This window comes from Hypanus sabinus, chromosome 1 (assembly GCF_030144855.1).
Source record: "Hypanus sabinus isolate sHypSab1 chromosome 1, sHypSab1.hap1, whole genome shotgun sequence".
NCBI lineage: Eukaryota > Metazoa > Chordata > Chondrichthyes > Myliobatiformes > Dasyatidae > Hypanus > Hypanus sabinus.
In genome coordinates this window covers 39,509,473-39,581,382 of record NC_082706.1, presented here as the reverse complement: position 1 = coordinate 39,581,382, position 71,910 = coordinate 39,509,473, and the positions used below count along the sequence as shown (strand labels likewise).

Genomic DNA, 71,910 nt, shown 5'->3' with positions numbered 1-71,910 from the left:
TCCATAGAACGCTCAAAGCAGCTGGGCAGGTTGACTGGTTAAGAAGGCGTACGGTGTATTGGCCTTGCATCAATCGTGGAATTGAATTTAGGAGCCAAGAGGTAATGTTGCAGCTATATAGGACCCTGGTCAGACCTCACTTGAATTACTGTGCTCAGTTCTGGTCACCTCACTACAGGAAGGACGTGGAAGCCATAGGAAGGGTGCAGAGGAGTTTTACAAGGATGTCACCTGGATTGGGGAGCATGCCTTATGAGAATAGGTTGAGTGAACTCAGCCTTTTCTTCTTGGAGCGAAGGAGGATGGGAGGTGACCTGAGAGAGGTGTACAAGATGATGAGAGGCATTGATCGTGTGGATAGTCAGAGGCCTTTTCCTAGGGCTGAAATGGTTGCCAGAAGAGGTCACAGGTTTAAGGTGCTGGGGAGTAGGTACAGAGGAGATGTCAGGGGTGAGGTTTTTTTACTCAGAGAGTGGCAAGTGTGTGGAATGGGCTGCCAGCACCGGTGATGGAGGTAGATACGATAGGGTCTTTAAAGAGACGTTTAGATAGGTGCATGGAGCTTAGTAAAATAGAGGGCTAAGCCTAGTAATTTCTAAGATAAGGACATGTTTGGCACAACATGCAGGTTTTCTATGTCTCTAAAGGACGACAACCAGCTTACTTGGATTTGCCCTGCTTCTGGTTAACGGGTAATTTTCCACAGTACAGCACCACAGGGGTGCATCTGTGGGAACTATTGCAAGAGCTCTGCTCAGCTGAAGGTGGCGATAGTTCAGCAGCAGCGATCCATTGGAGGGAAAGCCAAGGCTGGGCTGGCACTGAGAGGCCGACTCCGTGATGAGGTTGAACATTTAAAAGGGACTGGAATTGAGACTCTCCCTGGTGAGTATGAATGGCCAAATATTGAGACTCTCCCTGGTGAGGATGTTTGTGGTCAATGGACACAGGCATCGAGAGGTGATCCTGGGAGTGTGACTCTGGTCTTTCATTAAAAGAAAACTTCATGATAGTTAGGAGTGATGATTCTGCCCAGGCATTGAGAACGTTCCCTGATTGTCCTGGCATTGAGAGACGTTCCCTGTGAAGGCTAGTTGCAGTGAATATGCTCTGCCTTTGGGAGAATCTCCCTGGTAAGTCTGAGAATGGTGTGTGCTCTGCCGTTGAGAGACGTTCCTTACTGAGGATAGCAGGGGCGAATGGAGTGCTGCAAGTGACAGTTGCACTCGGGCGCGGAGAGTTAATGAGGCGCGCTCCCTAGTGAGGCTGGATGTGGCGATTTGGGGGCTAATATTGAGAGCTTCCTGGTACTGTATTGAGCAGTTGCTGGTATTGAGGGACAATCCCTGGTATCCCTGGTACAGCTGGGCGTGTGACAGTGGCCTGACATTGAGACAATCCCTGGTGAATATTCTGACATTCAGAGACTCTCCCTACGGTTGTAGGTGGTGAATAGGAAGGTGTTGATAGGCCGGGGATGGGCAGATGGAAGATAACTGTAAATACATATTTGTTGTAGTGTTTAACTGCTGAGAGATGGGGAGGTGTTGTGTCCTTGTTCAGACTTCATTGAAAGCTAAGGTGCAGAAGGCAGAGAGTATGTGCTAGTCTTTATTGCAGAGGCTGTCATTACAAGAGGAAAACCATCTTACTGAGGTAAACGGAGCTGTGTTGAATATTATGTGCTGGTCTGGTCTCCTTTCAAAGATATGAGTCATATCAGAATTAGAATCAGATTTAATATCACTAGCATATGTTGTGAAATTTGCAATGCATGGTAATAAAAACTATATATGTATATAATGTAGTGGAAAAAGGAGAGGGGAGAATACTGAGGAAGTAAGTGTTTATAGGTACTTTGTCTATTCAGAAATCTGACTGCGGAGAGGAAGAAGCTGCTTCTGAAGTATTGAGTGTGTGTTTTCAGGTTCCTGTACCACCTCTTTGATGGTAGGAATGAGAAGAGGGCAAGTCCTAGTTGATGGGGGTCCTTTGTGATGGACACCACCTTTTTGAGGCATTGTCTTTTGAAGGTGTCCTGGGTGTTGTGAAGGCCAGTGCCCATGATGGAGCCGGATGAGTTTATAACTTTCTACAGCTTTTTCCAATCCTGTGCAGTTGTCCCTCCATACCAGATGGTCATGCGACCATTTAGAATGCTCTCCATGGTATACCTACAGAAATTTGTGTATCGTTGGTGGCATACCAATTCTCAAACTACTGATGACATATAGCCACAGCGGTGCCTTCTTTGTAATTACATCAATATATTGGACCCAGCATAGATTCTCAGAAATGTTGACACCCAGGAACTTGAAACTACTCGACTTTCCATTTCTGATCCCTCGATTTTAGCCTTCCCGAAGTCCACAATGAGTACTTTGGTCTTACTGCTGTTGAGTGCAAGGTTGTTGCTGTGACACCACTCAACCAACTCATTCCTGTACACCACCTCAACACTTCCAGATGATCCTTTCCTCCTCCCACTGTCTGAACTTCCAAGGAATGAAGACTGACTCCGGCCAACCTCTCTTTGTAACTCAGGTGCTGCAGTCCTGGGAACATTCTTGTAAATCTTCTCTGCACTCTTTCCAGTTTATCCACACATTTCCTATAACAAGGTTAATAGAATCAAGGGCTGTGGTGTTAATGCAAAAAAAATATGACCATGTCTTTTCCAATCCACATACCCATCCAACTGTCTTTCAAATGTTGATAATATACCATAGTCAATGATTTGGACTATGGTATTAATGGATTTGTGGCTAAATTTGCCAGTGATACAAAGGTAGGCAAAGGTGTTGAGGAAACAGAGATCCTGCAGAGAGGCTTAGATAGTTCAGGGAAATAGATAAAGAAGTAGCAATTGAAGTACAATGTTGGAAAGTGTATGGTCATGCACTTTGGTGGAAGAGATAAACAGGCAGACTATTATTTAGATGGGGAGAGAAGTCAAAATGCAGAGATGCAAAAAGACTTGGGAGTCCTTGTGCAAGATACCCGAAAGGTTAACCTGCAGGTTGAGCCAGTTAAGATGGTGAATGCAATGTTGGCATTCATTTCTAGATATATAGAATATAAGAGCAGGGATGTGATGTTGAGGCTCTATAAGGCACTTGTGAAACCACACGGAGTATTGTGTGCAGTTTTGGGTTCCTCCTTTTAGAAAGGGTATACTGACGTTGGAGAGAGTTCAGAGAAGATTCACAAGAATGATTCCAGGAATGTAAGGGTTACCGTATGAGGAACATCTGGCACCTCTTGGGCTGTATTCCCTGAAGTTCAGGAGAATGAGGGGGGATCTCATGGAAATACTCCGAATGTTAAAAGGCCTGAACAGATTAGATATGGCAAAGTTATATCCCATGGTAGGGAATTCTAGGACAAGAGGGCACGACTTCAGAATTGAAAGACATCCTTTTAGAACAGAGATGCAGAGAAATTATTTTAGTCAGAGGGTGGTAAATCTGTGGAATTTGTTGCCACAAGAGGCTGTGGAGGCCAGGTCACTGGGTGCAGTTAAGGCAGAGATAGAAAGGTTCTTGATTAACCAGGGCAACAAAGGGTATGGGGTGAAAGCAGGGCAGTGGGAATGACTGAAAGAATTGGATCAGCCCATGATTGAATGGCAGAGCAGACTCGATGGGCCAAATGGCCTACTTCTGCTCCTATCTCTTATGGTCTAGTAAACCTTCCTCTGGATATTCAGATTCCAAAGTCCAGGAGGTTTAAACTTCAGCCTTCCGACACAACATTATGACACATAAGGCCATAAGAAGATGTAAGAGCAGAATTTAGGGCCACCGACTGCACAGCATTTCATCACGGCTGATCCATTTTCCCTCTCAGCCCCAGTCTCCTGCTATCACCCCATATCTCTTCATTCCCTCTGTCTTAAATATACATAAAGACTTGGCCTCCAATGCACCCTGTGAATTCCACAGATCCGCCACTCCATTCTAAAAGGACATCCTTTATTCTGAGGCTGTGTCCTCTGGTCTTGGACTCTTTCACCATAGGAAACATCCTCTCCACATCCACTCCATCAAGACAGTTGTGAATTCGGTTTCAGTTAGGTCACCCCTTATTTTTCTAAATTCTAGTGAATGCTTTTCAGATGACATGCCGTTCAATCCTGGAATCACTTTTGTGAATCTCTTTGGAACTCTCTCCTGTTTTAACACATCCTTTCTAAGATAAGGGTCCCAAAATTGCTCATAATACTCCAAATGAGGCCTCAAAGGTGCTTTATAAAGGCTCAACGTTACATCATTACTTTTATATTCTAATCCTCTTGAATGCTGACATCACATTTGCCTTCCACACCACAGACTCTGCCTGCAAATTAACCTATAGGGAATCCTGCATAAGGACTCCCAAGTCCCTTTGTACCTCAGATTTTTGTATTTTCTTTCCATTTAGAAAATAGTCAACCCTTTCATTTTTTTCTACCAAAGTGCATGATGATATGCTTCCATCTGCCACTTCTTTGCCCATTCTCTTAATCTATTTGTCCTTCTGTAGCCCCTGTACTTCCTAAAAACTACCTGCTCCTCCACCCACCTTCGTTTCATCTGCATACTTAGCAACAAAGCCATCATTTCCATCAATCAAATATTTGACGTATTAAAAAGAAGCTTGCAGACCTGGTTTATTTTGTCACTTAGCACATCAAATATTGTAACAGGTATAGTTAACCAATCAATAGGATTAGGATATTGAGAGTCACAACATTAATTTTAGATACCTGTATTGGATAGGAATTAAATATCCTTTTAAGTTTGGGGCTTTGCAGAATGTGAATCCTTTGCACCTCAAGTGCTTCCTCTGGCATCTCATTCCACATACTTTCCACTTGTTAAGAAAAAAGTTGCCCCTCAAGTTCCTATTAAATTTCTCCCTTCCCCCTTAATCCTATGCCCTTTAATTCTTGATTTCCCCAGTAATGGAAAGAAAGACTGTGTATTCACCATACCCATGTCTCTATATTTTTTTTACACACTCCTGTATAAGGTCAGCTTTCTGTCTCCTCTGCTCAAAGAAATAAAGTTCCAGCCGGTCCATTTTCTCCCTGTAACTCAACATTTTCAACAGCCAAGATTGGTTATTGTCATTTCCAGTGCAAAGTGTAAAAGAAAACAAAACAATTGCTACTCCAGATCCGATGCAGCACAAACCAGAACAATAAGATAAGAACATAATAATAAAAACAAGAAATATAAATACATAAAGCGATGCTAGGCGCAGGAGTGCCTATACTTGAGGTGACTGTTCGGACTCTGGTCTATTCCGGGGCAGACATAGTTCCCCAAGGGCTCTTTTCAGAACTGATTGGACTCTTGTTGTTGATCATTGATTGCACATGTTCCCAATTAATATCTATATTTAAACCTTGCTTCCTGTATTTTGCTTTGCTCGGTTTTAAAATGTGACCTTGTAAGTGGTAAGAGTCTCCGGTATTTTTGAGACTTTATATGTTTTTTTTAATGTCTGCTTACTGCCTACCATTTCTGGATCTTATTTGTGCATCAAGATCTTGGATTAATGTATTTGTGTTTGGACTACTGCCTTTTTTTGAGTTGGACTGGTTGCCTGTTTTTACTCATGTCTGTTCTTTGTCCATCTTGGCTAAAAGAAAGTACAACTTGCTTTGAATGTGCAAATCAACTCCAGCCTGCATCATAGTTTCTCAAATGGGTTCGCTCACAATCTTCAGTGGTAGAGTGCTGGACTTTCAACTCAGCGACCTAAGTTTGATTCCCGGTCAAGCCATTTCCTTGCAGTAAGGCTGAGCCACTTCATAGACCCAGCAGAGACAACCCCACCTCATCTGGGGCCCTTCTGACTTTGACAATCTCCTTGCTGCTATGTGGAGGAATGAGCAAGCATTGGCCAAACAGGAAACTGCAGTTACTAGGCACGAACAGTTCCTCTCTACACTCTTTACAGACTCTTCGGAGGTCCAATCCAGCACCTGGACTGCCAGCTCCTCCTAGTCCACAAGTTTCCAGGTCTGAGCCAAGCCTGCCATCTTGTCAGAGGTACGATGGGAACCCAGGGGAGCGTCGGGGGTTCCTTACTTAATGCTTCCTCAAAGCAAGTTCTAACCTTCCCTACAGACCATTCTAAAAATAGCCTGTGTCATCACCTCGCTAGCTTGGGTCCTGTCTGGGAACAGCCGGGACCTCTCTGGATCAGCTACCAAGCCTTGTGGATGAGATGGTGATTTTCCAACCGCCCACTCAGCAGTCATGAAGCAGACTAACGGCTCCTCCAACTTTGTAAGGGCGACCTCGGCATCACTGCCATTTCCTTCCACATCCTAGCTGCTGAAAGCCACTGGAACTCAAAAATGCTCATTTCTATTTTTTAACATGGGCTTTCAAATGCTATCCAGAGATGTGGTGTGTGGTCTGGATACCCTGAGTGACCCCTCCATTTGACTGGACAGTTGCCTTTGTGAGAGATGAGTGGATTGCTATTCACTCAAATCTGCGTCGGGTCTCGCCGATGTAGAGGAGGGAGCACCGGATGCAATAGACGACTCCAGCAGACTCGCAGGTGAAGGACTGTCTGGGGCCCGGAATGATGGTAAGGGGGGAGGTGTGTGGACAGGTGTAGCATTTTGGCTTGCAGGGATAAGTACCAGGTGGGAGTTCTGTGGGGAGGGACGTGTGGACCAGAACAATGCCGATTGTAGCCCTGTACCAGAGCCAATAAGGATATAACCCAGGTAGGTCAGGTGACCTTGAGCCAATAGAATGGAGATGCTTCATTTGAACTGATGAGGAACACTATAAGAGTCAGGAGCTTCAGATATGAAGACAGTGAATACTCTCCAAGCACCTGAGAGTAACCATTGTGGTTGTGGAGGACACCACAAACATGTGGGAATCTGAGTGGGACCACGAGGAATACCCGGCCAGCATAGACTCCTTTCCCAGGTAACACCTTTTCTCTTTCTTGACTGTTCAGAAAATCCTAGTGGTGTGCACACAGGTAGTTTGTTTGTGAACCCACATGTTTTTTTAGTTGAGATTAGGTATTTGTCAGTAATTACAGATTCTCTCTGAGCCTCTCTCATCATTATATCCTTATAACATTTTATGTCGATGATTTAGGAAATGGATTGATGGCTTTTTGGCCAAGTTTGCAGACTGTATGGAGATAGGTGGAGGGGCAGGTAGTTTTGAGGAATGAGGGAGGCTGCAGAAGGGCATAGACAGATTAGGAAGATGAGCAAAGCAGTAGCAGATGGATTACAGTGTTGAGAAATGGATGATCATACACTTCGGTAAAAGGAATAAAAGCATAAACTATTTTTTAAATGAACAGAAAATTCAAGGGTCCAAACTACAAAGGGATTCAGGAGACCTCTTGTAGGATTCTGTAATGTGTAACTTACAGACTGAGTCGGTGGTGAGGAAGTCGAGTGAAATGTTCACATTCATTTCGAGAGGACTAGAATGTCAAAATTAGAATGAGGCACTGGTGAGGCCACACTTGAAGAATTATGAGCAGTTTTGTGCTGACTTTAGAGAGGATTCAAAAGAGGTAAATGATTCCGGGAATGAAAGGCTTATCATATGAGGAGTGTTTGATAGGTGCTTGATTAGTCAGCATGAGAAAAGTTACAGGGAGAAGGCAGTATGGGGTTCAGAGGAAACTGGATCAGCCACAATGAAATGGTAGAGCGGGCTTATGGGTCTAGTTCTGCTCCTATGTCTTCTGGTCTTCAGCTAATTTCTCAGCCCAATTCAGCTAATTAAGATTTCCCCTGTAATTTATGCAGTTCCTGGTTTATGTTGATCCTTGACCTAGCAGTAGAGGGAACCACAGCAAAACAAGTCAGTGTGGGAATAAGGAGGAGAATTAAAATGTCTCATAAATGGGGGATCCAGAGAACCAGGACTGATGGAGGGAAGCAGTTGCCTTGTCTGAGCTTGCTCTCACTGATGTAGATCTGCCACACCCTCTGAGATTCTCCTGCATCTTGTTTGTCTCTCCGGAGTCCAGAATCTGCTGTCTCCTGTAGTAACAGCTCAACGTTTACCAATACAATTTGTACTTCAGAGATCCCTTGTTCAGGGAATTAAAATTAACTCTTAAACAGAACAAAAATAAAAATGAAATAAAAATCTGGTGACAAAGAAAGTCACAAGAGGTCCAGATGTGAAAGCCATCTCGCGGGCAAGGTGAGAATTCTGGACTAAACTTGAACAGTGAAGGATGCTCGACAGTTGTTGCAGGTCTTGAATGCTATCACCTCTTGTATCCTAAATCAAGGGTGACATGGGTGACTATAGGGCTTCATTTCCAGGTGAGCTTAATGCCTTCTATGCTCGCTTTGACCATCAAAATATGCAGGAACCATCACAAACTCCCACAGCCCTCAGTAGGCAGAAAAGTGGTTCGGCACAGCCAAGAAGGGTCAAGAGGCCTGCTTCTGTGCTGTAATGTTCTATGGTTCAATCTCTGAGGCTGATGTGCAAGCAGCCTTCAGGAGTGTGAAACCCCAAAAAGCATTCAGCTGAGATGAGGTACTGGCCAAGTACTAAATACCTGTGCTGATTAACTGGCTAAAGTGTTCACTCAGATCTTTAACCTCCCGCTTCGTCAGTCTGAGTTACCTACCTGCTTCAAGCAGACTTCACTTATACCAATGCTATGGCCCCAATGCAGATAGGTGGTTTGGCATGGACTAGCTGGACCAAAGGGCCTGCTTCTATGACGTACTTTTCTATACTAGTGCCCAAGAAGAAAGTGGTAATCTGCCTCAAAATGACTATTGTGCGGTAGCACTTACTGTACATCCACAGTGATGAAATGTTTTCTGAGATTGGTGATGGAGCATATCAACTCCTGCCTGAGAAACAACTTGGGTCACTCCAATTTGCCTATCAGAGCAAATGGTCCACAGCAGATGCAATCTTATTGGCTTGTCACTTAACCTTGGAACATCTGGACGGGAAAGATGCATACATCAGGATGCTCGTTACTGACTACAGCTCAGCATTAAATACCATCATCCCCTCAAAACTAATCAATCAAGGTTTTGGCTTCAGTGCATCCTTGCGCAATTGGATCCTCAATTTTCTCACTTGCAGACCCTCACATTGGGAACACCATCTTCTCCACAATCTCCATCAGCACAGCTGCACCGTACTCTACACACCTTTGACTGTGTGGCTAAGCACTGCTCCAATGCCATATTCAAGTTTGCTGAGGACACCACTGTGGTCGGCCAATTCAAAGGTGATGATGAATCAACATATAGGAGGGGGATTGAAAATCTGGCTGAGTGGTGCCATAACAATGACCTCAGCAAGACAAGGAGCTGAAGAGGAGACCAGAGGTCCATGAGCCAGCACTCAGAGGTCAGCAGAGCTCTGGAGGTGGAGAGGGTCAGCAACTTTAGATTCCTTGGTGTTATTATTTCAGAGGATCTGTCCTGGGTCCAAAAGGTTAGTGTCATTACAAAGAAAGCACAGCAGTACCTCCACTTTCTTCGAAGTTTGCAAACATTTGCCCTGTCATCAAAAACATTGACAATCTTCTGTGAATGTGTGGTGGACAGTACACCACAGCCTGATATGGAAACACCAATATCGTTGAATGGAAAAGCCCACAAAAAGTGGTGAATATAGCCCTGTCCATCGTGAGAAAATCCATCCCAACTATTGAGCACGTCTACACAGAGCGTTGTTGCAGAAAAGCAGCATCTTTCATCAGGATGCCCACCTACGAGGCCATGCTCTCTTCTCACTGCTACCATCAGGAAGAAGTTACAGGAGCCTCAGAACTCACACCACCCAGTTCAGGAACAGCTATTACCTCTCAACTATCAGGCTCTTGAACCAAAGGGAATAACTTCATTCTACTTCACTTGCCCCATCATTGAAATGACCCCACAACCTATAGACTCAGTTTTAAAGACTCTTCATCTCATGTTCTCAATATTTATTGATTATTATTTATTACTTTATATGTTTGCGCAGCTTGTTTGATTGTGTCTTCCCTTCCGGAGAACACATGCTACGCTATTTTTTCTAACTCGATCAGCTCTTGCTACTTTTTTTTTGTTTGAATGTCTCACTGTGCTTTAAACAGGTTGGTAGCCATCTCAGGTTCATTTTAAAAATACCTTGTTGCCACAGTTACGTTTTGTACCTTGAGAACATTAAACCAATTCAAAGGAAGACATGGGAATCATGGATGCAGGTCGAACTTCAAGTTCACTTCAGGCGAGGTGAGCACTTATCACATGGTGATGTGTGCAATTTGCGTATTTATACAAATAACCTGTAATGAATTATTTAAACAAATAAGGATGTTTAATCAACTAAAGTGTATACACTCCACCTTAAATACACCCAACAACCTGGCATCCACAGCTGACTGTCTATAAATTCCACAGATTCACTACCCCACTCTTCATCTCTGTTCTAAATAGAGGTACTACTTCTATTCTGAGGTTGTTCCTAAACTACCCCACTCAGAAACGTCCTCTCCACATCCACTCTATCTAGCCCTTTCAACATGTTTCAATGAAAGCCACACCCCCCGCCGCCTCATTCTTCTAAATTCCGGCAAGTACAGGCCCAGAGCCATCAAATGCTCCTCAAACAATAAGCATTTCATTCCCAGGATCAGTTTCATGAACCTCCTTTGAACTCGCTCCAAAAATCAGCGCATCTTTTCTGAGATATGGGGTCCAAAACTATTCACAATACTCCGTGAGGCCTCACCAGAGCTTTATAAAGCCTCAGCATTACATCCTTGTTTTTATATTCTAGTTCTCTTGAAATACATGCTAACATCGCATTTGGCTTCCTCACCACAAGACTCAACCTTCAAGTTAACCTTTAGGGAATCCTGCATGAGGACTCCCAAGTCCCTTTGCTCCTCAGCTTTTTGAGCTTTCTTCCCATTTAGAAAATAGTCTATGTTTTTATTGCTTTACCAAAGTGCATGACCGTACACTTCCCTACACTGTATTCCATCTACCACTTCTTTAGTCATTCCCCAAATCGAAGTCTTTCTGCAGCCTCTCTGCTTCCTCAACACCACTTGCTCCTCCACTTCATCCACAAACATGGCCACAAAGCCATTAATTCCATCACCCAAGTCAGTGACAGAATGTTTAAAACAATTCCATCTGTGGAACCAATACCACACCACTATTCACATGGAGCCAATCAGAGAAGGGTACCTTTATTCCCAACCTTTGCCTCCTGCCAATCTTCTATCCATGCTAGTATCTTTTCTGTAATATCATGGGCTCTTACCTGTTAAGCAACCTCATGAGTGGCACCTTGTCAAAGGCCTTCTGAAAATCCAGTACACCACATCCACCTTTTCTCCTTCATCTGTCCTGCCTGTTATTTCCTCAAAGAATTCCAACAGATTTTCCAGGCAAGATTTTCTCTGAAGGAAACCATGTTGACTTTGGCCTGTTTTATCATATGCCTCCAAGTACCCTGAAACATCATCCTTAACAATTGACTCCAACATCTTCCCAACCACTGAGTTCAAGCTAACTAGCCTATAATTTTCATTCTTCTGCCTCCTTTCCTTCCTGAAGAAGGATTGCACTATTTCGTCTTCCAGAACTATGCCAGAATCTCGGTTCTTGAAAAATCATTAATGTTTCCGCAGTTTCTTTCAGAACTCTGGGCTGTAGTCCATCGGTCCAGTTGATTTACCTACCTTCAGACCTTTCAGGTTCCCAAGCACCTTCTCCCTAGTAATAGCAACTACATTCACTTCTGCTCCCTGACAGTCTCAAACTTCCAGCATTCTGCTGGTGTCTTCCGCAGAGAAGACTGATGTAAAATGCTCGTTTAGTTCATCCAACATTTCCTTTCCTCGCCATTACTGACAGTGTCATTTTCCAGCAGTCATAGAAAGGTACAGCACTGAAACAGGTCCTTTGACCCATCCAGTCTATGCCATACCATTATCTAATCTCCCCTTTCTTTTACTCTTTATATATCTGAAAAATGTTTGATATCCTCTGGAATATTATTGTTTAGCTTACCTTCCTATTTCATCGTTTTCCTCCTGATCACTGTTTTAGTTGCCTTCTATTGGTTTTTAAAAGCTTCACAATCCTCTAACTTCCCACTAATTTTTGTGCTTTATCTGCTGCTTTTATGTTGGCTTTGACTTCCCTTGCCTGAAGAATGCATTGTCGTCTTTGGGATATATCTATCCTGCACCTTCAGAATTACTCCCAGAAACTGCAGCCATCTCACAGGCATTATACAAATTCTGTCTCTTGAAATTCAGCACAAGGCTGATTTTCACAATCTACCTTAATGTTGAAATCCCCCCATGACTATTGAAATGAATTTTCTATCTTCCAGACTAATTTGTCACCCACATCCTGGCTACTGTTTGGAGGCCTGTATATAACTCCCACCAGGGTCTTTTTAATCTTGCAGTTCCTTAACTCTATCCCCAACAATTCCACACCTTGTATGTCATCTTTCTAAGGATTTGATTTTTTTTGTACCAACTGAGCCTATCTGTTTGTCCTTTCAAAACAATGTGTATTCTTGAATGTTAGGCTGCCAACTGTAATCTTATTTCAGCCATGACTGATGCCCACAATATATACCTTCCAATCTCTAGCTGCGCTACAAGATTATCTACCTTATTCTATATATTTGCTTGCAGTATACCACCTTCAGTCCTTTATTTGTCACCCTTTCTGATTCTGTCACATTGCACAGCAACTCATCCCACTAATCTTCCATCCTTGGACTCACTTTACACCGCACGCTGTCGGAGCAGTGCTGCCAGGATGATCAAGGACACGACCCACCCAGCCAACACACTTTTGGTCCCTCTTCCCTCCGGGAGAAGGTTCAGGAGCTTGAAGATTCATACGGCCAGATTTGGGAACAGCTTCTTTCCAACTGAAATAACACTGCTGAACAGATCCTGACCCAGTTCTGGGCCATACCTTCCAAATATCCGGACCTGACTTGCACTATCTTACATTCTCTTTTCTATTTTCTAATTATGATTTATAATTTAAATTTTTATTATATTTACTTCAATTTGTACTCCAGGGAGCACAAAGCGCAGAATCAAATATCGCCGTGATGATTGTATGCTCTAGTATCAATTGTTTGGTGACAATAAAGTAACTGCAATTTTGTCCTATCATCTGCCTGTCTTTCCTGACAGTCTCATGACACACTGCCTCTACTTGTATACAGCCCTGCTTTTAATTCTGCTTGTAATACCTCCCTTGGAAAAAGGCTACTCTCTCTAAACCCTTAATATATCAACTTCTATCACGTCAATCCTCAGCTTCTGCCTTTCTTGAGAAAACAGCCCAGTCAAGTTTGTAAACCACTTCTTACAGCACATAAGCTCGAACTGGTCTACCTCTGCTGCACCCTCTGAAAGATCTCCACATCCTTCCTGTAACCGGGTGACTGGAACTGCACATAGTAGTCCAGGTAGGGCCTAACTAGAGTTTTATGCAGTTGCAACATGACTTCACAACTTTCAGAGAATTTACGAGAGGCAAAAATAATTAAACAAATAAAAATTGCAAAAGGTGTGTATTGATGTCAATTTTTGTCAAGGGTTGATGTTACATAAATTCACAGTAAAGACTGGTGAATTCTAGTATCCTGTAATGCATTTAGTGTACCATATGTCCTGTGCCTCAGTATGTGAGATACTAATACTGATATACCAGCTAAGTGCTTTTCCCAGCCGAGTTGTTGCCCTCACATTTTTCCCCATGATACCCAGCCTGCCACATCATAGCATGGAAGAAGGCTATTTGGCCCACCATATCCAACCAGTGGGCTCCCATCTGTATTAATCCCATCATGGTCCCTACTTTTCCATGCCTAGGGATTCAAGTGTTTACCAAATCACTTCAATGCTGTCAGTGACTGTTTCCACCACTCTCCCCAGCAGCGTGTTCCAGGTACTCGTACTCCCTAGGTGGAAAAGGTCCCCCTCAGATCCCCTCTATATCTTTACTCCCTTCCCTGAAATTTGTCTCATCTAGTTTTATTTGCCTTTGACACAGGAAAATGTTTTCTGCAGATTATCCTGTCTATAGCCACGCGCGCACACAATCAGGATGAAATCGGCAGGCCAGGCAGCATCTATGGAGAAGAGTAAATAGTTGAATGTTTCGGGCCAAGACCCTTCATCAGGGCCCGTGTTTGTGTTTGTGACATTCTCCATAGCCTGCATTTCTTACACTTCAACTGCATCCTTAGCCTCCTCAGCTCCAGGGAAAACAGACCTGGCTTCTCCAATGATCTCCAGGCAACATCCTAGGGAACCTCCTCTGGAGCCCCTCCAGTGCAGTCAGTCTGTCCAGTGAATGTTTGGAGCATAATTCCCCTGCTCATTGCACTCAGTGTCCATTCCTTATAAAATCATGAAGGATGTAGATAAGCAGGATGGTTCACAGTCCCTCCCCCAGGGGAGGGTACAGGTTTAAGATGAGAGGGGAAAGACTTAGTTGAAGAGGACTCAAGGAGCAGGCTTCCCACACAGAGTTTTACGTGTGTGAATGAGCTGCCAGAGGAAGTGATAAAGGGGAGGTAGAATTACTATATTTAAAAGATATTTGTACAGGGACATGAATAGGTATTTTTGAGGGATTTCAGAATCTGAATTTTCAGGACATGGACCAAATGCTGGCAAGTAGGAGTAATTCAGGCAGGCAACTGGGTCAAACCAGCTGGGCCAAAGAACCTGTTTGCCTCCTGTAACTCTTAGATACTTGGACAGTCATTAACAGCAGTTAGGAGCCCCTGCTTTGGAATGATACAGACCAAATGCAGGCAGATGGAACTAGCTTGGTGGACAACAGAATCAGCATGGATGAATTGGCTGAAAGGCCTGTTTTTGTGGTATATGAATATGAATCTCCACATACCCAGCCTGACTGTATCTCGCCGCATCCTGCAGAGGTGGTCAGAGAGTCCACCTGTGGACTTCAAGAATGAGTAGTCAGGAAACGTGCGCCAGCCCTCAATGAGGGGTCAAACAGTGGAGAGCTTCAACATTTTGGGAGTTAACATCTCAAAAGATCTATCCTGGGCCCAAAAATTACAATGAAGGGATTTCTCACTAGGAGCTTGAGGAGATTTGGTATGTCCGTAAAGACTCCAGCAAATGTTGACAGGAGCACTGTGGTGAGCATCAGCTTTTGGTAGGGAGGCTCCAAGGCACAGGATCCGAAGAGGATGCAGACTCAGTCAGCTCCATCATGGGCACAACCCTCCAAACCCTCGACATCTTCAAAAGGCAGCACCCATCATTAAGAACCCTCAGCACCCAGGATATGCCCCCTTTTCAGATCATCTGAAAACCTAGGCTCAACATTCTTCCCCTCTGCCATCGTATTTCTGAACGTCCATGAATACTACCTCACTGCTCCCCTTTTGGGCTATTTATTTTAGTTCTTATTGTAACTTCTAGTAATCTTCTATGCCTGCACTGTACTGCTGCCACAAAGACACATTTCATGACTAATGTCAGTGACAGTAAACCGTTCTGACTGTAAAGAGCCTTTTGCCCATGTGCTCACTCCCTGCTCTGCTCAAATCAGCCCGATCTGCAGCGGTTTACCAAATTAACCCCGCCTCGAGGCAGAAAAATAAATTGAGAGGCAGAGAGTAGTTATATTAAACAGTCAGTTTTATTCCCTCGGTAGGAGATGCCATGGGGTGGGAGGGGAGGGGAGGCTGAGGGGGTTTTGGTTCTAATTACACAGGTCGGACAGCAAGCACAGGGGGTTTGGAGGGGTGGGAGGATGGGTATGGGTGGGAGGAGGGGCAACAAAATCACAACAATACAAACCTACACAAACCATCGATCATCTGGAGAAGGGCTGACCCCTGGTGTCCCAGGGAGACAAGGGGGGGGGGGGGCTGGGAAGGCTTAGGACAGTGCACGCACCTATCCCAGAGATTGAGGGAACCTGGTGTCCCAAGGGTGGAACGGGTACGGTGAGGTGAGGAGGTGCACACTTACGTCCCAGAGAGGGTGGAGATGAGGGGGACCAACCACTGGAGTTGCCCAGAGATCCCCGGTGGTGGGAAAGGTTGGGGAGAAGATCTCCCTGGAGACTGCACGGAGCAACATTCTCATGTCACTGCTCGGGAGAGCTGTCACTGACACGGAGTGGGCCAAGGTACTATGCTGCAGGTTGGAGACTCACCGTGCAGAGGGTGGTGGGTGGGAGAGAGGGAAATGGTCTCTGCCTGTCTTTCCAAAGTGGTACACCCCAGGACTGGGGTGAGAGAGGCTGAGAGATTGGAGAGTTGGGGGAGGGAGAGGCTGGCTCCTCTCGGTCCTGATCCTACGTGCACCCTGAAGCTCCAGCACAAGGAGTTGCACCAAACCAGCCCGAGATCCGTGTTACCCGAGTGTCCTAGCACAGGCCTTGGGAAGAGTCAAACGCAGACCGTACAGGGTCACGCACTGGTTAAACGGAGACTACGGTGGGTTGTGCACCAGTCAAACACAGGCTGCTGTCCAATGCAGGTTGCTGTGTGTTTCAAGCTGTTCAACACAGGTTGCACGATGGTCGACCGCAGGGTAGGGGGATCGTGCCTGGTTCTGTGGCGAGTCCAAACACAGGCCTCTGATGGTCGGGGAGGTGGCTCCACCCACTCGAAGCTGCACTGAGGGTGAGTCTGTGGCCTATTCCAGGGTGTTGGGGAGGATGCCAGAGAGGAGTGGAGGGGGAGTAGCAGAAGTTCCCGCTGAGCCGGGGCCCTTAGTGCAAGCCGAAGACAAGGTTACTCATGGTCTCGAGGTCTGCTTGGCTAAAACATCACATCACAGCTGAGCCTGGGGGTGAAGATCATGGATCCAGGAGTGGGACGGGTCAGGGTAGTGCCAAATCGGGACATGGTCTGTCCAACGAGCCTGAACTCAGGCTGATGGTGGGGGCATAATCACTGAGTGACTGAGGGAGGGGGAACAGGGTCAGCTCTGAAACAGAGTGAGGGAGCACTCGTCGGGGCACAGCGGTAGGAAGGGAAGCAGGCAAAGAGACTTCAACAGAACAATTCATGGTTGGTGGCAGGGGACAGGTACAATGGAGGGAGGCAAGTATGGGATTGGGGAGGGATCTGTATGTGACGGGGAGGTGGGGGGGAACGAGGTCCGTGTAGGAATCTTGAGCAGCCCATGTAATATTGAGTCAGTGGTCTGTCCATGTACGTGTAAGAAAAGGGGGTCTGTGTGTAATTTGGGATCAGGAGTTTCACTGCGAATCAGGGCAGCAAATTGGGGGTCAGGGTTCTCATCTTGAACCAGGAACATGAAGTGGGGTTAGGTTCCCGTCTCACCGCGACACACTGCAGCTTCCAACAACATTCTGGCCGGATGTGGGGGGGGACACAGCAGGGATGAGATGGAGTGGGTTGTGGAGGGTTCCGAGGTAAGAAGTCCAAGGTCTCTCCCATCTGGATGTTGTTCCTCCAACGGGGCGAAAGGGAGAGGGGAGATCAGAGGGAGATGTGGGCAGAGGGGTCTCAGTAGTAAGTCTCTCTCTCCACCCAGCCTGTGGAACACAAGGGCAGAGGCAGCATTTAGTTGAAGGGATTCATATGGTCCAGCAAGCAGCCTACCTGTACATTCCTAGTCCCGAGTATACACCACCCCATAGAACAAACCCAGCGTTCAACGCACATATCTGTGATTCAGACAGCCAACACCAGATCCCACTGCTCCAGGATGACGTAGGGAGCATAAATACCCCACACAGAAACAGATATACACCACCCCACACAGAAAAGCACACACACACACTCACACAGACCCCCCGCTGGGGACAGGTCTCACCTACTCAAAACATAGGCACACTCGTGCTGGCATACATCCTCACCTCCTGGGTTCCTGCGGAGAATGAGCTTTCGGATTTCGTCGTACACAAAGATCAGGAAGCTGTATGGGAATGCGCAGAACCACCAGTTGGGTCTGTAGTTGAGGAGAGGGAGGGCAGAGAAAACATTAGGTTGAGCAGTGAGAGAAAGCTCCCCCCCAGCCCTGCCTCAGTACCTCAGCAAATGCAGCATCTGCAAAAAGATGCTTCGAAGAGCTGCGTCTGAAGCAACGTGCATCAGGACCTATTTTGGCTGGATGGAACTCAACACAATTGAAGAAATCTCTGCCCAGTTGTCACCAACGTATAACCTGCCACAGCAAGGGTCCCAACAAACTCGACCACTGTTACACCACAGCTAGGAATGTCTACTATCCCATTTTGGGAAATCTGATCACTGAGCTGCCCTCCTTCTCCCTGCATACAGGCAGAGGATGAAGAGCAAGGTTCCAGAAATAGGGACAACAAATGTAGCAGGAGGCTGAGGAAGAGTGATGGGATTGCTTTGAATTGGTGGACTCGGCCATGTGCAAGGACTCAGAGGATTCAAACAAACTCACCATGCTTGTCACAGACTTTATGAAAAAACAGTTGTAGACAAGTGTGTCCCCACAAAATTATTCACTCTTCCCTAACCAGAAGCCCTGGATGTATCATGAAATCTGCAATCTGCTGACGGCCAGATAAGTGGCATTCGGGTCTGGCAACCAAGCTAAATACAAGAGATCCAGGTATGATCTCCAGAAGCCACCTTATGTGCAAAGTGGCAATTCCGGACTAAACCTGTATTACCAAAGGAGGCTTGACAGCTTTTGGCAGGACTTGAACACTATCACTTCCTGCAGAGTGAAACCAAGTGGCATCGGTGACAAGGCTTCACTCCCAGATGAGCTCAATGCCTTTTACGCTCGCTTTGACCACCACAACGTGGAGGCACCTTTGCAAACTTCCACAGCCCCCAGTGACCCTGTGATTTCAGTATCTGAGGCCGATGTAAGAGCATTCTTCAGGCAGGTGCGCTCATGGAAACCATCCGGCCTAGAAAGGGCACCTGGCCAAGTACCAAAGGCCTGATCAATTGGCTGGAATGTTCACTGAGATCTCTATCCTCTTGCTTTGGCATTCTGGGGTACCTACCTGCTTCAAGCAGGCTTCGATTATACCAGTGCCCAAGAAGAACATGGTAATCTGCCTCAATAACTAAGGTCCAGTAGCACTTACATCTACTGTGATGAAGTGTTTTGAGATGTTGGTGATGAAACAAATCAACTCCTGCCTGAGAAGCGATCTGAATCTGCTTCAATTTGCCTACTGTCACAGCAGATGCCATTTCATTGCCTCTTCACTCAATCCTGGAACAACTGGACAGCAAAGATGCACACCTCAGAATGCTTGTCATTGACTACAGCTCAGCATTAAATACTATCATCCCCTCAAAACTAATCAATGAGTTGCAACACCTCCGCTTTAATATCTCCTTGTGCAACTAGATCCTTGATTTCCTCAGAAATGAATAGTCAATGTTTAAGGTACTGAAGAAGGATCAGCCCATAGGAGTGAGATTGAAAATCTGGTGGAGTGGTGCTAAAGCACAATGCTATAACCTCTCCCACAATGTCAGCAAGACCAGGGAGCTGATTATTGACCTCAGGAGGAGGAAACCAGAGGTCCATGAGCCAGTTTTTATCAGAGGATTAGAAGTGGAGAGTGTCAGCAACTTTAAATTCCTTGGTGTTACTATTTCAGAGGATCTGTTCTGGGTCCAGCAGGTTATGTGCCTTACAAAGAAAGCACAGCAACACCTCTACTTTCTTAGAAGATTGCAAAGATTTGGCAAGTCATCTAAAACTCTCATAATTTTCTATGGATGTGAGGTGGAGAGTATATTGACCAGTTGTATCACGGCCTGATATGGAAACACCAATGCCTTTGAATGGAAAAGTAAAGTAGTGGATATGGCCCAGTACATCTCGGGTAAAGCCCTCACCACCACTGAGCACATCTACATGGAGCATTGTCACGTAGCATCCATCATTCAGGACCCCCACCATCCAGACCACGCTCTCTTCTCTCTGCTGCCATCAGGAAGAAGATATAAGAGCCACAGGACCAATACTACCAGATCCAGGAACAGTTATTACCCCCTCAAAAATCAGACTGTAGACCCGGAGGGGATCACTTCACTCACTCCGTTACTTACGTAACTATTCCCACTGAACTGGACTCACTCTAAAGGAGTCTTAAATATCCCTAAAGTGTCAGCTTGTCAATATTCATTGCTTATTTATTTGTTAGTATTTTTATTATTATACTTTACTTTTTGCTCTATTTTTTATATTTGCACCTTTTGTTTTTTAGTACATTGGTTGTTGTCTGTCCTGCAGGGCTTGATCCTTCACTGATTCTATCGTGATTCTTGTATTAGCTGTGATTGCCCACAAGAAGAGGAATCTCAGAGTTGTATATGGTGACATATGTACTTTGAACTTTAGGCACAGAACAAGTGGAGCGGTGTTTGCAGAGCTAGGCAGTCACCATGCAGTGCAGGGTAGGATCGATAAGCACAGGGGATGTGTGCAGAGGTTGTCCTAAGTGGGACCCTGTGCCTCTGTGCCATACTCCAGACCATTTCGGCCAACTTTAGCAAAGGGGCTTCAGAATTCAGGTCCACTGCTAGTTGATAAGGTGTTTAAGAAGACACATGGTGAACTGGCTTTCATTAGTTGGGGAATTGATTTTAAGAGCCACGTCGTAATCTTGCAGTTCTGTAAAACTCTGGTTAGACCACACCTGGAGCATTGTGTTCAGTTAAGGAAAGATATTGAAGCTTTAGAATGCAGAGGAAATTTATCAGGATGCTGCCCAGATTAGAGAACGTGTCTTATCAGGAAAAGTTGAGTGAGTTTAGGCTTTTCTCTTGGAGGATGAGGCATCTTGATAGAGTTGCATAAGATTACGAGAGGCATAGATAGCCAGCCAGCTCCTTTTTCCCAGGGCCAATATCTGAGGCCATCAGGGAGTGGAGGAAAGTTTAGGGGGGTGGAGGTTGTTAGAGATAGGCTTTTTTTAAAAAAACACCGAGAGTGGTAAGTGGCTGAAATGCTCTCCCAGTAGAAACTGACACATCAAGAACATTTAAGAGGCACAAGGATGTAGGGAAATGGAGGGTTATCGGCTGTGTAGGAGGGGAGAGTTAGCAGGTTGTGACCGGGTTAACAGGTTGGCACTGTGATGTACCCTTCTATGATCTATGTTCTAACCCAACTCCCCCCGGACCAAATTGCACTTCATTGACAGACAGACAGAAACTGTAGACACTCAGGAAGCCTCCGTGGCTCTAGGCACAGCTACTGACCACACTCAAGCTGAGAGAGACAGAAGGGCAGAATGTGTGGAGTTAGCATGCCCACTCTCACCGCAGGGCAGCGTGATCTAGAGGGCATCACAGCCAGCATGGAGAAATCGGACTGAAGGGCCACCTGCTTTCTATTGCCTCTGGGGGCTGGATGACCAGGTGTAGAAACCTGACCATTGGTGCTCCGTTCCTCCATCCGGAGAGGCAAGGAGACCTCAGTTCGATATCTGTCCCGGGCACTGTCCTGAGAGAGTTCATACTCTAACGTTGATACAAATCTGCACACACACCATCCATGTCTTTGCACCCGCCCACCCCAAAGTTCACCTTCACCCCAAACTGGATAAAACGCACCCCCCGACCATCCACCTCCCTACATTGTCCCCACCCTAAGTCTGCGCTGGGGAATGATCAGGGATGGCAGGATAGGGAAGGGGAAGGAGAAGCTTAAGGCCCCAGCACCTACTTGAGGGGATACATCCGCAGGGCGACGTCCATGCCGGGACAGTAAGAGAGGAAGGCCGCCAGTGCTGTCTCCTCGAAAAGGCCAAAGATCAGGATCTTATTCCTGCCGGGAGCAGAACACGAGTGAGGGAGGGGGAGGAAAGTGGATGGATCTCTTTACCCACACCCTCTCTCAAACCCCTCCTCATCCCCAGGTCTCCATATCCCCCCCCCCCCCCACTCCACCCACCCCATCACTTCTGCAAACCCAACCAACACCCTCACTCTCCTCATCCCACACCCCTCCCTATCTCCTAACCCCTCATTCAACCACAAGCCCGCTCCTTCTCCTGAATCTCTCCCCTCCCACACCCCCACATATCTGCTTTTCCATCCCCTTGTTCACCCCTGCCCCCTCATTCATACCCTACAACTTCACATCTCCCACCCACAACAACCTCATCTCACCTCCTCTCTACTTCCCCTCATCTCTCCCAGTCTTCCATCTCCTCATTCACCCCATCGGTCTCTTCACTCACTCCAAACACCCATCTCCTACCCCTCCCCCTCCCTTTCCTCATCCCTCTCCCATCTCCCCACCCTGCTCTCATCATCCTACCACTCGTTGTTTCCCTACCCCCTGCCCTGACCTCACACACCCCCACAAGCCCATTTCCGCATCCTGGGGCACTCCTTTACTCATACCAACCCCCACCCACAAATCATCTCACTCACCCCTTCCTTCACACCAGCCCACCAAATCACCTGACTGCCTTTCCTGCATTCGTCTCCGCCTATCCTCTCCCCACTTCGCACCCTCTCACCCCCCAAATTCTCCTCTCCTTTCAGCCACCCTGCAACCCCATTCTTGACCCCCTCCTCTCACAGCACTCCATCCTTCCTCTCCGCCCCTCCATCAGCGCGGTGCTCCCTCATCACTGCCTCTCCCATGGCGCCCCTTCCTCACAGCCCCTCAGTGCATCACTCTCTATGCAGCAGGGGGGAGTTTCCCAGATTGCTGGTGACTCACCTCATTCCCTGCTGGAAGATGGAGTTCCTCCTGGTCTTACAGATCAACAGGTCAGCCCACTGCACCACCACAATGCTGACGAAGAAAGCCGTGTGGCAAGTAAACTCCACAATCTTACGCTGCTCATATGTCTGCACGTGACAAGCCCATGGCAGGGAGGGGCAGAAGGGGGATGCAGAGGGAGGGCGAGAATAAACAGACAAAGAGCATAAATAAGTTTAGGAAGGGTCACTCCGCATTGTCCCATCTTACCCTTCAGGGTCAGACACAAAATGAAGCTCCCTCTACACCATCCCATCACACACTCCCAGGGTCAGACACAGAGTGAAGCTCCCTCTACACCATCCCATCACACACTCCCAGGGTCAGACACAGAGTGAAGCTCCCTCTACACCATCCCATCACACACTCCCAGGGTCAGATAGAGAGTGAAGCTCCCTCTACACCATCCCATCACACACTCCCAGGGTCAGATAGAGAATGAAGCTCCCTCTACACCATCCCATCACACACTCCCAGGGTCAGACACAGAGTGAAGCTCCCTCTACACCATCCCATCACACACTCCCAGGGTCAGATAGAGAGTGAAGCTCCCTCTACACCATCCCATCACACACTCCCAGGGTCAGACACAGAGTGAAGCTCCCTCTACACCATCCCATCACACACTCCCAAGGTCAGATAGAGAGTGAAGCTCCCTCTACACCATCCCATCACACACTCCCAGGGTCAGACACAGAGTGAAGCTCTCTCCACACCGTCCCATCACACACTCCCAGGGTCAGATAGAGAGTGAAGCTCCCTCTACACCATCCCATCACACACTCCCAGGGTCAGATAGAGAGTGAAGCTCCCTCTACACCATCCCATCACACACTCCCAGGGTCAGACACAGAGTGAAGCTCCCTCTACACCATCCCATCACACACTCCCAGGGTCAGACACAGAGTGAATCTCCCTCCACACCGTCCCATCATACACTCCCAGGGTCAGATAGAGAGTGAAGCTCCCTCTACACCATCCCATCACACACTCCCAGGGTCAGATAGAGAGTGAAGCTCCCTCTACACCATCCCATCACACACTCCCAGGGTCAGATAGAGAGTGAAGCTCCCTCTACACCATCCCATCACACACTCCCGGGGTCAGGTACGGAATTAAGTTTCGCTCGACTGTCCAATTACAGATTTCTGGGGTCAAACACAGTGCGTCTCCCTCCACACCATCCCATCACATAGACCCAGGGCAGGGGCATTACTGCGGGCTCCCAGCTGTGGGGCGGTGTTGGGGTTGGGGGAGTCAGAGTTCCTACCCACCCACTGCTGTCCGTAACTGTCCTCCAGGTCATTGACATTCCTGTCGTCCCAGTGCAGTCGAATCCCCATCAGGTTTTTTGGGAGGAAGCCGTTCTCTGCCAGGATAACAAAGTATGAAAAGAAACCTCCGAGGGCTTGGATCATTCCTGTAGAGAGGCAAGAAAGCAAGACCATCACATCTTTCACACAGAATGCACCCCCTGAATATAGTTCCCACGCTGCATCCTAGACCATCTCTCCACCTTGACCCTCACTCTGAGCTACAGACCCAAAAGGGGCAAAGAACTACCTTTTCCAAATGGGGAACAAGACAGGGAGACTATAGGACCATTAGGGGTAGGAGCAGACGTATGCCAATTAGCCCATTAAGTCCGACCTGCCATTCCATCTTTTATTTTCCCTCTCAACCCCATTCTCCCGCCTTCTCCCCATAAACTTTGATACCCTTACCATTCAAGAAATGATCAACCACCACTTTAAAAATGACTTGGCCTCCACAGCCATCTGTGGAAATAAGTTCCACAGATTTTCCACCCTAAAGAAATCCCTCCTCATTTCTGTTCTAAAGTGATGTCCTTCTATTCTGAGGCTGTGCCTTCTGGTGCTAGATTCCCCCACTATACAAAACATCTTCTTCACATCCACTCAATCTAGGCCTTTCAATATTCAATTTGTTTCAATGACATAGCCACCCCCCCCATCCCCATTTTTCTAAACTTCAACAACTACAGGTCCACAGCCATCAAACACTCCTGACGTATTAATTATTTCATCCCTGAAATCATTCTTGTGAACCTCCTCTGGACCCTCTCTAATGCCAGAACTTTCTTTCTGGGTATAAGCTGCTCATAATACTCCAAGTATGGTCTGACCAGTGCCTTATAAATCCTCACCATTACATCATGTTTTTATATTCTGGTCCTCTTGAATTCTTGAATGGTGAATATTGTATTTACAATCCTCATCACCGAATTCGCTCCCATTTTAGAAAATAGTCTATACCTTTATTCCTTTAATCAAGGTGTACGACCGTACACTTCCCGACACTGTATTCCATCTGCCACTTCTCTGCCCTTTTTCCTAATCTATCTGCCCTTCTGCATAATCCCTACTTCTTCTGTATTACCTACACCGCCCACCCACCTATCTTTGTATCATCCACAATCCTACTCACAAAGCCATCAACTCTATCATCCAGATCATTAACGTATAATATCAGAAGGTGTGGATCCAACACAGACCCCTGCAGAACAGCAATAGTCACCAGCAGCCAACCAGAAATGCCCCCCCTATTCCAACTCTTTATCTTCTGCCAGTCAGCCAATCTATCCATGCTAGTATCTTTCCTGTAATAGCATAGTCTCCCACCTTGTTTAACAGCCTCATGTGCAACATGTTGTCAAAGGCCTTCTGAAAATTCAAATAAACAACATCCACTGACTCTCCTTTGTCAAGCCTGCCAGTTATTTGCTCAAAAAACTCCACTAGGTTTGTCAGGCAAGACTTCCCCTTAAGGAATCCATACTGACTTCAGCTTATTTTATCATGTGCATCCAATTACTTCAAAACCTCATCTTTAGTAATGGATATCTTGCCAAACACTGAAGTCATGCTAACTGGCCTATAATTTCCTGTCTTCTGCCACCATCCAAGACTGAAGTGACATTTGCAATTTTTCAGTCCTCCAGAACAATTCCAGAATCTAATGATTCTTGTAAGATCACTCACACACCTCCATAATCTCTTCAAATACCTTGTTCAGAACCCTGGGATGTAGTTTATCTGGTTCAGGTGAATTATATAGCTTCAAACTTTCAGCTTCCCAAGCATCTTCCCCTTAGTAATAGCAACTACACTCATAAACATCCAGCATACTACTAGTGTCTTCTAAAATGAAGACTGATGCAAAATACTTAGTAGTACATTCGACATTTCTCTGTCCCCAATTACTACCTCTCTAGTTCATTTTCCATCAATCTGATGTCCACTCTTAGCTTTTTTTTAATGCTTTATACATCTGAAAAAATCTTTTGGTATCCTCTATTGTTGGCTAGCTTACCGTCATATATCATCTTTTCTCTAGTTGATTTTTTTTAGTTGACTTCTATTGTTTTCTTAAAAGGTTCCCGATCCTCTAGCTTCCCACTAATATTTGCTGAATCATACACCCACTTCTTTGCTTTTATGCTTTGATTTTCCTTGTCAGCCACAGCTGCCTCATCCTCCCTGTAGAATACCTCTTCTTTATGAGATATCTAACCTGCACTTTCCAAATTGCCCCCATAAACACCAGGCATTACCGTTCTGCCATCATCCCTGCTAGTGTTCCCTTTCAATAAACTATGACCAGCTCCTCTCTCATGCCTCTGTAGCTACCTTTACTGAACTGTGATACTGATACTTCTCTCTCTCCTTTGCACTGATTCATTGTAATCACTCTCTCTTTCCCTCTAGTCATTCACCGTCACCTCTCTGTCCCCTTCCAGCAGCCCAAATCTTTCCACATTCTGGCTCCCTACGTACCGATCTGTCCATAGGCAATGCTGATCAGCCTCTCGTTCACCAGCTTGTCCATCCGAGGATTTCGGGGCTGACGCTTCATGATGTCACTCTCAGCTGCTTCATAGGCCAATGAGATGGCAGGTACCTACAGACCATCCCAGGAAGCTCATAGTTATCCACAGGCCAAGAATCCAAAATGTAGCAATCTCCCTCCTCATCGTCCCTCCCTCCAGCACAAAGCTCCCATTCTTCGCCATCCCTCCTGCATTCCCTCCCACCACCACACCCACAGTCCCCCCCACTAGCTGCCCCTCCTGCAGCACACCTCCCTCACCACTCCTCTACATCACACTTCCTGCACTCCCTCCTTTGCCACCCCTCCCGCAGCACTCCCTCCTCATTGCCCCTCTTGTAGCGCTCCCTCCTCACCACCCCTCCCGAATCGCTCCCCTTCTTGCCGCCTCTCCCAAAGTGCTCCTTCCTCACTGCCCCCCTCCAATAATTGTCCCTCCCCATTACCCTTCCTTGCCCACCCCCATCACCACCGCCCATCCCACAGTGTGACACTCCCCTCTTGCCACCCCATTCCCCCCACACTGACCATGTCGGTTCCCAGGTCAATGCACAGGATGGTGATGGTGCCCAGTGGCAGAGGGATGTTGGCCATGATAAACAGCAGGAAGGGTGTGATCTCGGGGATGTTGCTGGTCAAGGTGTAGGCAATGGATTTCTTCAGGTTGTCAAAGATCAGCCGTCCTGTGTGAGGGGGGGAAAGAGAGCGAGAGGGCAGCAGCCAATTAGTAAGGACTGTCCACTCCTCCACATGGTCTCCCTCCTCCTACTGCCCCAGGCCCTACCTCCCTCACTCACTCTGCATGGACACAGCTCAGAACATCACGAAATTCAGCACCCCCACCCCTGTGGACTTTGTCTACACTTCATAAACACGAGATTTTGCAGGTGTCGAAAATACTGAGCCGGACACATAAAATGTGAGGAAATCAGCAATCAGGCAGCATCTATGGAGGGGAATAAAATTTAGATTTCGGGCCAGGACATCAGTACTTCTGAAGAATCCTGACGAAGGGTCTTGGCCGAAAACATCAACTGTTTATTCCCCTCCATAGATGCTGCCCGACACTGAGCTCGTCATATTCTGTGTATCCACATTTCTCGCTGCCTCGGTAAAGCAGCCAACACAATCAAAGACTCCACTCTCCCCAGACATTGTTCCTTCTGCCCTCTCCCATCAGGCAGAAGATACAAAATCTGAAACGCATCAGACTCAGCTTCTATCCCGCTGCTAAAAATATTGAACAGTCCCCCAGAGGCTCTTGGACCTCACAATCTATCTCAGTAAGATCTTGCAGCTGACTGTCTAACTACACTGCACTTTCTCTGCAGCTATTATAATTTATTCTGCATTCTGTTATTGTTTTCCCTTGTTCTACCTCAATGCACTGTCTAATGATCCGATCTGTATGAACAATATGCAAGCTTTTCGCTGTATCTTGGTACTTGTGAATAATAATAAACCAATTCCAACTCCCTCCATACCATTCCTCCCTCCTCGTCCCGCTATCCCTATCCCTTTCTACCCCTCCCTTACTCTCTCTGCCCGACTTCTCCAGCCTCCAATACCCTCTGCCCATTATCCCCCCTTCCTTCCTCATGCCGTCTTTCCTCATCCTCCACTTAACCCCACACACCAGCATCACAACCCATACTCTCCGTGGTCCCTCCCACTATACACCCACTCAGCACCTCCAACATACACACCCCAGCCCTCCCTCAAACCCGCACCTGAGCTTCTCCCCTTCCTTTCCCACCGCAACACCCCTATCACAGCCCCCTCACCACCCTCTCTTCCCTGGCCCGTCCCTCATCGCCCTCAGCTCCTCCCAACACCCCTACCTCATCCATCTCTGGATTCTTACCATACCATCTCTCCCCAGGCCCCTCAGCCCCTCATCCCTCACCCACCGCCCACCCTCCACCCCCTCAGGTTTGGAGCCCACCTTCCTCCACTCCCGTGACAATGGAGGCAAAGTTGTCATCGAGGAGAATCATGTCAGCGGCCTGTTTGGACACGTCAGAGCCGGCGATCCCCATCGCCACACCGATGTCAGCCTTCTTCAGGGCCGGGGAGTCGTTCACCCCGTCCCCTGTCACTGCCACAATAGCACCCTGGGGAGACAGAGAGAATGAGTGAGCTCCAAGGGGAGTCACTGAGTGGGGGGGGGGGGGAGCGGGGAGGAGAGAGAAAGCACCCGATGAGACAGAGAGAGTGAGCAATTACCCTGGGGAGGCAGAAGGAGTGGTGGTGGGGTAAAGAAAGCACGCAGAGTGAATGAGCACTGAGGGGAGATGCAGAGGGGAGGGGGGAAGGGACAGTAAATGGGAGGGGAAGGCAGAGTGAGGGGAAGGAGAGTAAGAAAGAGAAATGCAAACATTCTGGGGAGAGAGGAGAGGGGAACACGTGGGAGAGAGTGTGCATGAGGGGAGAAAAGGTGAGAGAAGGAAGGGGGAGAAGGTTCAGTAAGCGAGTGGAGACGCCATCCTGGGGAGACAAGGGAAAGAGGCAAATCTCTGAAGAGGCAAAGAGAGAACACCAGCTGTTCACCATTGTTCTACAATCTCACCTGCCCCAGCCTTCCCTTTTTAATGTATCACCCTCAGCTGATTTCTGAACTCCTGACCTGTCTCTGGGTGCCAAAATTGGCCAGTCTCTGGCCTTCAGTGCGTCTAAGGGTGACCACACGCCGGTTTTTGACTCTTGACGTATCTCTGGCAACCCCCACGATGAAAACAGTTGGCTTGTTCTTGACCACTGGAAGCTCTCCCCCAAAATGATGATTATTACCAAGCTCCTGACCCATCTCTGACAACCCTGCACAAAGATGACCATTGGCTGGTTGCTGGCCCCTGACCCATCTCTGACAACCCCACACAAAGATGACCACTGGCTCGTTGCTGGCCCCTGACCCATCTTTGACAACCCCACACAAAGATGACCACTGGCTCGTTGCTGGCCCCTGACCCATCTCTGACAACCCCACACAAAGATGACCACTGGCTCGTTGCTGGCCCCTGACCCATCTCTGATAGCCCCCCACAAAGATGACCATTGGCTGGTTGCTGGCCCCTGACCCATCTCTGACAGCTCCCCACAAAGATGACCATTGGCTGGTTGCTGGCCCCTGACCCATCTGTGACAACCCCACAAAGATGACCATTGGCTGGTTGCTGGCCCCCGACCCATCTCTGACAGCCCCCCACAAAGATGACCATTGGCTGGTTGCTGGCCCCTGACCCATCTCTGACAACCCCACACAAAGATGACCACTGGCTCGTTGCTGGCCCCTGACCCATCTCTGACAGCCCCCCACAAAGATGACCATTGGCTGGTTGCTGGCCCCTGACCCATCTCTGACAGCTCCCCACAAAGATGACCATTGGCTGGTTGCTGGCCCCTGACCCATCTCTGACAGCTCCCCACAAAGATGACCATTGGCTGGTTGCTGGCCCCTGACCCATCTGTGACAACCCCACAAAGATGACCACTGGCTGGTTGCTGGCCCCCGACCCATCTCTGACAGCCCCCCACAAAGATGACCATTGGCTGGTTGCTGGCCCCTGACCCATCTCTGACAGCGCCCCACAAAGATGACCATTGGCTGGTTGCTGGCCCCTGACCCATCTCTGACAACCCCACAAAGATGACCACTGGCTCATTGCTGGCCCCTGACCCATCTCTGACAGCACCCCACAAAGATGACCACTGGCTCGTTGCTGGCCCCTGACCCATCTCTGACAGCCCCCCACAAAGATGACCACTGGCTCGTTGCTGGCCCCTGACCCATCTCTGACAGCGCCCCACAAAGATGACCACTGGCTGGTTGCTGACCCCTGACCTGTCTCTGGCAGCCCTCCACAATGATGAGTTTCTGCTGGGGTGACGTCCGTGCGAAGACAATCTCAGTGTGGTTACGGAGGATGTCGTCAATCTGCTCCGTGGTGAGGTCCTTCAAGTCAGTTCCATGGATCACACATGCCTTGGCGTCTCTGCAGGACAGGGCAGATGGTGAGATGGACTCACAGTAGGAAGTGGGGGAAATACAGACAATGTCCAGCGGTGTCAGGAAGCTAGCAAAATGCAGTGGCAAGTGGCAGCATTTGACAAGGGAGACAATGCAAATAGGTGACTGTGCTGGGGAGGGTGCAGAGGAGATACCCCAAGACATTGCCTGGGATGTAGCATTCTAATTATGAGGAGATAGAGGACAGAGTGAGTCTGAACATTATTATATTCTCAAAGAAGGCCTGACAGAGTTGCAGGGGAATTGGTATGTTACTGAAGACTTTTGCAAATTTCCACAGATGCATTGTGGTGAGCATTCTAACTGTGCAGCCATTGTTGGAGTGGGGAGTGTTAAGAGTGGTTATTTGAGGTTTTAGCTCTTCAAGGCTTCGGTGAGGAAGAGGCTTGAGTGAGAGAAGGGAAAAGGCTGTGGGTAGATTTTCTCCACCCAGTTTCTTCCTTCTTTATATTTCCAAAGTTAGAATAGTAGCGGTTCCAGACAGGATAGCTGAATGCTCCTCTTGCGAGATGTGAGAAGGCAGGGAGACCTCCAGTGTCTCTGACAACCACAGCTGCAAGAAGTGCATCCAGATGCAGCTTCTGACACTACGCATTGAGGAATTGGAACTAGAATGGGATGATCTCCGGATCATTTGGGAGGCTGACGGGATGATAGATAAGACATATAGAGAGGTAGTTACACCCAAAGTGCAGGACACGGGAAACTGAGTGACAGTCAGGAAGGAGAGAGGGGTTAAACAACAGCAGGTATATCACTATTGCAAGGGTGACCCAGCAGAGGAAAGTCACAGTGGTCAGATCTCTGGGTCTGTGACTTAGAAGGGAAGGGGGAGAAGAGGCAAGCTGTGCTGATAAGGGATTCGTTAGTTAGGGGAACATTCTGTGGATGAGAATGAGATTCCTGGGTGCTAGGGTCTGGGATATCTTGGATCGAGTCCTCAGTGTTCTTAAGGGGAAGGGTCAGCAGCCAGAAGTCAAGGTCTATGTAGGTACCGATGACATGAGCAGGTTGAGTGACGAGGTTCTGAAAAGTGAATTCAGGGAGTTAGATGCTAAGTTAAGGACCGGACCTCCAGGGTTGTGATCTCAGGATTGCTACCCATGCCACATGCTGGAGAGGTCACAAATAGGAAGATCAAACAGTTTAACATATGGCTAAGGAGCTGGTGTCGGAGGGAGAGTATCTGATTTTTGGATCAGTGGGCACTCTTCCAGAGAAGGTGAGACCTGCACAGAAGAGATGGTTTGCACCTGAACTAGAGGGGTATTAATATCCTACCAGGAAGGTTTGCTAGTGATGCATGTTGGAGGGTGGGGGGCACGGCGGGCAGTGTTTAAACTAGAGTTGGGGAATGGGAACCAGAGTGCCATAAAAAATCATGGAGGGGTTGTGGAAACAAATACTGTTAAAACTTCAGACAAAGTCAGGAATCAAAAGGTTGAGCATAGTTTGACTAATATTCTGAGCTGCATATACCTAACTGCAAGTATTGTAGGAAAGGCAGATGAGCTCAGGGCATGGATCAACACCCGGAATAATGACATTGTAGCTAATACTGAGACTTGGTTGCAGGAGCAGCAGGCCTGGCAGCTCAGTATCCTGGGGTTCCAGATTAAGGGGAGAGTAGTGGCTTTATTACTCAAGAAAAACTTCACACTGGTGCTCTGCCAGGACAGACTGGTGAAGTCATCTTGTGCAGCTTTATGGGTGGAACTGAGAAATAAGAATTATGACCACGTTAACGGAGTTCCACCCAACAGCAAGATTTAGAGGAACAAATTTGTAGAGAGATTGCAGACTGTTGCAAAAACATAACATTGTTATGTTTTGTAGGTGGTTTTACCTTTCCATATATTGGCCGGGACCCCCATATTGTAAAAGGACTAGATGGGATAGAGTTTGTCAAATGAGTTCAGGAAATTTTCATTAGCAGTTTCAACAAGAGAGTATGCCATTAGGGAATGAGGCAGGGCAGCTGAAAAAAGTTTGCGTAAGGGAACACATAGCATCTAATGATCATAATGGAAAAGGATAGGTCTGGTCTGTGGGTTGAGATTCTAAATTTGAGAAAAACCAATTTTGACGGTATCAGAAAGGATCTGACAAGTATAGATTCTGTCAAAGGTGTACTTGGTAAGTGAGAAATCTTCAAAACTGAAATTTTGGGACTACAAAGTTTGTATGTTCCTGTCAGAATAAAGGATAAAGTTAACAGGTTTTGGGAATCTTGGTTTTCAAGAGATATTGAGGCCCTGATTAAGAAAAAAAAATGGAGGTGTATAGCAGGTATAGGCAGGTAGGAGCAAATGAGGTACTTAGAAAATGCAAGAGAACACTAAAAAAAAATTACATCTACCTACAGGAAATATGTAAATAAAGTTGAAAAAGAACAGAGAAAATTTACAAGGATGTTGCTGGGACTGGAGGACCTGAGTAACGCGGAAAGATTGAATAGGTAGGACTTTATTCCTTGGAACGTAGAAGATTGAGAGGAGATTTGATAAAGCTACACAGATTATGAGTGGAATAGATAAATGCAAGCAGGCTTTCCCCACTGAGGTTGGGTGGGATTACAACCAGAGGTCATAGGTTAAGGGTGAAAGGTGAAAGTTTAAGGGAAACATGAAGGGAAACTTCTTCACTCAGAGGGTTGTGAGAGTGTGGAACGAGCTGTCAGCGCAAGTGGTGTGTGTGAGCTCGAGTTCAATGTTTAAGAGCGGTTTGGGTAGGTACACGGATAGCAGGGGTATGGAGGGTTATGGACCGGGTTCAGGCCATTGGGAGTAGGCAGTTTAAATGGTTCAGTGCAAACTAGTTCGGCCAAAGGATCTGGTTCTGTGCTGTACTTTTCTATGGCTCTATGGGTGTACCATCGTCTGGTATGGAGGAGCCACGGCACAGGATTGGAAAAAGCTGCAGAAAGTTGTAGGCTCACTCTTCCAAGCATCCAGGACACCTTCAAAAGACGATGCCTCAAAAAGGCGGTCTCCATCAGTAAGGACCCCCATCACCCAGGACATGCCCTCTTCTCACTGCACTGAACTCACAAACACTACCTCAGTGTCTCCCCCCCTTTTGCACTATTTATTTAACTTACATATCTACTTCTCTTACTTCATTCGTATGTTTTACAATGTACTGCTGCCACAAAACAACAAATCTCATGACGTATGCCAGTGATATTAAACCTGATCCTGGAGTGCAGGTGCCTGATGATTGGAGTGCAGAGGGATCTTAAAGGTGCTCTTCCCACGATAGGGATTTTGTTGCCACGAGAGGCTGTGGAAGCCAAATCATTGGGTGGATTTAAGGCAGAGATAGATAGGTGCTTGATTAGCCAGGGCATCAAAGGGTATGTGGTTAAAGCAGGGGAGTGGGAATTACTGGAAGAATTGTATCAGCCCATCGATGGGCTGAATGGCCTACTTCTGTTCCTATATCTTATAGTCTTATCCGTCATTTTCATACATGCACCACCCTCTGAGTGAAGAATTTCCCCCCCAAGGTTCCCCTTAAATATTACATCTTTGACCCTTAAACTATGACCTCTGGTTCTAGTCTCACCCAAACGCAGCAGAAAAAAATCTGCTTGCATTTATTCTGTCTATGTCCCTCAATTCTGTATACCTCTATCAAATCTCCCCTCATTCTCTAATGATCCAGGGAATAAAATCCTAATGCATTCAACCTTTTCCTATAGCTCAGGTCCTTAAGGTCCAATAACATCCTTGTAAATTTTGCTCTGTGCTTTACGAACTTATTGATATCTTTCTGTAGGTAGTTGACCAGAACTGCACACAATACTCCAAATTAGGCCTCCTCATTAGGACTCTTACAACATAACATCCTATCTCCTGTACTCAATACTTTAATTAACGAAGGCCAATGTGCCAAAAGTACTCTTTATGACCCTAATGACTCCACTTCTAAGGAATTCTGGATCTGTATTCCCAGATCCCTTTATTCTACCATACACCCCAGTGCCTTACCGTTCACGGTGTAAATCCAACCAATGTTTGTCCTCCTAAAGGGCAGCACCTCAGACTTGCCTGCATTAAATTCCATCTGCCATTTTTCCAGCTGGCCTAGATCCCACTGCAAGCTTTGATAGCCTTCTTTGCTGTCCACTATGTTGCCAACCTTGGTGTCATCTGCAAATTTTCTGGTCTAGGATACCGTATTATCATCCAGTTCATTGATATAGATGTCAAACAATGGGCCCAGCACCAATCCCTGTGGCATATCAATAGTCACAGGGCTCCAGTTAGAAAGGCAACCACCTACAACCACTCTCTCACTTCTCCCACTAAGCTAAAGTCAAATATAGTTTATTACCTCATCGTGAATGCCAAGCAACTAAACCTTCTCCACCAGCCTTCCTTGCAGGACCCTGTCAACTACCCTGCTAAAGTCCATGTAGACGATATCCATGGTCTTTCTTTCAACAACTGTCCTGGTAACCCCATCAGAAACTCTGTCAAGATTGATTAGACATGGCCTACCACACACAAAACCATGCTGGCTATCTCAAATCAGGCCCTGCCTATCTAAATATCTGGCCCCTTACAACACTTTCCAAAAATTTATCCATTACTGACATTATACTCGCTGCCCTATAATTTCCTGATCTATTCTTTGATCTTTTCTTGAACTATGGAGCAACATTAGCTATCCTCCAGTCCTTGGGCACCTCATCTGTGGCTAAGGACGTTTTAAAAACCTCTGCCAGGGCTCTTGTAATTTCCGTACTAGCCTCCCACAAGGTCTGAGGACTGCATCGCCCTGTAACGGGGTATTGAATATTTAAAACAGATGCCAGAAGAAGCAGCTGAAGTACTATGGTATCATATTGAAGAGTCACTTGACCAGGTACATGGGAGAGTGAGGCTTAGAGGGATATAGACCAAACACATTAAATTGGGATCAGCTGGGTGGACACAATGGTTAGTATGGACTGGTTGGGCCAAAGGGCCTGTATCCCCCTGTGTTGCTCTATGACTCTATACCTGCAAAGTAAATTTGAAGAAGTGTCTGGCTGAGCACTTGACTCACCAAGGCAGGGAAGGCTCAAGGCCGAGTGCTGGCGAACAGGATCAGTGTAGGTGAGGATTAGACCAGTATTTGATGGTGGGCTGAAGGGCCTGATCTTCCATGCTGCACAACACTATGACTCAAGGTGAGTTAGTGGGCTGACACACCTCTGGCCTTCAGGAAGGTGTCTGAAGATCTGGAGAGAATGTGGTGAGACTCTCTATCCAGAAGGTTGAGATGTATAGGATCCACAGTGAATTGCATGTTTAGATTCAGAATTAGCTTGCCCACAGAAGGAAAGGGCAGCGTTCAATGGGACTTATTGTTATTCTGACTGTTACTAGTGGTATTCTGTTTGTGATACATATGCATGACGGTCACACTCGTTTCTCCAGGGTTCGGGAGTTTAGAACAAGAGGGCACAAGTTTAGGGTGAGAGATTTAAAGGAGCAAGTTTCTCCACACTCAGAGTGTGGTGGCATGTGGAACACGAAGACAGAGGAAGCGGTTGAGACAGGTATAATTACAACACTTAAAACTCATGGATAGGCAAGATTTAGAGGGATACTGGCAGATGGACATCTTAGTCAGTGTGGATGATGAGCTGAGCTGAAGGGCCTGTTTCTGTGCTGAGTAACTTTCTAACTAATATTATTTTTATTGGGAGGGGAACAGAATACAAAGGTTTGGGAGGCTTTGTACAGTATGCTGAGACCACACCTGGAGTACCGTGGCCAGCGTTGGTCTCCTTGTTTAAGGAAGGATATAGTATATCTGAAACAGTAGAGAGGAGGTTTATTGGACAGTATCTGGATTAAGTAGTTTATGAGTCAAGGTTGAACAAGGCTGGGCGATGTCCATTTAAAGCAGAAAAGAGCAAAAGTGAATATGATTTAATGATGAGCATCCTAAGGGATTTTCACAGTGCAAAGGGTGCTTCACAAGGCAGGGAATCTGGAACAACTTAAACCAGAGAGATGGGCTGTTTCATTCACAAAGATTTCCTCTGCTGAGGCTGGTGACACTTTGGAACTTCCTTTAACACTGGATCAGTTTAAAGACAGGTGGAAATCGATTATTGATGAATGGGATGGCAAGGGGTTGATGAAAGGTCATGGGGGGGGAAGCTGGGACAGAGATAAAGGACATCAGATCACAGATACAGATTAGCTGAAATCTGATTAAAATAAATCCAGCCAGCTGCAAGGAATGGGATAAGTGTTCCTGCTCCCTGGGACAGAGTGGGGAGGGGGTTTGCAGAGGGAGGGGTAGGCCTCAGGGGTTGGGTGTGGAACAAACAATTTGGAACATTCAACAGAAACAGTTTTCCCCTCAAACATGTTGATGAAGTTGGGGACTGAGTGGGAGATGTATAGTCTGGGGAGAAGGTGCTAGAGGAGAGGAAGCATTGGGGACAAAGTTGGGAAGAAGCTGTGGGTAGGAATGGGAGAGGGGAGGGAATTTGTAGGGAAGTGGGTGAGGAGAAGGTAGGGGATTGGCAGGGAGGAGTGGGAGAGGGATGTGGGGAGGGGTGAGGATGAAGGTTGGGGAGGGGAATGACAAGAGAGATATGGGGAAGAGGTTTGTGGGAGGAAATAGGTGAATGGGAATGTGGGGGGCGGGGTGTGGAAGGTTGAGTAAGTTGTGTTGAAATCCTGGGTGGGAGGAGGGAAGCAATGAGAGAGAAGGTGCTGTGGGGTGGAGGGAGGGTGTGCGCAAGAAGGGGTGGTGTCAAGGGCATGAGGGTTGTTATAGCGGGTGTGGGACAGAGCCGTCTCCTCACCGTGGGTTGACCTGACTGACAGGGATGTTGAGCCGGGCTGCGATGTCTTCCACCGTCTCATTACCCTCAGAGATGATGCCCACTCCCTTGGCGATAGCCTTGGCCGTGATTGGGTGGTCTCCTGTCACCATGATCACCTTGGGGAGAGGTGGAAGAGACCCAGGTCAGCCACCCAAAATCCACTCCAATCCCACCCACCCACCGACCAATCCTTAGCCGCACACAATCAACCCAACCCCATCTCCCACCCTCCCCCCTGCAAACACCAATCCACACCTCCCACAGGCCCACACCCAATGCAAACTTCCAACCCCCTTCCACCCATGAATCACCCCCTCCCCTGAAGGTCCCAACTCACCCCACTGAAGGTCTGACTCTGCACCCTCTCCTGACAACCCCTCTCCTGACAACCCCTCCCCACAATCCCAGCTCCCCGCCTTCCTGTTACCTTAATTCCGGCGCTCCGACATTTTCCAACAGCATCAGGAACGGCAGCCCGGGGCGGGTCGATCATGGACATTAGGCCAATGAAGCACAGATTCTCGGTGGGGAAGTTGACATCGTCAGCGTCGAAGGCAAATCCCCGGGGAAACTGATCCTCAGGGAGGTAGAAATGGCAGAAACCTGAGGAGGGCAGGGAGAGAGAGTTCATGGGATGAGGAGTGTCCCATGCAAATCCTGCGACCCATCCCACTCAGCCTGACCATCCAGGCTCACAAACCCTGTCCTCCTCTGTCTGGCAAACAGCTCCACCCAGTACTCCCCATGCCCTCCCTCTCCCCAACCCTTAGCCTCCCTCTTTCTCCCCCCCTTCACCCAGCTCTCTGTGCCTCTCTTACCCCCACCTTTTCTCCCACCCCTCTCTCACCCAGCACTCTCCCCTACCCATCCTCCTCTCCCCACCCTCCCTCTCCCCATCCTCTCCTCTCATCATGTTCTCCCTCACCCTCCTCACACAGCATTCTTCCTTACACCCGATGCTCTCCCCCACCCTCACCCCTTTTCACCACGCTCTCCCACCCACCCTCCCCTCCCCTCTCCCTCAGCACTTTCCCCCACCCTCCCCCTCTCACCCATCACTCCCTCCGCCTCGCCTGGTGCTCTCTCCCTCCATCCACCTCTCTCCGCCACCTTCTCCCCCTCCTCTCACATAGCAATCTTCTCCCCATCCCGCCAGGTCCCTCACCAAGTACTCTCTCGCCTAGACCGCCCAGTTCCATGTAGGCGTTCTGGAAGGCCTCCTTCAATTCCTCATCCAGCGGTTGTTCCTTGCCCTGAATCATGATGGTGGAGCACCGGTCCAATATCCGCTCTGGTGCTCCCTTCATCACCAGAAGGTACCGCTTCTCATTGGGGTCTTCCGTCTCGTGAATGGAGAGCTGGGGATGAAGGCCACACCCATTATTGGACACACTTAGTCAACACAGCTCCCATAGAAACATAGAAAACCTACAGCATAATACAGGCCCTTCGGCCCACAAAGTTGTGCCGAACACGTCCCTACCTAAGAAATTACTAGGCTTACCTATAGCCCTCTATTTTTCTAAGCTCCGTGTATCTATCTAAAAGCCTCTTAAAGACCCTATCGTATCCGCCTCCACCATCATTGCCGGCAGCCCATTCCACACACTCACCACTCTCTGAGTAAAAAACTTACCCCTGACATCTCCTCTGTACCTGCTCTCCAGCACCTTAAACCTGTGTCCTCTTGTGGCAGCCATTTCAGCCCTGGGAAAAAGCCTCTGACTATCCACACGATCCTCTCATCATCTTATACACCTCTATCAGATCACCTCTCATCCTCCTTCGCTCCAAGGAGAAAAGGCCGAGTTCACTCAACCTAATCTTATATTCTCCCCAACCGCCTTTCCTCTGCTTTCATTTCAATCCATGGAAGAAATTGTGCTCCCAGCACACCTCTTCTCACTTCCCAACACAACTCCATCGCTTCACCTTACACCCCATTGCACAGGGGCCTAGTATGCCTCCAACAGAAAGTACATTCTTGTGACATTCTTGGTAAATATCTACATTGTTAGGAGTTTGAGGAGATCTGGTGTGTCACCAAAAACTCTAGCAAATTTCGTAGATGTACGAGTAAGGTAAAGAGAGGAGGCATCCGATTCATGGTCGGTTCTCGCTGGTGCTCCAACATGGCAACTCTGTTGAACTCATGTTCCCCCAAATTGGAACACTTCACGGTCAAATGCATACTGCTCCATTTACCTTGGGAGTTCTCCTGTATAAACCTACAAACTAGACCACCGCCACACTAAGATAAGGAATGCCTGCCATTCCTTGCTCAGAACTCATTCAGTAAATTGGATTACTTGGCTGTCCTCCCCCTACCTGTGTACAGGCAGAGGCTAGCCAGCAAGGCTCCAGCAATCAGGACTACTAAGAGGAGGTCGCTAGAGACAGAGGAATGATTACAGAACTGCCTTAAGTCAGTGGCCCATTCATCTAGAGATCTGAATGAACACAGCGTGGTTGTAAAGGAGTTCATTAAAACAGCTGTAGATGAGCGTGTCCCCACCAAATCATTCAGAGTCTTCCCCAGTCTGAAGCCCTGGATGAAACATGAGATTCAAAACTTGCACAGAGCCAGATCAGAGATATTCAAGCCTGGAGACCAAGAAAGCCACAAGAGGTGCGGGTATGATCTCAGGAAAGCCATCTCACAGACGAAGTGGAGATTCCAGACCACACATGAGTCCATGAAGAATGCTCAACAGCTGTGGCAGGGCTTGAATGCTATCTTCTCCTATAAAGTTAAATCAAGCAACATGTGAGATAGCAGGGCTTCACCTCCAGATGAGCTCAATGCCTTCTATGATCACTTTCACTGTCAGAACATTGTGAACTCTCAAAACGATCAATAAGCTCCGAGACCCTGGTCTTAGTAACTCCTTGTGCAATTGGATCCTGAATTTCTTTACTTGTAGACGCAGGTCAGTTCAGATTGGCAACAACTTCTCGTCCACGACCTCCATCAGCACACGTGCACCACAGGCTGTGTGTTTAGCCCCTGCTCTACTCGCTTTACACGTACGACTGTGTGGCTAAACACATCTCCAATACCCTATTCCAGTTTGCTGATGACACTGCTGGCTGAACCAAGGGAGGTGATGAATCAGCATACAGAAGGGAGATAGAAAATTAGGCTGAGTGGTGTAATAACAACAACCTCTCACTTAATGTCGACAAGACCAAAGAACTGATTGTAGATTTCCAGAGAGGGAAACCAGAGGTTCTTATTGAAGGATCAGAGGCAGAGAGGGTTAGCAAATTTAAATTCCTGGGCGTTATTTCAGAGGATCTGTCCTGGATCTAGCAGTAAATTCAATTGCAAAGAAAACATGGCAGCGCCCTTACTTCCTTATGAGCCTGTGGAGACTCATCATGGCCTGGTAAGGAAACTCCAATGCCTTTGAATAGAAAATCCTACAAAAGTCAGTGGATTCAGTCCAGTACGTCACGGGTAAAGCCCTGCCAACCACTGAACACACCTACATAAGATGCTGTCAGAGGAAAGCAGCATCTATCAGAGATCCCCACCCAGGCCATGCTCTTTTCTCACTGCTGCCATCAGGTAGAAGGTACAAGAGCCTCAGGACTTGTACCACTAGGTTCAAGAACAGATACTACCCCTCAACCATCAGGCTTTAACAAAAGGGGATAATTACTCTCACTTGCCCAATGTTCAACCAATGATCTCACTTTAAGGACTCTTTATTCTGATATCTCATGTTCTCAGTATATTACTATTTATTATATTTGTATTTGCACAATTTGCTGTCTTCTGCACTCTAATTATAGTTACTATTCTATACATTTTCCAATGTACAGGATCGAAAGAGGCTGCAAAGGATTTAAAACCTAGCTAATTCCCTCATGTGGACAATCCTCCTCATCACTGAGGATATCTTCAAGAGGCATTGTCTCAAAAAGGTGGTATTCAACATCTAGGCCCTCAGTACCCAGGACATGCCCTCTTCTCTTTGCTACCATCAAGGAGGAGGTCCAGGAGCCTGAAGACACACACTGAATACCACAGAAACAGCTTCCTTCCCTGCCATCAGATTTCTGAATGGACAATGAACCCGCATACTCATATTTTTCTCTCTTTTTCCATTACGTACTTAATTGTTCAAAATATATTTCTTAATGTAATTAATAGTTTTTTATTATTATGAATTGCAATGTACAGCTGCAGCAAAGCAACAAAATTTCATGACATAAGCCAGTGATATTAAAAACCTGATTTTGATTCTCTGTGTAAAAGATTTGCCTCGCACATCTTTAAATTTTCCAAGCACTGTAACGCCATGCTCTCTAGTATTTGGCGTTTCCATCCTCTGAGAAAAGACTCTGACTATTGGTGCCTCACATAATTTTATGCACTTCTGTCTGGTCTCCCCTCAGCCTCTGAAGCTCCAGAGAAACCAAACCAAATTTATCCAACCTCTCCTTATGCTTCACGCTCTCGAATCCAAGCAACTTCCTGGTGAGCTTCTTCCTCACCCCCTTCAAAGCCTCCACAGGAAGGATGACCAAAACTGCATAACATGGAAAAATAATATTAACTTTCTGCCCGATTAACACTGCTCAGTCTGTCGCATTTGTGCTCCTCTCCTCCGCTCCAAAGAAAGCCCAACCTATGATTCCCCAGCACACTGCGGTATCATTTCATCTGTACGAACAGTATACCAAACTTTTTTCACTGTATCTTGGTACGACAATAAACGAATCTCTCCCTCTAACTAAATACTGTACCTCAGGAGGACCCTCTTCCTCACCACCTACAGGAAGTGCTGCATCAGGAAGGCAAAGACCAAAACTCCCCACCATACAGGCCATGCCATCTTCTCACAGCTAGCAGGTACAGAAGCCTGAACTCACACACCACCAGGTTCAGGAACAGCTACTTCCCCACAGAACCATTCGGTTCTTGAACCACCTGGCACAACCCTCAGTATAATAACGCTAGGACCACTTTGCACTAGAATGCACTTGATTCATTTAGTGGTAGAGCACCGAGTTGGCCCTTCCAGCCAAGCTGTCCCAGCAACCAATCAACCCGAACCTAATCACAGGACGATTTATAATGTCCAATTAACCTAACCAGTATGTTTATGGACTGTGGAAGAAAATCGGAGAACCCGGGGAAAACTCACACATTCCACGGGGAGAACATACAGAGGCTCCTTACAGAACGTCACCGGAATTGAGTTCCAAGCTCCGGAACGCATCAGGCCGTAATATCATCACACTCACTGCCATGCTGCACCCACAAATTGTTGTAATCGTGCCCTTTCCTGTATAATTTTGTGTAAATTATGTTTTGCTTGTAAATGTGAAGTATCTGATGCTGCGGGCCGGTGATGCTACTGCAAGTTAGTCTGACAGTGCGCCCATGGACTTGTGCAATAACCGACAATAAAACTCGACGTTTGAGATGAATTTCTGGATGTTGAATCAGGAGGGGTTAATCGGACTGAAATTTTCCAGACGAACTCGTTCCAATGAAAGGAAGCTCAGTCATTTCAAATGTTTTCCTTGGCAACAATGGTCACAGTTAGCTCAGTGGCAGAGGGGTAGAAATAGACATGTTGATACAAGCAACCACCACCTGGAGGTCACTGCAGAATCAATTTGAATTTCTATTCTCTGCATGAGGCACGGCCCTCAGACAATGGCCCAGACGCACAGCCAACGTTTCAATAACTGCAACAGTGACCCGTTCAGATACGTCAGGAGAGGAGTAAATATCACTCAAAATTTCCTCTGTAATTGGTCACATCACACACTTACAGGGTCAGACAGGATATGACTCCATCTACAAACTTAAAGTTCAAAGTAAATTTATTATCATATGTCACCGTATACAGCCCAGAGCTTACACAGTAAATCCAAGAAACGTAATAGAATCCATGGAAGACCGCACCCAACAGGATGGACAGCACCCCATCGCACACAGTGTGAAACACCCTCTAATTCGTTCCATCACACACTCCCAAGAGTCCGGTGCAGGGTGAGAACTCTGAGGGGTGGGGTGTTTACCTGGTATTTATTTGTGGAGTTGAAGGGGATCTCGTTAATCTTCTTGTTCTTGTCTCGCGTCACCTTCACTGAGCCAGACGACAGCTCGATACACTTCAGCAGTGCTGACTCAGATGCGTCACCAGCAACTTCGCGCTGTGGAAGGGGCACAGAGATAGGGTAGGGTTCAGCAGGCTTACCTCCCTAGGGTGACAGGGGGGGGGGTGAGGCTTAGCATGGATCCCACGATGACACCCACCCAAACCCCCAGGAACCTATGCCTCACCCATAGTTTCTCCCACATGACTCACACCCTCCAATTCCCTCCAGGAATCCTTGAACACCTCCCCCTCACCCAGCTCCTGCCCCAAGACAGCCCCAGTTGTTATGGGAAGGCCCGCAGCGTTCTGGCGTAAGTCCTCATCCATTATCCAACGAAGCCCCCAACATGGAAAGGAAACCATCAAGATCCTGGAAGATGAAGGAACAACTGGATCCCAGGGAAAGTCCTTAAAGTACAGCGAGAGCCTGCAATATTCCAGCAAACCTCAATATTCCTGGGAACATCCCTCAGTACCCGAGGAAGTCTTCGATCTCCAAAGTAAGTTCCCTGTATACCAGCAGTAAATCCCCAGTATCCCAGTGGCCACTCCAGGTATCATGGGAATCCCCAACAGTCCAGGGGAATATCCCAGGATCTCAGGGAGTGACCAAACCCCCAGGGACCCAGAGGGGAGGTGAGGTTGATGTTGCCTCGAGCTCTTACCTTTAGGATGGGTACATTCTCCTGTCCGGGTTTGAAGGTGGCACGGTTACAGAGAGCAGCAATCCGGGACAGGGAGGCCCAGGTGATGGAGCTTTTGTCGAAGGAAGCACCTGGGGTGGGGGGCAGACAGAGAGGTCACATGGGCTCAAGACTGGGGAAAGAGGAAGCAGAGGAGTGAGAAGAGGAGTAAAAAGAGAGGAAATGAAGGAGAGAGTGGAAAGGAATGGGCAGAGGAGAAAGGGGAAGGGAGGCAGTGAGCTGGAGAGGGGGAGGGAGAGCAGGGGAGAAAGGGGAAGGGGGGAGAGAGAGTGAAATAGAGAGAGATAGAAAGAGAGTGTGCTAGAGAGAGAGAGAGAGAGAGAGAGAGAGAGAGAGAAAGCGATAGGGAGATTGAGATAGCGAGAGATAGAATGGGGAATGGAGCCAGAGACAGGCAGACAAGACGCCAACACTCCCGAGAACTGCCTCACTCACCGGACTGGTCCTCGGTGGTGTCGGCCTCGTGAATCTGGTTGTCAAACCACATGTGGGCCACGGTCATACGGTTCTGGGTCAATGTGCCTGTCTTGTCCGAGCAGATGGTCGAGGTGGAGCCCAGGGTCTCCACGGCCTCCAGGTTCTTCACCAGACAGTTCTTGCGCGCCATCCGCTTCGCTGTTAGGGTCAGGCATACCTGTGGGCACAAGGCCGGGGTCAGGGGTCAGCATGTGCCTGGTAGTTGAGGGTTCATAGGACATTGTCTGGATGGGATGTAGTAAGGGGTTCAGAAGGGGTCAGGGGTCACAATTTGGTGGGGCCAAGGTGAAGACCAGGGATTGGGGTGAAGGAGTTCAGGGTTCAGATGGACACTCAGAGACATAGCTCAGTGCTCAAAGGGGTTAGAAAGGGGTCAGGGTTCAGACGGGAAGGTCAGGCATCATGGGTTCAGAGGGACAGCTGTAAGAGGTTAAGGTTCAGGATGGGCAGGGATCAGAGGAGAAAGAGGACAGTCAGGGGTTAGAGTAGAGGACATGGTCAGGTGTGGAGGTTCAGAGGGGACGTTCAGCAGGGACCCTCACCGTGACAGTCGCCAGCAGCCCTTCAGGGACATTGGCTACGATGATGCCGATGAGGAAGATGACAGCCTCCAGCCAGCTGTAGCCCAGGATGATGGACAGGATGAAGAAGGAGACACCCAGGAAGACGGCCACGCCGGTGATGATATGGATGAAGTGCTCGATCTCCTTGGCGATGGGCGTCTTCCCCGTGTCCAGGCCCGAGGCCAGCGTGGCGATTCGGCCCATCACTGTTCGGTCGCCCGTGAAGATCACAATCCCCCGCGCAGTCCCTGGGGCAACACAGGAAGGTAGCATTCACCTGCTGTCCTGTGCACTCCTGACCACCTGCCATGCACACACATCCTGCTCCATTCCACAGACCCACTGTCCTTTACACAAACTTTCCCCATACCCACTGCGCATTCCACACCAGGTACACCTCCCTCAGTCCGAGACCTATACACCCTCTTCACACCATGCTCACTGCTCCTCTCCCCGTACCCATCCCACACGCACACACAAAAAACACCGCTCCTGTTTCACACACACCCCAACGCACACACTGCTATCCTAAATACACACACAGTGTCTGGTCTTTCTCGACCTCCCCCCCTCACCTTCGACGCAGTTGGTGGAGAAGAAGGCGATGTTACGGGTTTCCAGAGGGTTGTCGTTGGTGCAGTCCGGAGAGCGGGTCTGGGGCTCTGACTCGCCCGTCAGAGAGGAGTTGTCCACCTGTCAGACACAGATGGGAGAGAAGGCAAGGACAGCATGGGTGAGCCGGCAGGGCGGTGGATGGTGCGAGTGTGAATGGTGGAGGGGTGGGAAGCGAGAGAGATGGGGAGGGAGAAGGCAGAAGGAGGAGCATAGGTGGTGGAGGAAAGGGAGGGGATAGATAGGGAGTGAGAGGGATGGGGAGTGGGGGGAGTGAGAGGGATGGGGTGAGGGGTGGGGAGAGGGGGGAGTGAGAGGGACGGGAAGAGGGGGAGTGAGAGGGATGGGGAGGGGGGAGTGAGAGGGATGGGGAGGGGGGAGTGAGAGGAATGGGGAGGGGGGAGTGAGAGGGATGGGGAGAGGGGAGGGGGGAGTGAGAGGGATGGGGAGAGGGGAGGGGGGGAGTGAGAGGGATGGGGAGAGGGGAGGGGTGGAGTGAGAGGGATGGGGAGAGGGGGGAGTGAGGGGGTGGGGAGAGGGGGGAGTCAGAGGGATGGGGTGAGGGGTGGGGAGAGGGGGGAGTGAGAGGGACGGGGAGAGGGGGAGTGAGAGGGATGGGGAGGGGGGAGTGGGAGGGATGGGGGAGTGAGAGGGATGGGGGAGAGGGAGTGGGGGGAGTGAGAGGGATGGGGAGAGGGGGAGTGAGAGGGTTGGGGACAGGGGGAGTGAGAGGGATGGGGAGTGGGGGGAGTGAGAGGGATGGGGACAGGGGGAGTGAGAGGGATGGGGAGTGGGGGGAGTGAGAGGGATGGGGACAGGGGGAGTGAGACGGATGGGGAGTGGGGGGAGTGAGAGGGATGGGGACAGGGGGAGTGAGAGGGATGGGGAGTGGGGGGAGTGAGAGGGATGGGGAGTGGGGGGAGTGAGAGGGATGGGGACAGGGGGAGTGAGAGGGATGGGGACAGGGGGAGTGAGAGGGATGGGGAGTGGGGGGAGTGAGAGGGATGGGGACGGGGGAGTGAGAGGGATGGGGACAGGGGGAGTGAGAGGGATGGGGAGAGGGGGAGTGACAGGGATGGGGAGGGGGGAGTCAGGGATGGGGAGGGGGTAGTGAGATGGGGAGAGGGGGAGAGGGGGAGTGAGATGGGGAGAGGGGGAGTGAGATGGGGAGAGGGGGAGAGGGGGAGTGAGAGGGATGGGGAGTGGGAGGAGTGAGAGAGATGGGGAGTGGGAGGAGTGAGTGGGATGGGGAGTGGGGGGAGTGAGACGGATGGGGAGTGGGGGAGTGAGATGGATGGAGAGTGGGGGAGTGAGAGGGATGAGGAGAGGGGGAGAGGGGGGAGTGAGAGGGATGGGGAGAGGGGGAGAGGGGGGAGTGAGAGGGATGGGGACAGGGGGAGTGAGAGGGATGGGGAGTTGGGGGAGTGAGAGGGATGTGGACGGGGGAGTGAGAGGGATGGGGAGTGGGGGGAGTGAGAGGGATGGGGAGAGGGGGAGTGAGAGGGATGGGGAGAGGGGGAGTGAGAGGGATGGGGACAGGGGGAGTGAGAGGGATGGGGAGTGGGGGGAGTGAGAGGGATGGGGAGAGGGGGAGTGAGAGGGATGGGGAGAGGGGGAGTGAGAGGGATGGGGAGAGGGGGAGTGAGAGGGATGGGGAGAGGGGGAGAGGGGGGAGTGAGAGGGTTGGGGAGAGAGGGAGTGAGAGGGATGGGGACAGGGGGAGTGAGAGGGATGGGGAGAGGGGTGAGTCAGAGGAATGGGGAGAGGGGTGGGCAGAGGGATGGGGAGAGGGGGAGTGAGAGGGATGGGGAGTGGGGGGAGTGAGAGGGATGGGGAGGGGGGAGTGAGATGGGGAGAGGGGGAGTGAGATGGGGAGAGGGGGAGTGAGATGGGGAGGGGGAGAGGGGGGAGTGAGACGGATGGGGAGTGGGGGGAGTGAGACAGATGGGGAGTGGGGGGAGTGAGACAGATGGGGAGTGGGGGAGTGAGAGGGATGGGGAGTGTGGGGAGTGAGAGGGATGGGGAGAGGGGGAGTGAGAGGGATGGGGAGAGGGGGAGTGAGAGGGATGGGGAGGAGGAGAGGGGAAGGGAGAAGAGATAGGGAGAAGGGGCAGAGAGGGGAGAGGAGATGGGGAGAGGAAGAACATTAATAAATATAAAGGGGAGGGTATGGGAGAACGAACACACAGATGGAAGTGTAGCAAAGGAGCCCCAGGCAAGGAGCACAGTGGGCGGGGGTGTTAGGAAACAGAAGACAGGGTGTTGATTTTGTCCCCATTGTAAATGAGGAGGAGTGATATCGGGTGTTGGGAGGGGGTATGTGGATGAGAAGATGGAGTGATATGGGAGGAAGGCATAGTGGAGGCTGACACCAGAGGGAGCATGTGGAAAGCCAGAGAGATGTCGGGGGGGGGGGGTGGGGGAGAGATGGGGAGTTGCCGGTGGGGGGGGTAGAGTGGGTGATGGAGTGGTGCCAGAGGGGGTGTTGAGAGACAGGGACACCCCAGAGGAGCTAAAGACGGGAATTGCCCGGGGTGTGAGGGAAGAGGAGATGCCGTGGGTGGGTGAGGGACGGGGAGAAATGGCAAGACGGAATGGAGACTAGGTGGCAGCGAGCTGGGACGGAGGGTAACAGGTAGGTAGCCGCACATAAGGAGGGATGAGGGGTGGCCTGTACCTTGCAGCCGTGCGCAGAAATGATGCGGAGATCTGCCGGGATCCGGTCTCCCCCCTTCACCTCCACCAGATCCCCTGCCACCACCTCCTCTGCGTTGATCTGCATCTTCTCGCCCTCTCGGATCACCATGGCTTGCTGTGCGGGGGTGAAAGAGCAGAGGTCATCACGTGGGGGGTGACAGCCGTCCCCGCACCACTGCCTTCCGTGGCTCCCAGCACCTTCCAGCCACAGGTCACAACCCGCAAGCCGAGTCCCATCACTGATACTGTGGGCAGCACCTGAGCACCGAGCCCTGTGTCCAGTCCCGGGGACTTGGGGGCAGTAACAGACTGCCAACTCCATGTCCCATCTCAGACCCCGACACCCCGTCTGACTCTATGACCCAGTGACTAATATTTGGCCCCATCCATCATTGGGTCCTAGACTAGAGAACAGTACGACGCTAATTAAACTGGTAATTAAATGCCTAACAATGCTCATCCTTTCTGTCTCCACAGTGTCCACATCCCTCCCATTCTCTGACACACTCACTTGCCTGTCCGAGAGTCCTGTCCTATCTGCCTCCGTCACCACTCCAGGCAGCATACTCCAGGTACCCACCACACTGTGTAACATAAAAATTTCCCTGCACGTCTCCTGTGAACTTATCCCCTCTCTCCCCTTAAATGCATGCCCTCTAGTATAAGACATTTCCACCGGGGGGGGTGAAAATACCAGAAATCTACTCTCTCTGTGCTTCTAACAATCTAATAAACTCCTATTAAGTCCCTACTCTTCACCTCCACCAGCTGAAGCAACCCCTGCTGCTCCAGCAAAAACAACACAGACTTGTCCAGCCTCCCTTATCATACACAGACAAAATCCCTGTGAACCTCGTGCTCCTGTCACGTTTTGTCACCCTGCGACCTTATCCTTCAATCTCTCTGAATTATTGAGGACAGCATGTGTATGAGTGTCTCCCTCCAGCAGCCTTCATCATGATCATCACGACTCCAGTATTTCTATTATCTTTCAGTGTTTCTTAATTGTACATATGATTTTTTTTATGTTCTATCGCTGAGCAGCAGTGAACCATCTGACTGGCCTATCAGAGTTCTCCTTGGGAACTAGTTGACTCGATCAGCATATCTGATCTGGCTATTGTTCACAATTGCACTTAATAATTAAAGAACCTCTTCTGAGCTCTCTCCAAAGCCTTCATGTTCACCAGTACTGAATGCAATGCTCCTGCTGTGGCCTAACCAGAGTTTTATAAAGCTGTAACATAACTTCCTGACCCTTGAACTTGATGTCTCGACTAATGCCATATGCCTTCTCTACCAACCTATCGACTTGTGCAGCCATGCTCCACGCCCGGGGGCCTGACCTCTGACCCTGTGGCAGTGCCTGACCCCCCCCCCCCCCCCGGGGCCCTGACCCCCTGACCCCTCATCTGATGTAGGGAGAGGGTTTACAGCCTACCTGAGGCACCATGTTCTTGAAGGACTCCATTATCTTCGAGCTCTTGGCTTCCTGGTAGTAGGAGAAGCAGCCGGTGATGATGACAACGGCGGACAGCACGATGCCCAGGTACAGCTGCGTGGGGAGAAACGACGCAGCTCGTCAGTCAGGGCGGCCCCCGACACCCCCACCACCCCCTCACTTCACCCACCACAGGAAGCCGCACCGCCCGTCCAGGCTGAGCACTGGTCAGTGGAATCGGGAGGTCTAGTGCCGAGTGAGGGAGAGGTGCGGGGGACATCACCAGGAGCCCATAACTCAGTGAAACCACCTTACTTGGCAGAGGAGGAAGAATGTCCTCCCAGACACAATGTAACCCCTCCCCTCCCTCCCTGCCATGCTCCCAGCATTTCACCTCTCCCTCAACCCCTCCTCCCTTCCTCTTCCCTCTCTCAACTCTCCTCGCATCTCCCCTCCTTTCTTCCTTACCCCTCCCCATATCTTCCTTTCCAATTCTCCCTACACTTCACCTATCCCCCACCCTTCTTCCCTTCCCTCCCTCCCCACCCCTCCATCTCCCTTCCACTCATCCACCCTCCCTCTCTCCCCTCCTGCCTGCATCTTCCTTCTCCTCCCCCTCCCTCCCCACACTTTCCCCACTTCTTCCACCCTCCCTCACCCCTTTTCTCCCCTGCTCTCCCCTCCATCCCCCTCTACTTTTTTCTCTCCCTCCCTACCTTCGACCTACTCCCCTCCTCCTCCTCCCTCTCTCTTTGCCCCACCTCCCATTGGCCCTGCCCACTCACATTGTCCCCGGCGGGCGAGTCCTCGGTGGCAGCCTGGATACCGTAAGCGAGGAAGCAGAGGATGGCGCCGATCCACAGCAGGATAGAGAACCCCCCGAAGAGCTGTCGGCAGAACTTGATCCACTCGGGGGTGGTGGGTGGAGGGGTCAGGGCATTGGGGCCATCCCGCTGGAGGAACTCCGCTGCCTTGGCGTGGGTCAGACCCTGCGGGATCAAAGGTCGCTGAGGTCAGAGCAAGAGACGGGGGAATGGGGGAGAGCTCTGGTGGGAGGGGAGACGACCTGTGGGGAAACATTCGGACTGGAGGGTGTAGACAACATGTCAGATGCCACTTCTGGGACAGAGCAGGATGGAGATGACAGGGATGGGATGAAATGGAACGGGTAGACTCTACGTCTGGGACAGTCGGACATAGTTCCTGGAATGGGACGGAACTGGTTGGGACACTCACCTGCACACAGTCAGCTTGGTGCTTCCTACACACCTCCTCCACGGACATCTTGTGCTCCGTCTGTTGAGAAAGGCAAGAGGATTAGGGGTGAAGGGTCACCCATCCCACCCACCCCCCCAACGGTTCCGGCTGGCGTCAGGTGGCAGGACCCAGAATCCCCGTTCCTCCACTCACTGAGGGGGAGGTGATGACCAGATTCCAAGCAGAAATGCGATGAGCCACTCTGTCAAGCAGCCCAGATTGCCGACCAGGGTCAGACTCCCTGTGGAGGACAAACTGACCAACCAACTCCTCATCCAGGAGAAAGAGGCTTGGGGGTGAATGACTCCCCCTACTGCCCTTACAGTCTATATACTTACCCGTCTTCAGCTTATTGAGGCAGGGCGGGAGGGTCAGGTGGCCATGTCCAAGACAGGGCGGGATGGACAGACACCACGTCTGATACAATGTGGGGATGGGCAGACACCATGTCTGAGACGGCAGGACAGGCAGACACCACGTCTGATACAGTGTGGGGTTGGGCAGACACCATGTCTGAGATGGCAGGACAGGCAGACACCACGTCTGATACAGTGTGGGGTTGGCAGAAACCATGTCTGAGACGGCAGGACAGGCAGACACCACGTCTGATACAGTGTGGGGTTGGCAGACACCATGTCTGAGTCAGGGCAGGCCGGGCAGGCAGCCACATCTGAGACAGGACAGGCAGACGCCACATCTGATAGTGTGGGGTTGGCAGACACCACGTCTAAGACAGGACGGGACGGGTAGACCGCCACGTCTGATACAGTGTGGGACCGGTAGACCGCCACGTCTAAGACAGGACAGGACGGGCAGACAACATGTCAAAGCCAAGACAAGAACTCAACTGTGACGCAGCCGAGAAACCTGGTCCCAGCATCTCCCAAGAGTGATTCACTGGAGATGGTACCTAACGAGCCTGCTGGGAAACATTCCGGAAGTATTGAATCAGGTTCACGGACCTCTTCACCAAGGGTGAAAAGCATACTTACTGCTTCCAGTAAAGTGGCCCCGGGAGCAGAAACAAATCTGTATCCTGAGTTCTGGTCCCACGAAGTGTTCCTTTAAATGGGATGCTGTCCCATCACACACTCCCGGGGTCGGACACTGACAGAAGCTCCATCCACACTGTCCCAGGTCAGACACAGAGTGAGAGTCCTTCAGCACCATCCCATCACACACTCCCAGGGTCGGACACAGAGTGAAACTCCCTACACACTGTCCCATCACACACTCCCGGGGTCAGACAGAGATTGAGGATCCCTCCACACCGTCCCATCACACACTCCCAGGGTCAGAGACAGAGTGAAACTCCCTCCACACTCTCCCATCACACACTCCCGGGGTCAGACCCAGAGTGAAACTCACTCCGCACCGTCCCATCACACACTCCCGGGGTCAGACACAGAGTGAAACTCACTCCGCACCATCCCATCACACACTCCCAGGGACAGACACAGAGTGAAACTCGCTCCGCACCGTCCCATCACACACTCCCGGGATCATTTTGCCCACCCACCTCTAGCGCAGACGCTTTCTGTGGCTTCACTCACCAGTGCCACCTCCTTCTTCAGGTCGTCCATGTCCCGTTTCTGACCCTTGGGTTTCTTGGGTGACTTCTGGTCATCCTTCCCACCCTGTGTGGTGGCCACACGGTAACTGTCCGAGCGGCCGTACTGTGGGACAGGACGGACAGTGTATAGTCAGAGCAGGCTTTTTCCCACGGCATCCAAACCAGTACCATTAAACCCCACCCCACTCAACCCCAAATGACCAAAAGCAAAACCCTCTTGTCCCAGTCTGTCCTCACCCCACTCAGACACTTCCTCCACCCCCACCTTTGCCCCAACCTACTTCATCCACCTTCCCCTCCCTCTATCTGGCCACACTTGTCCATTCCTGTGCTTGAACCCTCCTGGCCAAGGTCTATTCTTTTCCCACCACCACTCCTGGGGAGGGGGTTGCTGGGTGGGGTAGGGAGAGGAGATCTTGAACTTTGTACAACCCTCCATCACAGAAACTGCCCCCACCCTTCTCCCACTCCACCAAACACCTGGGCCAGTTTGTCACAGGTGGAACCACCCTGAACTTGGAGCCAGAATCTCGTATCACAATTGGGAATGTCGGCAGCTGGGCCACCACTGGCTTCTGGTAGTGGACGCTTGGTGGATCACTCTGGGTTCCAGATTCTCTAGGATCCAGACATCCAGTTGATATCTCCTGGATTCAGTATCCATACGTCAACCATGAATTATGTCCGCTTTCCCTCCAGTTCCAGAGATCATGGACTCTCCCCAGTCCCTTCTAGAAAATCATCTCCTTCCTTCTCCAAATCATGGAAACCAGCCTCCCCTCCATAACCTCTGACTGCACTCCTCACTACCTCAGTAAAGCAGGCAGCATAATCAAAGACCCCACCCACATTCTCCCTTCTCCCCCTCCCGTTGGGAAGAAGATGCAAAAACCTGTAAGCGCGGACCACCGGGCTCAAGGACAGTGTGTACAAGACTATTGAATCGTTTCCTGGTACCTCACAACCTACCCCAGTATGATCTTGCACCTTATTGTCTATCCGCGCTGCACTTTCTCTGCAGCTGTTCCACTTTATTCTGCGTTCTGTTAATGTTTTACCTTGTTCTACCTCAATGTACTGTGTAATGATCTGATCCATATGAACAGTGTGCAAGGCAAACTTTTCATTTCGTCTCAGTACATGTCATAATAATAAAACAATTCCAGCACCCAGACTCCATGGAAATTCCATCTCCAATATTGCTCTTCCAAGAAATAGAAACCTGGAAACCACACGATCCTGTTTTTCTGCACAGAGCTCCCTGTATCTGCCAGGCATGGGGAGTGGCAGGGTGTTTGCAGAGAGGAGAATGATTGGCCATTTGATATCTACTGCTTTCATCGGGCTGTGTTTATCAGACCTATTATTGTCTCTTTGATCTGATCCCATATCACGCACCATGGCTTGGCGTGGTAACTGCTCTGCACAAGACTGCAAGAAATTCTCAAAAAGGTAGGGTGGCAGAAGAAACAAAACTATAAGCCAGTTACCCTGACCCCAGTGGCTGGGAAGATGTTGGATTCAATAGTTAAGGGTGAGGTCTCCGGGTACTTGGAGGTACATGATAAAAGGGGCCATAGTCAGACTGGTTTCCTCAAGGGAAGATCTTGCCTGACAAACCTGTTGGAATTCTTTGAGGAATTAACAAAAAGAACAAAGAAGAATTGGTGGATTTTCAGAAGGCTTTTGACAAGGTGCCGCACATGAGGTTGCTTAACAAGATAAGAGCACATGATATTACAGAAAATATACCAGCGTGGATAGAGGATTGGCCGGTTGGCAGAAGGCGAAGAGTGGAGTTAAAAGGAGCCTTTGCTGGTTGGCTGCCAGTGACGAGAGGTGGTCTGCACAAGTTGGTGTTGGGACCACTTCCTTTTACATTATATGTCAATGAATGACATTGGGATGATGCAATTGATGGCTGGGTGGCCACATTTGTGGACTGTATATCTGGAGCACTGCATCTAGTTCTGGTCACCCGATTATAGGATTTGTGTGGAAGCGCTGGAGAGGATACAGAAGAGGTTCACCAGGATTAGAGGGCATGAGCTATATAACATGGACCCTTCACCTCACAATACGATATGTTGAGGAAGCAGGAAGCTGCAGAGGGTTTAGACAGATTGGGAGAAAGGGCAAAGAAGTGGCAGATGGTATACACTGTTTGGAAGTGTATGGTCATGCCCGTTGATAGAAGGAATAAAGGCATAGACTATTTTCCAAACAGGGAAGAGATTCAAAAATCTGAGGTGCAAAGGGACTTGCGAGTCCTTGCGCAGGTTAACTTGCAGGTTGAGTTGGTGGTAAGGAAGGTGATGCAATGTTAGCATTCATTTTGAGAAGACTAGAATGTAAAAACAAGGATTAAATGAAGTTTAACACTGTGTCAATTCCACCCAACCTCAGGTACCTGGATGGGGAACTACTGGAGAATGGGAGAAAGGATGGTTTGTTTAAAATTTGTTTAAGCAGCAATCAGCGTAAGTTACTGGGGCCAGTTGTACTGCTGGAGATGGCTCTAATTCATGTTAAAGTCTGTCCTGTTTGTCTGAATTATATGCAGTGTGCAATGAGTTGGGCCCAAGATGAGAGTGGCAGGATGGTACAGGGCCCTCATTAGTACTGTGGTGCTGATTTGTGGACAGTGAGGAAACCCCTCCCCACTTTGGGCCCAAACGTTTTGTGTTTTCGAATCCAGGGCTGATTACTCTTCACCTCTGTTATTAAGGTTACGGCTGCACCGTACACGGCAGGACCTCAGGAGCATAGATGTGCAGAGAATTCTTGTGGTCCAAGTCCATAACTCTTTGAAAGTGGCTGCACATCAGTTGGGTGGTAAAGAAGGCAGAGGCTATGCTTGCCATTGTTTAGTCAAGGCTGAAAGTTTGAGTCAGGATGGTGCAGTGTTAGAAAACTCCAGACCTGGAGCACTGCATCCAATTCTGTTTGCTCCATTATAGGAATTATGTGGAAATTTTGGAGAGGGTGCAGAAGAGATTCACCAGGATTAGAGGGCTTGAGCTATATAAGGCGGGGTTCAAGCATCAAAGGCTAAGGAGAGACCTGACAGAGGTTTATCAAATTATAGGGTAGACACTCAGAGCTACTGGAGAACATAGGCAGACGACAAGAGGGGGAAGGTTTAAAGAAGATTTACAAAGAGGTCCCCAAGGACAGGTGGGGTGAGTGTTGTTGCTCGGCGACCTATGATCAAACCTCTTCTTCAGAGATTTGAGTCCTTGAACCTCAGCTGACCTGAGGCGAATGGAGGGTAGGTGTTGACAAATCATGAGGTCTAGTCAAGGTAAGATAGTCAAGCTATTTTTCCACAGTGGGAATACCAAAAACACGAGGATATAGGATTGAGCTTCAGAACTGGCCTGCCCATAGAAGGCAGTGAGTGGTTGCAGATGGAGCATATTCAGCCTGGAGATCGGTGGCCAGTCATGTTCCACAAGGATCTGGTCTGGAGCCCCTGCTCTTTGTGATTTTTACAAATGTCCTGGATGAGGAAGTGGAAGGATGGGTTAGTAAGTTTGCAGATGGTGGAGTTGAGGATAGTGTAGAAAGCTGTTGTAGGTTGCAACGGGATATTGACAGGATCCAGGGCTGACAGAGAAGTTGTAGATGGAGTTCAATCTGTAAAGTCTGAAGTGATACCATTTAGGAGGTCAAAACTAATAGTACAATATTAAGGGCAGGATTCAGAGCAGGGTAGAACAACAAAGGAATCCTGGGGTCCAAATCCTCAGAGATTTCTCAAAGTCACTGTGTAAGTTGTTAGGGTGGTTAAGAAGGTGTATGCTGAGTTGCCCTTCATTGGTCAGAGGACTGAGTTCAAGAGGTGTGAGGTTATGTTGTAGCTCTATGCAAGCCTGGTTAGACCACACTGGGAGTATTGTGCTCAAAGTTCAAAGTAAATTTATTATCAAAGTGCAACCCGGAGATTCATTGTCTTGCGGGCATACTCAATGAATGCATAACAGAGTCAACGAAAGACCACAGCAAGCTGAGCATTCAACTAGTGTGCAAAAACAGAACGGAAGTAATAATAAATAAATTATTATCAGCACGAGGTGAAGAGTCTTTGAAATTGAGCTATTAGCTTGTGGGAACATTTCAATGATAGGGCAAATAAAGTTCAGTGAAGTTATCCCCTTTGGCTCAGGAGCCCGATGGTTGAGGGGTAACGACTGTTCCTGAACCTGGTGGTGTGAATCCTCAGACTCCAGTAGCTTCTTCCTGATGGCAGCAGCAAAAGAGCCTGGCCTGGGTGATGATGGATGCTGCTTTCCTGCAACAACTCTTCCTGTAGGTGTCATGGGCAGGACTTCCCCCGTGATGGACTGGGTCGTGTCCACTGCTTTGTGTGGGATTTGCCAGTCAAGGGCATCCATACAGCCAGTCAATATCACCATCAGTTCTGGTTACTTTGTTATAGAAAGGATGTGAAAGCTTCAGAATTTTGCCTTGCTCTCGTTGCTACCATCGGGAAGCAGGTACAGGAGACCAAAGACACACAGCCTTGGTCTTCCTCTCTGCCATCCGATTTCTGAATGCACTTTGAACCCACGAACCCTACCTCACTGCTTCTTTATTTCTCTCTCTGCACTATTTATTTAACTATTTTATACACTTTCTGTAATTCTTGGTTTTTTCCCCACAGAAACAACAAATTTCATGACATGTGCCAGTGATATTAAACCTGGTTCTGATTCTTCCTGTGAGGAGTTCGTACGTCATCTCCGTCTGTTCCCACGGGCCAGGACCAACTCGGCAGGCCGAGAATGGGGGGACAGGGACATTGTGCATACAGAGAATGGGGAGACATGGACATTGTGTAGACAGAGAATGGAGGGACAGGGTCATCGTGATGGAAGACTTTATTTGCCTGTTTCCAACTCATAACAAACGTCCTGGTTGCAGAATTTGCTAGCTGCTGTTTTTGGGCTACGTCAGGGTGTATCCAGCAAGAAATATTCAAAATACCACTACTTAAACCATTTAAAGGACTTTGAATGCTGCAAAATGCGGAAGTCTGGGATCAGTTCCCATGCACTGCATTCAACTCTGGTTGCCCCAGAAGGATGGATGTTACGTACAGAAGATGTTCAGCAGGGTCCAATCCCTACCAGTAATTCCCCACTCTATCTATCAGGAAGAAGAATGAAAACTCGGGGAATAGCACCTCGCACTCCGACTGGGCATGATGTACGCTGCTTGGGACTCCACAGGAATTAAGTAATTTCAGATAGCCAGCTCTTCCTGTTTGTGAAACAACCCCAGCTCTGATGTAAGCTTATCGACCTGCAACATTGATTGAGGTTTGGATACACAAAAGGTGGCAAATGTTGGAAATATGGAGCTACACAGGGTGCTGGAGGGATCAGCAGGTCAGGCAGCCAGCATCTGTAGCAAATGAGGGGGGAAGCAGAATTGATATTTGAGTGGAGACTCTTCAATTTGGACTACTTTTGCTCTCTCCTCAGATTCTGCCTGATCTTCCAGGTGTTTCCAGCATCCTCTATGGTCACAATTTAGTTATGCATCCCTTATCTCTCTCTCTCAAACTAACTATTGTTATCTGGCTGCTAACCAAAGCACTTGCGTCACTTGGATAAACTTGTCTCCATGCTATTGAGGTCCCTTGTGCTCTACTACCCTCGTTCCCTCCTCTGTATATGAGCACACTTAGCTCTGATAGCTCAAGATGTAGACAATCTCTCTTTCTCCACAAATGCTGCCTGACCTACGGTCAAGGCGTTACACACCACAGAAACAAGCTCTTTGGTCCAACTCATCCATGGCAACCAAATTCCCATCTGCCTGCATTTGGCCCATATCCCTTCTTTCCTACTCATGTACCTGTCCAGGGATCTTTTAAATGTTGTTATTGACTCAATTACTTCCTCTGGCAGCCTGTTTCCTCTCAACACTGTCCCTCTGTGTGAAGAAGTTGGCCCTTTTAAATATTTCCTCTCTCGACTTAAACCTCTGCCCCCTGGTTTTCGATTCCCTTTCTCCGGTGAAAATACGGTGTTCTTTGTGATATGTACATTACAGAATCAGAATCAGGTTTACTGGTACTATCTTATGAAATTTGTTGTTTTGCTGCAGCAGTATGGTGCAAAGATATAAAATTACTTTAAGTTAAAAATAAACAAATAGTGCAGAGAATAAAAGGGACAGTGAGGTGATGTTCATGGACCAATCATAAATCTGATGGCGGAGGGGAAGCTGGTTTCTAAGGTAACAGCTCAGTTTCCAACACTCCAAGGAATGAAGTCCCAGCTGCCCAAATTTTCCCTATAACGCAGGCCCTCGAGTCCTGGCAACATCCTCACCAATCTTCTCTTCCAGCTCAATGAAATCTTTCCTAATAATAGAGTAACCAACGTGCAACACAATACTCCAGGTGTAGCCTCACCAACGCCGTGTATAACTACAAAATAACATCCTATCTCCTGTACTCAGTACCCTGACTGATTCAAGCCAGTATATCAAGCACTGACTTCACTATCCTGTTTAGCTATGATGCCTGCTACAGCACAGCTCTGACACACAGTGCACAACCCTTTGACCTTCAGTATATGCACTGAACACACACGATGCCAAAGATAATTCCCTTCTGCCTGCACGTGTCCAATTCCTCCAACCCCTGATTATTCGTGCATTTATCTAACAGCCTTTTAAACATCTGCCTCCCAGCACATAACACTCCGTGTGAAAAAATACTTGCCCACAACATCTCCTTTAAACTTTCCCCTCTCACTTTAAATGAATACCCTCTAGCATTTGATATTTCTACCTGGGAAAAAGATTTTGAATGTCCCTATCTATGCCTCTCATAATCTTATAAACCTCTAGTCGTCTTCAGCCTCGTACGGTCCAGGGAAAAGAGGCCAAACTTGTCCCAATTCTCTTTATAGTATGTTTACCCTGAATATCTACCCTATCTCATTATTTTATAAACCTGTACTAAGTCCCCCCTCAGCCTCTGTTGTTCCAGGGAAAAGAAGTCAAATTTGTCCACCCACTCCTCATAGCTCATGCCCTCTAATTCTGGCAGGATCCTGGCAAACCTTTTTTGTGCCTTCTCCAAAGCCTCTGCGTTCTACTTTCTGGAAATCAGGTACTTATACACCTAGGCCTTTCTGTTCTACGACACTCCCTAAAGGCCCTATTGTTCATTGTCAAAGTCCTACGCAGGTTTGAGTTCCCCTAATGTGTATTCTCATTCGTTTTCCATTTATCCGTGTGTTATGTGTGCTACTGAGCTTTACACCCAGGTTTGGAGAAACGTCTCATTTCTTTATACATTATATGGTTATATATGTGTATATAGTTAAATGACAATAAACTTGACTATTTTCCTGATTGCATCCATTTCGAATTTTGAAGGATTGAGAGGAGAAGCTTCTGAAACCTACAAAGCCCCCAGTGAGAGTCGGACAAGCAGAATATTAAAACATAATGGGCGCTGTGGTGGCGGTTAGCGCGACACTATTACAGCTCAGGGCGCTGGAGTTCAGAGGTCATCTGTAAGGAGTTTCTACGTTCTCCCCGTGACCACAGGGGTGTCCTCCAGGTGCTCTGAATTGTGATGAACTAATTATGTTAATGACACCTAATTCCTTCTGTCTGCTCACGAACCATCTCCCTCCTCTCTGCATATTCATTCGAGCATTTTAAACACCTCTATTGTATCTGCCTCCACCATCACCCCTCGCAGCACATTCCTGGCACCGACCACTCTCCGTCCGGCACACCTCATCCGATCTTCGCCATTCTCACCTTAAGGACATGCCCTCTAGTACTACAGATTTCCACTCTGAAAGAAGGATTTCTACTCTATCTGTGCCTCTCATAATTTTCTGAACTTCTCTCAGGTGCCCTGCTCAGCCTCCACAACACAATCCGAGTCTTATGTTGAGCGACTGTTTGGTATTCTACAACGTTACTGGTTAAATCAGTCAGCAGGTGGCGAGGAAAGGGTTAACTCAGCCATGCCCATTGTGCGCACTGTGACCTCCTACTAGTTATAATCCCAGGGTGTATTATTAATGAATTAAACAGTTCCAGTTTCACGAAAGCCTTCCGTAACTAACCCACAGAAACCCAATCCCCGCTCCACTGTGGAAACAAATGCAATGGAATCGATCAGAACACTGGAAACGCGGGCTTCATCGGCATGGGGCTAAGGAATTCCCTGTCTTCGCCCAGGGTGCAGTCACAGTTTGGAAGCTGTTCCCTCAGGAAGAGGTGGGGGAATGGTCAATGCATTAAGGGGAAGCTGGGAAAAGTGAGAAGGGGGTCACCTTCAGAAATTGCCTCAAGTGTGAGATGTTGCATTGAGAAGTCAAATCTTAAAGATGGCAGGGTCCTCGAGCGTGTTGTAGGCCAGAGGGGTGAAGTACCTGGTTGCCTGAAGGTGGAGTCACGCACGGCTAGAAAGGGTACTGAAGGAGGATTTTGACCTAGTGGCCTTCCTCAGGGCATTGAGTATAAAAGTTAGGAGATCATGCTATGGTTACTGGTGAGGCTCCACCTGCAGCATCGAGCTCAGTTCTGTTCACACTGCTATATTAAACATTTAATTAAATTGCAAAGAGTGTAGAAAAGGTTTCCAGGGATGCTGCCAGGACTTGAAGGACTGAATTATAGGGAGAGACTAGTGTTTTGTTTCTTGGAGCACAAGAAACTGAGGGATGGTCTTATAGACGTGGATGAAAGTAAGTAGTGAGAATGCACTCAACTTTTCCCCCCAACTAGAGGGCATGGGGTTTAGAGTAAGAGGGGAGAGATTTAAGAGGAAGTGGAAGAGCAAGTTTTTGTTTAAAACACAAATGGTGATACTGATGTGGAATGAGCTGCCAAAGGAAGTGATTGAGGCAGTTACAGTAATTACTTTTAAAAGACAGCTGGAGGGATACAGGAATTGGAAGAGTTTAGATGATAGTGGGCAAATGGGGCTAGCGTGCATGGGCTGTCTTGGACAGCGTGGACCAGCTGAGCCGAAGGACCCGTGTGTGTTGCATGACCCTACGAGGAGGTAGGGTTGACTCATCGCCCTGAGCTGCTGTCGTCTCTGTGGGCAAGTCTGTCCCAGGCAGCAGGAAGCTCAGAGGTGACCTTACAGAGGGTCATAAGATCATGAGGGGCATATGAAAGGTGAATCATCATAGTCTTTCTCCCCAAGGTAGGTGAGTCCAAAACTAGAGGACACGGGTTTAAAGAGAGAGGGGTGAGATTTAAAAGAGACACAAGGGTATGTTTCTCCATTCAGAGGTAGTGGTTACATGGAACGTGCTGCAGGAGGAAGCATTAGAGGGGGGTACGATTGCTATGTTTAAAAAGCAGAGATAGGAAAGGTTCAGAGGGGAATGGGAAAAATGCAGGCAAGTGATGAGGTCAGGACGACACCTTGGTCAGTATGGACGAGTTGGGCCGAAGGGCCTGTATCTGAGCTGTATAACTCTCTGACTTAGGTTGAGGCACCATTTACAAGGTCTAAGCTGGGGAACAGGCCCTTGGGTTTAACGTGCTCATGTTGGCCCACCTTTCCGAACCCCGTTTACCCTTAGCGTCTCTCTGCCGCTGGGAGACTGGAGAGTTCCTCCTGATACTTTGTGCATGCTCTGAGAGGATCTGTCTCCTCCATCCCCTCAGGTAGTCTGTTCCAAAATCCACACCTCCATCTCACACTCCGAGGAATTATATCCTTCCTCAGGTTTCCTGCACACTGCCCCCCTCCCAGTCTAAACCCATTCCTCAGACACCTTGGCAGCAGAGAGAAACTTACCCATTACCAACAACTCTCACAGCCTGGGCTACCAAGTAGCTATCATCCTCATCTCTGGATAGGCTCAATAACTTACAGTCCTTTGCGATGAGGACAGAGAGAGAGTTCTGCACCCTGGGAAGGAAAAGTTCTCTCTGACCTCAAATCCAAATGTCTAACAATATTAGCAGGATGAAAGGCAACTTTATGGAGGAGTGAGCAACACACACAAATGCTGGAGGAACTCAGCAGGCTGAGCAGCATCTACGGAATAGAGTACAGTCGACGTTTCGAGCCAAGACCCTTCAGCAGGACTTTATGGAGGTGTATTAGATGATAAGAAAGTTTTTAAAAATGTACTGTACTGCTGCCACAAAACAACAAACTGGATGACACACAGTGATAATAAACCTGTTTCTGATACAGAGTAGACAGCCTACCCCTCTTTCCCAGAGCAGCAATACCAGAGGACATCCTTTTAAGGTGAATGGAGGAAATTTTAGGGATGACGTCAGAGGTAGTTTTTAACACAGTAGGATCCCGTACGGTAGAGACTGATATATTAGAGGCGTAAGAGACTCTTGTGGACTCACAGCTCTCCATCCTCTATAGTACTTTTCCAAATTTCTCTTAAATATTGAAATTGAGCCTGCTTCCACCACTGCTTGCCGACAGCTGGCTCCACACTCACAGCACCCTGTGGTCCCTCCTCAGGTTCCCCTCAAATATTTCACATTGCACTCTTTACCTATGACCTCTAGCTCTAGGCACAGCTGAATAAAAGCACGGAGGGTAGATTTATCACCGAGTAGGTTAAAAGGATAGCACAACATGGTGGCCGAACAGCCTCGACTGCAGTGTGCTATACTGTTCTATGTTCCAACCCCTAACTGAAACTATTGTATGTCCCATCTGCAAATGCAAGATATTCTGTCATTAAGAATTAAATTGGAGCAAACTAACCCAATCTGGAGGACTGCTAAATACCTCTACTCAAGTCTGTTAAGGGCAATTTTGAGCTTCCAGCTCTTTGGCCATTCACACTGCACGTTTAGCATCGTACACTGCTACAGTGTCTCTTCCCCCACCCTCACCAACTTCTCCCACTACTCAGCTCTGCTCCCACCCTCAGCTTCACACGTTCCCGGGAAAACTGAACCACTCACTCAGCATAGCGGAACATCCCGACTCGCCACTGCACTGGAAACAGGATACAGCCCTTGCTGAGTACCCGATGAATTATGCAGGACGGGAGCATTGAATTATACAGGACCAGACCTAAGCGGGAGTATCACTGGCATATTCTGCCGCTCCTCCCAGTGAACACCAGAGCCAGCCCCAGCTGTCACCCGCCACGCCCAGCATCAGCTCCCACACCCCTCCCCAAGAACACCGTCCCACACCAGAGAGGGTGGTACCTCTCCGAAAACCTGTCACTCACCTCCCAATAATGTACCCAACCAACTAGCTTCTCATATTCCTTGACGTGAGATCTGTGAGCCAGTCCTGGAATCTCATCCCCATCTCTTTCCTTCCCTCCAATTACTCCACCACGACTGCTTCCGACATCCCTCCCTCCCTCCCTCCAATCTCACCTGCACTGGACTCCCTCGAAGGCCCCACTTTCCCTCCTATAACCTCACCCCCCCCCACCACCCTGTCTCTCTAAGGTCCCACCCACCTCGACTTCATGAGGAACCTCTCTTCACCCCACTGCCCCTTCCAGCCCCAACTCCCAATGAGATCCCTCACTCCCACTTCCACTCACCTCCCTTTAAGATCCCTCCCGATCACTGATTCCCTCCAAGATCCTTCTCTCCTCCCATCCCTCCCTCTGCAACCCCCTTTGAGGTCCCTCTCTCACCCCACTCAACCAACAACCTTTCTCCCCCTCCACTCCTTACCCTCTGAGCTCTCGACCTACTCTCATTCTGAGGAACCCTTTGTAACTCACACCCCCCCATCCTCCCTCTGTCCCCGTCTCACCTTCTGATTTCAAACCCAGTAATCCCCCAATGCACCTGAGGACCCTCCCTCCCCTCTCCCTCAGGGTGCTCCTGAACCCATCCTTTCTGCAGATTGTCCCTGACACAAGCGTTCTGCCTGTACGGACCGGGATGGAGCACTGGACGAGGGGTGGAATGGCTGCCCCTTTGTTGATGGGGAGAGGGGACAGGTTCTGCAGCTGGGGCAGACCCTGTCCAGCCCAAGAGCTGGGGGACAGCAGTTACTTACCTTCCTCTCCTCCCTCCCATCCCCACTATCACCATTTATCTCTGTCTCTCTTTCACACAGTCTCCCATTCCCACCTCCCTCCCTGCATCTGTGGCCTCTGTTCTTCCCTCCCTTCTTCTGAGGTCTCTCTCCTTCATTCCTCCCGCTACTGGCCCCCCTGCCTCATTTCCCTCTTTCATTTCCTCTTCCCTCCATGGTCCTACTTTCTGCTTTTAGAGGGTCTCTTCTCATACAATACCCTCCATTTCCAACATCCATCCCTCCCCAATGCCACCTGCGCCATACTCCCTCAAAGGTCCCACTCTCCCTCCTATTCACCACCCGATTCTCTCTGAGGTCATTCCCTCCCAACCTTGATTTCGTGAGGAACCTCTCTTCATCCCGCTGCCCCCACCAGACCCTTTATTGGGGACGTCCCGATGAGGGGACTCAGCCCGATATGTCGACTGAACTCCTTTCCATAGATGCTGCCTGGCCTGCTGACTTCCTCCAGCACTTTGTGTGGTGTACCTCACCTCGTGGTCCCTGCCTGTTTCTCTGTCTCTCTCTCTCTCAGCACAACGCTTTACAGTACCAGCAATTCCTGACACAGTCTGTAAGGAGTTTGTACGTTCTCCCTGTGACCACGTGGGTTTCCTCCTGGTGCTCTAGTTTCCTCCCTTCAGTCCAATGTTGTCAGGTTAATTGGTCATTGTAAAACTGTCCCCTGATTAGGCAAGGATTTATTGAGGGGATTGCTGGAAGGGTCTAAAACTCAATCAATCAATCAATCCTTCCTTTCCTCTGTCCCTCTCTTCTCCATTTCTTCCCACCTCTCTCCCATTTATCTATCCATCATCCTTTATTCTCCCTGCGAGCTGGGGAGAGCACAGACAGAACAGCAGCAGGCCTCGGGCTGGGCTCTCGGGGGTTAACGGCAGGCTCTCCTCACAGCCGGGCAGCCGCTGCAGCTGAGTGCTGCAGATGGAGGCACTGCGGCAACCTGCGGCAGACAGCCCCAGTGCTCCCTGCTGCCCGGCCAGGGGCAGGCAAGGGGCACCGAGGGAGGGGGGGTGAAGAGACAGGGGATAGAGTTGGAGGGTGAGAAAGGTGAGGAAGATTAAGAGAGAGGGAGACAGGAGAAAAGGATCATAGTGAGAGGGGGAAATAAAATGAGAAAAGGAGGGATAAAGAGGAGAGAGGGCAAGAGAGAAAGGAGAAATGAGGTGAGAGAGGGAGAGCTGGGGTAAAAGAAGGGAAAGAGAGGTGAGGAAGTGAAAGAGGAACAGAGGGAGGGAATAAAAAGGCTAAAAAGGGATAAATGAGTTTTGAGGGGGAAGGACAGGGTGAAAAGGAAGAGAGAAAGAGAGGGAAAAAGCACAGACAGAAATAAGGCAGAGGAGGAAGGGAAGAGAGCGGTTTGAAGAAAGACAGATTGGAGACGGGTAAGAGACAGGGAAGAGAGAGGCAAAACATAGAAGAGTAAGAAAGGAAAGGCAAAAGGCAGGTGGGGTGAAGGGCAGAGTAAGGGGGAGACACAGAAAGGGGGAGAGAGGGGGGAGAGAGGAAGAGAGGGGGAAGAGAGGGGAGAGGGGGAAGAGGGGGAAGAGGGGGAGAGGGGGGAGAGGGTGGAGAGGGGGGAAGTGGGGGAAGAGGGGGGAAGAGGGGGGAAGAGGGGGGAAGAGTGGGGGAAGAGGGGAGAAGAGTGGGGGAAAAGAGTGGGGGAAGAGTGGGGGAAGAGAGGGGGAAGAGGGGAGAGAGATGGAGGAAAGAGAGAAAAGATTGATGGGAAAGCGATAGTGAGAAAGTGAATAGCAGTGGAGAGAGAGCAATATGGACAACATAAGAGAACTGAGCAAACGGGAGGAGAGAAATCAGTGGAGACAAGCGAGTGGAGGTGGGGTTGAAAGAAAACAAGATGTGATAGGGAGATGGAGGGAGGTAGACAGAGAGAGAGAGAGAGAGAGAGAGAGAGAGAGAGAGAGAGCGAGAGAGAGAGAGAGAGAGAGAGACTGACGGTAAATATATATATAGGGAAAGAGAGATAAGGAAGGTCATAAATAGATCTGGGATGAGTGAGCGAGGAAATTTGGGAATAACATTCCCGAGTTAGGGCTGGCGGAGCTGGGCAGTGTGCTCGATGCTCCCAGCTCTGCCCTGCATGCAGATGTGCTGAGCTCTCACCTTCACACAGCTGGAGCTCCCTGACCTTGGCTCATCCCTCCCTCCGTCCCCTCCCCCACAGCTCCGCAGTGAGGCTGGCCGCCGGCCAACTCTGCACCACAGTAACGCAGCAACCTGCTCTCACAGCCCGCTCTCTCTGCATCACACTCCCTCCCACGCAAAATGACGGGAGAGCCCACCGGAGGCAGGGAAGGGGCAGAGACAGAGGAACAACGGAGAGAAAAACACAGATGCACAGACATGGAGTGAGAAGATGCAGACAGAGAGAGAGGGGGAGGAAGAGGGAGATGGAGAGAGAGGGGAGGAGATGGAGGGAGGGGGAGATGAAGAAAGGGAGGAGATGGAGAGAGAAAGTGACAGAGGGGAGATAAATAGATAGATAGATAGATAGATGAGAGAGAAAGAAGATGGAGAAAGAGATGAAAGAAAGGGAGAATGAGAGTGATAGGGAAGATGCAGAGAGAAGAGCAATCAAGACAGAAGATGGAGAGAGGCAGATGGCTATACAGGTGGGATAGAGAGAGGCAGAAAAGAGGGATAGAGAGAGAGACAGGATGGAGGGGATGAGGGAGGGAGGGGTAATTGTGGGGGTAAAACAGAACGCACATGGAAGCATCTTATCCTGTTTCACATGATCATTTAAGGTCCATCACCGGTCTGACAATTCCTCCCCACCTCCATCTTTGCTTCCTTGCGTTCCCTCATCAACTGCCGGTTCTCCCCCACCTCGTCTCCCTCCTCCTCCACTGTGTCTCCATCTCTCACTTGCTTCCCCTCCTCCCTCCATCTCTGTCTCCTTCCCTCCATCCTTTCCATACCTCACCTTTCCTTTTACTCCCCTCGTCCCCGTCCATTCTTCCCTCCCTCTTCTCTGCTTCCCTTTCACTCGCACTCTTGCTTCATTTTACCTCCATTCTCTCACCCCCTCCTTCCTTCTCTTTCCCTTTGCATACCCACCTTCTCTCTCTCCCCCCCCCCATCCTTGTCATTTCTTTCACCCCCTCAGCCTTCTTCCTCTTTACCTATCTTCATCTCTCCCTCTCCTTGTCCTCGTCTACTTCCTTTTCTCTCTCACATTCCTGTTTCTCCCTTCCTATTATCTTTCTCTCCTTCTCCGCGCCTCCCTCTCTTTCTCTCCCGACTTTACCGTTCGATCGGCTCCCTTCCTCGGGCGGGCTGGCTGACTCCCTTCCGTCCAACGCCGCCGCCCTCGCTGCGGATCGCAGCCCTCCCGCTGTCCCGTCTCCCCCGTCCTGGGCCCGATCGACCTGTTGGCTGACTTACCCCCATGTTGAGAGGTGAGGAAGCGACCGGGAACGAAATCGGCTGGAGGAGGAGGGCAACGTTGCTGTCAAGATGGTAACCCGTCGGCTGAGGGAGCGACACAGACTAAACTCCCCTCCCCACTTGCCTCCGCTCCTCTAGTCTCTCCTACAAAGAGGCAGAACCGCCCCCTGCACAACCAAAGCCAATCGGCTGCGGGCTGCGGCTGCTGACGGACAGGCAGGCCCCGCCCAACACTGCAGAAATCACCTTGGACTGAAGATGGGGGTCTCCCTTATCTCCTACCTCTCTACCATCGCCTCTCCGTCTCCCATCTTCTAATAGTCGTCCCTTTTCATCTGCATCTCCCTGGTCTCTTCACAGTTTCCTTCATTTCATCCCTCTGCCTGACCCCTTCTCCTGATATCCAGCAGTATCTCGCTGTCTCCCCCACCCTTGGCCTCTCCAGTCGCTTCCCTCTCCTCCTAAGCTCTCCCATCTCCCCAACCTCCCCTCCATCTACTCAATGTCCATTGCTCGAAACTCTCCCCATCACCCCAATCTCTCCCAACTGAACCTCCTCCCATCTCCTCAACCTCTCTCATCTCCCCAACCTGTCCTATCTTCCCAACCATGCCCCATCTCCCTACTCTCCCCAATCTCCCCGTCTCCTCAACCTCTCCCATCTCCTCAACCTCTGTCATCTTCCCAACCATGCCCCATCTCCCTAATCTCCCCATTTCCTCAACCTCTCTCATCTCCCCAACCTCCCCATCTCCCCAACCTCCCTCTGTCTCTCCAAACTCTCCCCATCTCCCAAAGCTTTCCCTCTCTCCCCAATCCTCCCTTCATTTGCCCATCACCTCCCCAAACCTCTGTCTCTGCTCAGTAATTCTCACCCTCTCCCACCCAGACATGTGTATGTGTCCATCTGTGTGTCTCCTCAATCTATTACGAAACATCAGCATCGATCTCAATATCTGTTTGTACCTCTGCATCTATTTCCATCCATCCCCCTCCTCACCCTGTTGACTATTGACTTTGAGCCCCAACATTGCTCTCTGGATTTCGAATTTACTCGTTATCTCCCCATTTTCTCTCTTGGTCTTTCCTTCTAAAACACTGGTGAGGCCTCACTTGGTGTGAAGTTTAGAGCCCCTGCTGGATGTGCTGTCATTGGAGAGGATTCCAAGGATGTTCACAAAAATGATTTCCGTCTGGGTAGCCTCTAACCTGATGGCATGAATATTGATTTCCCGAAGTTCCATTATCTCCCCCCCACTTTACCATTCTCCATTCCCATTTCCCTCTCTCACCTGCCCATCACCTCCCTCTGATGATCCTCCCTCTTCTCTCTCCTTTCAGATATCCTCTTCTCCTGCCATTTATCTCTTTCACCAATCAACATCCCAGCTCTTTATCTCACCCCCTCCCCGCTCCCCATTTCACCGATCACCTGCCACCTTGTACTTCTTACCCTGGCTTCTCAATATTTTTTTCCAGTACTGGTAGACAATAGGTGCAGAAGTAGGCCATTTGGCCCTTCGAGCCAGCTCCGCCATCTATCCCTTTTACCTGGTTTACCAAAACGTCGACAATTTACTCTTTTCCATAGATGCTGCCTGGCCTGCTGAGTTCCTCCAGCATTTTGTGTGTGTTGCTCATGAAAATGATTCCAGGATCGAATGGCTTGTTATATGAAGAGAGTTTGATGACCCTGAGACTGCATTTACTGGAATTCATTAGAATGAGGGGTGACCTAATTGAAATCTATTGAATGTTGAAAGGCCTCAACAGAGTGGATGTGGAGAGGATGCTTCCTATGGTGGGAGAGCCTAGGACCAGAGGACACAGACTCCGAATAGAGGGTGGAGATGAGAGAGTGGTGAAGCTGTGGATGCCAAGTCTTTACTTATATTTAAGACAGAGGTTGACAGATAATTGATTGGGTAGGGCATGAAGGAATACAGGGAGAAGGCCAGAGATTGGGGCTAAGAGGGAAAATGGATCAGCCATGATAAAATAAGCAGACCCGATGGGCCAAATGGCCTAATTCTGCAACTTCCTGTGATTTTATATCACACTCTCCCTCCCGCTCTCTTATATTTTTCTTCCACTCTTCATCCTCCTCACCTACCCTCCCTGCTTCTTTTCCCCAGTCTCTCTCTCTCTCTCTCCTAATCTCCGCCCTCCCCTCGCTCTCTCCGTCTCTGTTTTTCTCTCCACGGCTCTCTGACTCTCCCTCCCATCTATCTCTTATCCATGTCTCTCCTCTCCCTCTTCCTCTCCTCCCCCCCCCCCCCCCCCGCCATTGCTTTCTTCTCTCCCTGGCTCCCAGCTGCAGCAGCAAGATGATAAAATGGAGATTACACGGGCTCAGTTGCCGTGGTGATGGAATCTACGCAGACGATCTATATAGAGAATAGATCAATGGATGGCACCGAGGTGTGAGAGAGGAGGAAGGAAGGGTAGAGAGGGAGAGGGGCAAGAGAAAGGGGGGAGAGAGAGAAGGGAAGTGAGAGAAGTAGAGATGGAGGAAGGAAGGACTGTGAGATGGTTAGAAAGAGAAGGAGGGATAGATGCAGGGTGGAAAGAGGGATGTGGGCATCACTCATTGATTGATTGGGGGGACGGTGAGTCGAGGGGTAGACAGATTGTGTGTGGAAGGATCTTCCCCGGGCATTCGTGGTCCAAAATCCCACTTAAAAAAAAAACGGAGTAAGACCCGGGCCGTAAATCCAGAATTCATTCCTACAGAGTAGGGTGCAAAGTACGGATCGGAGCACAGAGGGAAGTAGGGTCCTAATTCCGGAGCGGAGTATGGACTGGAGTACCGACCATTGAGCGGACACGAATCGGAAGTGGGATACGGAACAGGAGGCAGACTGATGTACTGATCAGAGTAGGGCCCAGAATATGGACTGGAGTGTGGAGTGAAAGTGGAATGGAGTGTGTAGCTGAGTGTAGAGCAGGTCAATGGGAGGATGGGCTTGGACCTAGAGTGGAGATTGGGAGCAGAGTACGGAATGGAGTCCATAACAGTAAAGGGTCCGGAATGCGGAGCATACAGAGTATGCGTAGAATATGGCACAGCGGGGCCTGCAGAGCAGAAGGTGGAGCAGATTATTGACTGAAGCGTGGAATGATGTATAGATTGTAGTGTGGATTGGAATATGGACTGGTTCATGGAGCAAAGTCTGACAGAGTGAGAACTGCAATTGGAATGGATTTATTATTGTCACAAGTACCGAGATACAGTGAAAAGCTTGTCTTGCAGACTGGTCACACAGATCAACTCATTACACAGGGCTTTGAGGAAGTGGAAGGGAAAGCACTAACTGTGCAGAATATAAAGAAAGTGTAACAGACACAGAGAAAGTGCAGTGCAGCTAGATAATAAGGTGCAAAATCATAATGATGTGGAGTGTGAGTTCAAGGGCCCAGCTTATCGTGTTAGGGTATTGTTTGTACTGGGGTCAGTTGATGGACCTGTATCAAATACCACTGAAAGTAGCCCTTCAGCCAATTTTGCCCATTCTGGCTGAGCTAT

The 71,910-nt window shown here is 49.1% G+C and overlaps 1 protein-coding gene across 1 annotated transcript; it reads right to left on the bottom strand.

Annotated features, from left to right (window-relative positions):
• Window positions 1–17,133: 17,133 nt before the first annotated feature.
• Window positions 17,134–68,543, bottom strand: LOC132393192 (sodium/potassium-transporting ATPase subunit alpha-3). The gene is made up of 23 exons (XM_059968132.1): window positions 68,382–68,543; window positions 52,899–53,021; window positions 51,325–51,384; window positions 50,874–51,077; window positions 50,089–50,202; window positions 48,628–48,762; window positions 45,914–46,031; window positions 45,318–45,586; window positions 44,734–44,932; window positions 44,260–44,369; window positions 43,515–43,649; window positions 38,638–38,830; window positions 37,900–38,075; window positions 37,452–37,588; window positions 30,449–30,599; window positions 28,553–28,721; window positions 27,136–27,290; window positions 26,556–26,679; window positions 24,033–24,178; window positions 22,717–22,847; window positions 21,709–21,810; window positions 17,891–17,982; window positions 17,134–17,566 (listed from the first exon to the last, which is right to left on the bottom strand). Exons 1-23 carry the CDS (start codon window positions 68,385–68,387, stop codon window positions 17,538–17,540), a joined length of 3,078 nt encoding a protein of 1,025 aa, XP_059824115.1. The 5' UTR covers window positions 68,388–68,543; the 3' UTR covers window positions 17,134–17,537.
• Window positions 68,544–71,910: the final 3,367 nt, after the last annotated feature.

What these genes read in the sequence shown, in the direction of transcription:
- LOC132393192 (XM_059968132.1), bottom strand. An exon ending in GGCTGCTGGCGACTGTCACG is followed by an intron (nt 44,933 to 45,317) that starts GTGAGGGTCCCT and finishes TTGTGCCCACAG; the next exon opens with GTATGCCTGACCCTAACAGC. An exon ending in TCTCCGCAGGAACCCAGGAG is followed by an intron (nt 17,567 to 17,890) that starts GTGAGGATGTAT and finishes TGTGTTCCACAG; the next exon opens with GCTGGGTGGAGAGAGAGACT.